Raw genomic sequence first — 64,048 nt, forward strand, 5'->3', positions numbered from 1 at the left:
GAGCTGTTTGAACATATGATTGTATAAACTCTTTTCAATACAATTATAATCCTAGTTATCTCAGAATTGTTTGCTCTTAATGCTTTTTGTATACTGATCACATATAAACTGAATTCAAATATCAATTGACTACTGACCCTAGCTATTGAATTGGATCTAATAATTTTGGTTAATCTAACGGGTCAGTCTAGGGATAGATGATTGTTAGGTTATGACATAAAAATTAACGTGCATAAAGCCTTCAACGGCTACGAACTCACCTAAGGGATTAGGGTGTTGTAGCTTTAGAAGTGTGTTCTGAGTCAAGGGATTGATCAAAACTATTTTGTTAATTTGTCGTGAGTCTAGGAGAATAATTGTAGAGACTAGGTGCAATTTACCAAACAGCGATAATTAATTGATTCGAAAGACCTAATCACTTTTTATCTCTATATTTTCCAAAACCATTTATTTTTATTTTACTTGTTGTTGAACTCAATCAAATATATGCTCTACATACCCGCTATTTGTTAAATCCTTTATTTTAACGCTTTTGCCGAGTAGAAATTGAAACAGTCCCTGTGGATACGAACTTATAAATTTTATTACTTCGATATATTTTTAGTACACTTGCTAAAAGTCTATCAAAATGCAAGACAGTGAGGGATGAGAGACAAACAAAGGAGGGAAATTGGATAATAGAATGACCCATCCCCAACACCAATTCCTCCAAGGACTGGCATTTGAAAATGGGATAACATGAAATGTTGCATATTCTTTAAGCGAACGAACACTAATTTTTTTTACTCTTTTATTTGAAACAACAGATATCCACTGATTGATAATGTAGGGGTCATACTCCTCTGAAAGAGAAAGAGAAAATGTCTTGATGCTTGCACTAATCAGATGAAGCAGCACCCTGCATACAAAGTTTATAAATCTAGTTTTGTTTATCTTATAGAGAGAAGCTCTGTAACAAAGCACTAGTGCAAACTGCAATGATAAAGTCAGGTAGGTTGCTTATGATATCTTGACCCGCACTGGATATTTGCCTCTTGGAAGGCTCATTCTCATGTCTATCAGACGCAGTAAGAAAACAAGAGTTCAAGCTTGACAAGCTGCAAAACAAATTTCCAATTGCCTGAAAACCATCATGAAAAAAACAAGCTTCCACCACTTTCTAGACCTCTAATAACAAGTTTGTTTATATGATCTACAAAGCGAGAAGAGAATGAGATGCCACTACAGCATATATGAGATTTAGTAACACTTGAAAAATGTAAGTAAATACAAAAAAATGTTACTGTTTAGATTTAGTAATATTTGATAAATGTTAGGTAAAGTCCGTGTTACTAAATGATTTTAGTAACACTTTAGAGTATTACATGTAACACTTAATAAATGTTACCTAGTTAATTTGTAGCCAATCTATAGCTAACAGTTTTAGCAAATTATGCTGCATAAATGTTACTGAATGGTGAAGACTAGTGTAGATCAATCGGTAAAACTTTTAGTTATTTGATTTCATAGATTTGAACAAGCTAAAATTGATTGATAACGAGAAGGACAAATACATTGTGTATATCATTGGAAATATAAAAGGAGTAGCTACCACCCTAATTTAAGCAAATCAAACAAGTTTAATTCAAATGATACACATCGAATGTCAACTTTAATTCAAATGATACACATTGAATGTCAACCATAAGCGCAAACTATGGCTAGCAACATGTATATATTGAACGAGTGATTTTAACATATCTACAAGAAGTATTTCTCTCTGTTTGGAACACACGCCTGAACAAAACCGTCATTGTAGGACCAAACACCACCCACCAGCAACCATAGATCAAAAATACCCCATAACACCAGAAACCAAACCTGTTAAGGAAAAATTAGATGGAATCAGAAGGCTGCAGGTCCTGCATCACCGTCAAACCTATATTACTGGTATCAAATCACTAAAATCATTAAATAGAAAATTGTATGTAACTTGTCACGTTTCCTTACTAGAACATGAAACATACAGTACATTCACTTGTGTATTTTCTCGCAAAAAACTGAACCAAGCGAACCAATCAAAACCATATTGTTTGGTTTGGTTTGGTTTGATTTTGTTTTTAAAAGTCAACAAAATCAAATCGAACATCATGTTTTTTTTCCTTTATAGTTTGAATAACTTTTAATCTCAAAATTAAACCATAATCAACTTTGAGCCATTCCAAGAAAAAATGCAAAATAAAAAATAAAAATATATTAATAAAAGATTAAGGTCAATTACTCAGTTTTTTTTTTTTTTGAAAGGTATGTATCACTCAGTTATATATTAAATAGATTTAAATAAGATTAAAGTGTTTATGAAACGACTAAAATACCCTCACCTTTAAAAATAAAATAAACCAAAATATATTTTTGGACTAAATAATCAAAATCCAAATTTTTAGGACTAAATCAAGCCAAATTTTAGGAGTAAATCTTTTATCTCCTAAAGTAAAATGGAATTGACTTGAAGAAAGAGACAAGTCTGCGCACCTCTTATTGCACATTCTTAAAGGATTTAGGCATCAGACTTAAACTGTGAGTTTAGTTTGCTGCTATTAACTGTTATTTGCCGGAGTTACATAATTATTAAGTCGTATATCTTGTTGAAATTCGGTTAGAGGTTTACATGTTGAGTGTAACTTCATTTCCTGCAGGCCTCTAGGAACTATAGCAACTGCCATAATTTTTTGTCATCGATTCTTTCTTCGACAATCTCATGCAAAGAATGAACAAAGGGTAGGATGTTGTGCTTTCTAATCGATATTATGTAGGTATTTTACCTTCAAGGTCTTTCATAAGTTGCATTTTGATTTTGTGTGGCATGTCTGTGCTTTTGTTGACATGCCTGGTTGGCAGACAGTTGGTCGATGGATTATATCTGTTAATATTGGTATTTTTAAGCTGCTTAATGTATCGTTGATTTTGGATTTTCTTTTATTGATTTGTGATATGAAAGCCCTGAAATTTTGTGGTTGTGCTGTAATTTTGTGTTTGGCAAATGGTTAAAGTAGTTCTTACGAAGCTTGGGAAATCCTCACCCTGTAAGCTACCTTTTGAGATTGAGTTAGGCCTAGCTCAAATTTTAAGATGGTAGAGCTTTTCTTAGATAAATTGTTGAGTTTATTTTTTCAACTTTTGAAGGTTGATGTTTCTGATTTTTTCTTTTTGTATGTTACATTTTAATTCCAACTTCAACATAAAGTTTTCAGTATAGTAAGTGTCATAATCTTCAACACTTTAATGCTTCATTATTCAAGAATTTGACGTCGAGAGATTGTAGTTAAGTTCCAACCAACTTAATATTTGGGGATTGATAGATATAAAGCCAGTATAAACTCAAAGATTGCTTAATTGGAATTAATAATCCAACTGCTGAACATCTTTCGCAGACCATTGCAACAGTATGCATGTTCCTTGCTGGCAAAGTCAAAGAGACTCCTCGTCATCTAAAGGATGTCATTTTCGTTTCTTACAAGATGATTCACAAGAAGGATCCTGTAGCTGTAGAGAGGATACAGCAGAAGGTGTTTTATTATTGATGTTGCTTTAAGCAGTTCATTCCTATACGCGTACATTCTGATTTCTTGATTTATCTGAAATCTTATGCTGCTTCGGATGATTTTTTCTTACTCTACCTTTCACAAATTATTGTCTGAAAGTGTGTTTTTCTCTTTTCTATTTGCGTCAAGAGTTGGCTTCCTCCAAAGTGTCGGTTCTAGCCAACATTACCTGATATGCGCTCAAACTGGTAGATGTAGTCTCAGTAGTGCAATCCTATGCAATGTTTTCTAGCTCTTTGTGCTTAGTCTCTATGTAAGATAGAACTGGTGGTATGAAGTTTTACCATAGCAAACATTTTTCTCTACACCCCATCCTATTGGATGGTTGCCCTGATTCCACCCACAGTGGTGGTGGATGTAGGAACTTGGCGCCAGGTGGTGCAATTTTTTTCGTCATCAATATTGTTAATTTATTATATTGCTAAATTTCTTATTCAAATACTCATTTGATTCATTGATATTAAAAACTGAATTTTTTAGCCACAAATTTATCAAATGTAAATCCTCAATGATGCAGGAAGTGTATGAGCAGCAGAAAGAATTAATTTTACTTGGATCATTGAGGATTTACATTTGATTTACATTTGATAAATTAATACTCTCCAAGTAAAATTAATAATTATGCCCTCAGCAAGGGGCTCATACGGAAGTTGAACATTCAGTATGATTACGCCCTTGTACAAGCTGCATGGTACTTTGTTGATGACGGGTATGATTACGTTGCTACTTGTTCTAATTTAATTTTGTTGAATTCATTTTAGTAGTTTTATTTGTATACACTTTGGAAAGTGGCTTTCAGGCTGAGTACATCGCTCTGCCTGCAATTTAAGCCAAACCATATTGCAGCAAGTGCCCTTTTTCTTGCTGCCAAGTTCCTGAAAGTGAATCTTCCGTCAGATGGTGAGAAGGACTGGTGGCAACAGTACGATCTTACCAAATGCCAATTGGAGGGTTGGTGCCATCCTCTCAATTTATTTGCATGCTAAGAAAATTGATCCAATTTGCCTAGTCTTCTGTCTTGTGATGGCTCAATGCATTATAATAATTTCTGCTACTGTCACATGTCTGGATTGTATCCCCATTTTCTGATTCTGTTAGACATCTTTATTAGAGAACAAAACCCACTTTTATTCCATGCGTAGTTTGCCGTTAAACAACGACTGTATTTTTGTATACTCTGCTGAGTCCTTATGGTTATTCTCTTGCAGAAGTTAGTTATCAAATGTTGGAACTCTACGAGCAGAAAAGAATTCCACCATCACAAGCAAGTGAAGCAGAAAGAGCTGCTACAAAGTCTCCTGCCACAAATGAGGAACAGGCCTCAAAACAAATTTCTTCTCATCCATCCCCTCAGTACTCATCTTCAAATAATAATGGGACCGACATTAGTGGGAGTACAGAATTGGGCAGTGACATTACTTGTGATGGCAAGAGAGAATTGGAAGATAGATCTAAATCTGGGACTGATCGTATAGTTGTCGGAGACCAAGATAGAATGGATGGTCGAAATCTCGAGATTAAGGAAGGCTCAGTTGGTCACTCACCTAAAGAAGCAGTCCAGATGACGACAAAGTCAAGTTAAAGGCTGCGTTTGCAAAAAGAAGAAAGGAACGAGGTGAAATCACAATAAAAAAAGATGTAATGGATGACCACGATTGTATTGACAGGGAGCTAGTAGATGGAGTTGAAATAGGTCTTGAGATTGAGAAAAATAAGCAAGAGATATGACAAAATTGGTCTATGCCCGATGACGTAGATCATGGTAAGGCCTATGAGGAAACTAGAGATGGTAGACAAATGAGCATGAAAGGGCAATTGCAGAAAGACATAAATGAATACATTGCAGAAGAAGGGGAAGTGATAGATGATGATGCTTCATCATTGTTGAACAATCACAAGAGAAAGATGGATAATTCTCCAGCTAGGCAACCAGAGATGAAGAAACGGCTCGGTTGCAGTTATCCGACCGGATATAGGGAGCCCTTCAGCGGGATTTTGTTTCATCCACTACCATAATATATGATCATTCAAATCACCCACTTAAGACATAACCTCCCAATAGCTGTTTAAGCCTTCCACTATGTGTGTTTTTGTTAGATTCTGTTGATTGCCCTTTGTACAGAGATTGTTATGAATTGACTAAATGACTAGCGGAACGCTAGCTAAGCTAAAAAGCGATAGACTGTAAATCTGTTGAAGTTTTTCTACGTAGGCTCAAATCCTGCCTCACTTGTTTGTTGTAGACTTAAGAGAAGTGAAAGGAGGCCATTCGTCAGTGCAGGAAGGCCCACCGAGCGAAGCTTTCTTTTTTGCCGTGCTGTGAAGTGAAATTGTATTGTATGTTAATTAGAGAGGTTGGCGAACTATTATGATCTATAGATTCCCCAGAGATATAAAATCCCAACGAGAATAAAAGCGACTGACCCGCCAGAATGCCTCCTAGTAGCGAAGAAACCCTACGTAAACAAACACAATAGATTGTGGAATACTAATTTTTAGGAAATTTATGTATTGTTCTTTGGCTTGAATTTCTAACATTTACCAGCATCATCATTCATCCGTACTTGGGAAGTCTGGATTCATCGCAGCAATTCATTTATCAAGAAATGCATATTTAAAGATGGAAAAGTTTAAAAAGTAAACAAAAGCAAAGGAGGAGAAAAATATGTGCATACAACTACAAGTAATTTTTTTAGATGGCAATTTTAATTTTAGATTGCAATGAAAATTTGAGATGTGTAAAAATATCGAAATAAATATCAAGTCCTTTTTTTTTTTTTTGACAAAAAGTATCAAGTTGTATAACATGATATGATTCTCTCAACAAAAAAAAAGGAATATCTAACCACTATCTATTCAATGTAAATAATGTCTTTTTATTTTCTGGAGTAGTTATTGTTTCTTATTAACTTTTCGTCGAAGATCAAGTAATATATTTTCATTAGTTTTTTTTTTTTTTATATGATCATATTAATGATTCTTGGACTGTTGTTTACTGCTATATTAGAATTTAGAATATCAAATACTACTAAATTGAGTAACGAACAAAAACTCAAATTAACGTAGATAAAAGTAACCCACGTGATCCGTTAGTTTTTCATTATTGAAATATCAAAATTAGTAGACATGGGAAATAACTAACAAAAATTCAAACGCGTAATTTACATTGACTCATACCAAAACCAATAAAAAGTAGCCATGTGTCCTCCACTATAACAATCATATTTATTATTTTATTTTGCAAAAATTTAGCATGTATTTTATTATTTGCATACTCACCCCATTTTAATTTAATGACATTTTGCAAACCATCAAATTAATTAAATTTCCCCTCCAATCCAATCATCACTGTCCAAACTTTTTTTTCTTTAAAACAGGTTTCATCTTTCATTCAACCATTCTCATTTATTCATCTTCTTCAACAATTTCCCCTCCAATCCCAGGAAAGGAACCAAAGTTTTAAAATGGCTTTGCAAAAGTCATTAAAAATTAAAAACATCACCACTGGGTATCGAACCGTGCTCACACTAACTTGAATCGTACTCACAAACCACTTGACCCATACGCATCTATGAAATAATTTGGAATGCAAATATATGTCATTAGTGAACAATTATATATATTTTGTTTGCAGTCTTATAAACCCAGCTTTAGTAAAAAAAAAAATTATGTGTGTATATATGAAATAGTAAATCTTTCCATCCTTAAAAAAAAGTGAATCTTTCTTAATAAAAAAGTATGAATTCACTTATTTGATTTTTTATATTTTAAATATTATTTTTTATATAAATTCATACTTTTATTTAGATTTCATGAACTACAACAATGTTTTATTATTTTTGCATTTTATATGTAAAAAAAATGTTAAATATTTGTTTTGTGCTCCTTGGGGATTTTATTTGTTTATATTTGTTGATACAAGTTTTTATGTATCAAGATGAGAAAGTTAATATGACAATTTTGAAAACTAATGACTATTTTTAAAATATTAACATTAATGTAGTGTTTCAATCAAATATATACTTTTTATTTTATTTGAAAAACATCGTTAAAAAATTGCACCACACTTCTTTCAAAAAAAAAATTGCGGAATAAAATAGTCATTAGTTTAAATGTTTATATTTGCGGAAGAAATTTTTTATGTACCGATATAAGAAAGTCGATATGATAAAATTTTCAAAACTCGTGATTATTTTCTCGTTGAGTTACGAGCATATTTGAAAACAAATAAACTTGAATTCAACGAAATCATATCTTCTACCAAGACATTCACTGCAGAAGCAAAATCCCTTTTAAAGGAAGTTAGGAACAAATGGAACTCTTCTTACTTCCGGAAAGGAAGTTATTCAGGAACGAATGGAACTCTATTTACTTTCAGAACAAATGCAAAAAATTTATCAATAGTCTCATATCTTTAGTATTTTTATACTTTGTCACTTTTAATATTTTTGTTTAAATATTTAAAATTACATTTTTTTATATCTATACTATATATAACTAGCGAAAAGACGGGCATTCACGTACTCGTCATTCATCTATTTTTACTGCGCTAACGCGTGTAAATTATGAACGGTATTTTATATAAAATTTTGATTAAAATTATAAGTACAAATATTTATGAAATTAAAATTGTAACAAACCAAAAAAAACCATGTTTATCTTTTTCCACGACAACAATAATTTAACAAATATAATATAAATCTTTATCATTTTTTTTTATTTTTTTTTTTGAGAGAAAATCTTTACTACTATCATTTTTAATAACACTAAAAATGTAACATTAATATAGGAAAATTTGTTTAAGGGTATAATTGGAATTATAAAAAGTTAAGCCCAAAATCTCTATTCCCTTCATATATTTTTTTTGGTGGTGGTCGGGGTTTGAACCCTGGACCTTGCATATATTATGCATTGTCCATACCAACTGAGCTAAGTTCACGAGGACATTCCCTTCATATATAGTATTGTTCATACTGTAGTGGAGTATTTCCTATTTTAATGGGATTTTATTTTTTGAATTCAAATTGAATATAATATATTTTTTTTAAATTGAATATAATATTATTAAAAGATAAAATAGTAAATAAAATAATTTAAATGAAGGGTGAAATAGGTAGTGAAAAAGCAAGCTCAAACTCGTGTATTTTAAGCCTATATATATATATATATATATATATATATATATATATATATATATATATAGAACATATACTATGAGAATGACATTCTTATATGAGAATAGTGAGAATGAATAAGAGCCATGAGATTAAAAAGCATTGGTTGAGATTAAAACATTCCTAAATGAGTCATTTGTCATTAACATCATGATATAATTGTGATTTTGATTGTATCAATAATATTCTTTTTTTAAAAAGGGTGTCATTATTATTTATTTATTTCGGTCATCATCTCTCTCCATGGTTCCTTCAAAAAAAAATATCTCTCCATGGTCTTCATCTCCTCCATTGAAAAATTCCTAATTTCCATTTCAAGATATCAATACTTCATTGGTTTCCTTTAGAATTCGGTTCTTATCACACCATAGAAATACACATCCATCCCTTTCTTGGATTTCAATTTTTTTTTCCTTCTAAATTGTTGTCTTTTGTAACCATTTTTCTATTCTATTTTGTCGTGATCCAGTTTGATCCATGAGGAAGAAGCTGGATACTCATTTCACTGTTCTAGGTTTTTTTTTATAAAAAAGATATGTTCTAAGAAACGTTTTTTTTTAAGCAAATGTTCTATGAAGTTTGATTAATGAGGATTCAAAATTATATTTTAGGAATGTTTTATTCTCAACCAATGCTTTTTAATCTCATGGCTCTTATTCATTCTCACCATTCTCATATAAGAATATCATTCTCATAGTATATGTTCTATATCTATATATATATATATATATATATATATATATATATATATATATATATAAGAAAATAGAGTATTTTGATTATACCCTTGATTTTTTTTTATAATAACTAGTGACATACCCATTTTTCCACAAATTTTATTGCACTAAAGTTTAAAATATATGGACGGTATTTTTTTATAAAATTTTGATTTTGATCAAAAGTATAAATATAAGTGTTTGTTCCTTTCAAAATATATCAAACCAAACCAACCATGTTTATATTTTTCAATGACACAAACAATATAACAAAAAAAGACTAGCTACTTTTGGGTTGACTTTTTCTCTTTCTCAAATTACCCTTAACTTTCAACACTCATAGCACATATAACAAATAGATAAGAGTAAATTCAAATATTAAAATAAAAGTGTAACAAATTCAATCTTTATTATCCACGATATATCAATTTTTTTCTAATAATTTATTCTTTAAAAAAGATAATTGATGGGAGTGAATTCAAAATTTTAAAAAAATGTAACAATCACAATATGAATATATGCCCAGTTTATTTATTTATTTATTTTTGTTATACTTTAAAAAGTGCAACAAACTAGATCGAGTATATATATAATATTTTGGGCTGACGTTTTCATTATCCCAATTATACTTTAAAACAATTTTTTGTATAATAATGATTGTTGTCGATGTCATTAAAAAGATAAGAATTTAGATTATATATATTTTTTATATTGTTGGTATCATTAAAATAGATAAACAAAGTTAGTTTTTTTTTTTTTGTGGTGTTACATTGTAACAAGCAAAAAGAAAAGGAAAACAATAAAAACTAACTAGCTAGACTGTCTCTTAGAAGGAGAGCCTCTAAGCCAGCTGGAGGACGAGTCCAGTGAGCTGAGCAAGCGAAATAGGAAGCCTCCTTAGCCATAAAGTCAGCTCTAATGTTCTGCTCCCTTAAAATATGAACTAAATTTACAGTCCAATGATGTAAGGTATTCGAGATTTCTAGCAACACAGATGCATACACATGCAAACTTGAATTTTTGAAGTTGTGAATAAGATTCACTGCTTCTAAACAATCACTCTCACAAATGATCCTTGTATATCCAAGATCATAACAAGCAGCAACCCCAAGTTGAATAGCACGAAGTTCCGCCTTGAGTGCATAACCGCCATTTTCAAAGTGAGTGAACCCTGCTATCTAGCTACCATCATGACCACAAATAACTCTACGAGCTCCTAGACGGGAACTGTCTTCAAGAAAGCTTCCATCCATGTTAATTTTGATGAGACCCTTAGGAGGTGGTTTCCAGCTCCTTGACTAAGCCTTGCTGTATCAAATCCATTCTCTCTTTTGGCTGCATGGCCCTCTTGTTCCTCAAGAGTTTATCCCTAAAAGAAAGGGCTCTAATCACAGGGATCTTGCCGTTTCCACCGTTGTCAAGCGGTTCTGGTGGTCTAACTGGTGTTTGTGTCGCTGAAAAAACAATAGTCTCCATTGCAGGCTTGTGAAGAATAAAGACGGTGCTGAAACCCTTGTCAAAGAGGAAGGCTAAGATCACACTATTTCAATGGAAATTGCAATCTCACTTTTAGAAAGAAAGCTACGACTGCAAATTACGTTTATTCTAATCGTAAACAAAGTTAGTTTAGCTTTTGCCCATCACGTGCCCGTCTTTTCGCTAATAGTACATAGATGTTATATTATTGATGTATTAAAAAAAGATAAGGATATAAATTATATTTGTTATATTATTTTTGTCATAGAAAAAGAGAAACATGATTTATTGTTGGGTATGTTCTAATTTAAAGGTCATTAATATATATATATATATATATATATATATATATATATATATATAGACACACACACACACACACACTTGTAATTTTAATCAAACCAAAATTTCATATAAAATGACGTTTATAATATACACGCATTAGCGCAATAAAAACAGAAAAAAGACGGGCACGTGAGTGTCCGTCTTTCCACTAGTATAAATAAGGTACACATATTTGGGTTGGTTTTTTCTCTTTCCAATTTTATCCTTCATTTAAAGTATTTTATTTACTACTAGCGAAAAGACGAGCACGTAAGTGCACTAACATTTGAAAATTATGAACGGTGTGTTTTTTTTTTTTTTTTTTTATGAAATTTTGATTTTGATTAAAAGTATAAATATAAATGTTTGTAACTTACAAAACCAAATTAACCGTCTTTATCTATTTTAATGATCAAAGAATGTGCTTTTGACCTTTATTCATATAAATACCTTTGTTACTTGTTTGGTTCAAGGTCATAGTCCTTTTTTGTGCTTTTTGTTTATGTCCCGTGTGCCATGAATGTTCTTTGTATGATCATTAATTTTTGGGTTTGTACTTATTAAACCATACGACCAACTTTCTGAACTATCTTCTGATCAACCTTCTGAACTCTGACCGGGTTCATAATCTTTAATGTTCTTTGATCACTTGATTCTTGGTTTGATTTACACGTTGTTCATGTCTTAGTTAATCACTCAAGAATACATATTAAATATGAAGAAACTATCAAAGTCCATTAATCCGTTAATCATCATGATTTGTTTATCTTTAAAACATTTTAGGGATTTTGCCTCAACATAGTTTTGAAAATTTTACGCATTGACATAAAATTATATTTCCGCAGATATAAGCACATAAATTCCGTGACTAGTGTGCTGCAATTATTTAACGATGTTTTGCAAATAAAATAAAAAAAGATATTTAATAGAAACACTATGTTAATTTAAATATTTTAAAAATAGTTATTAGTTTTCAAAATTGTCATATTAACTTTCTCATCTTGATATAGAAAAATTTGTATCAACATATTTAAGCAAATAAAATCCTCAAAGAGCGTAATGCAAATATTTAACACATTTCTTACATATAAAAGGCAAAAATATTTAATAGAAATATTACATTTATCTTGACAATTTTCGTTTAATACCATAAAACAGTTTATCTGATCCAAACGAAAGGTCGGACCTAAAATAATTCACAATTTGGTTGATCACAAATGAAACATTGCTGAAGTTCATCGAATCTCGATAAAAGTATGAATTTATATAAAATAATAATACTTATAATATAAAAAAGGGTTAAATAAGTTTTTCGTCCTTATAAATATAGCGAATTTTGATTTTAGTCCCTAAAAAATTAAACTGAATGTTTTCATCCTCACAAAAAAAATTATTTTGTTTTTGGTCCTTAATGGTCACTTTATGTTCATGTGAATGTTAAAATTATAACTCTTTTATGTTCAAATTGTATCAACTTTATATTTGCTTAGTATGTTCAACCTTTATTATATATTCATATTATGTTCAAAAAATGTCAAAATTATATCTATTAGGGACCAAAAATAAAACAAAATTTTTTGTGAGGATGAAAACATCTCATTTTATTTTTTAGGGACTAAAATCAAAATTTGGTATATTTATAGGGACGACAATTGACTAAATAGAAGAACTTTTGTACGAGTGTGAAAGACATGAGATTTTTGTCATAGGAGAATAAAATCCACTAAGGACTAAATTATATTTTAATCCCCTGTTTTTATTTTAGGTTTTAATTTGCTCATTTTTTGCTTTAAAATAGTCTTTTATTTTGCAAAGCAATATCGGTGTGTTTTATTCCATTTAAAATATGTTGTGGAAATGATTATATGAGATAATTTAAATATAACATATAAAACTAACGATATTAGTTGTCAATTAACCTAATAACATATAACATTTGAACATTTTAATTAGATTAATTGGGGAGACCGTAGCCTAATTTATATCATTAAAAATATGGGGGGACCATGGCCTCCAAACCACCCCCCCCCCCCCCCCCCCCCCCCCCCCCCCCCCCGGTCATAGCATCCTTCAAATGTTGACACCATCCTTACCTGACTACTATCTTTAAGTAGTTATTGCTTTATATTAATTTATCTTTGAAGATCAAGTAATATTATTTCATCAAATTTTTATTTTTTTTTATTTGAGGAAAATCCGGTAATATTTTGGTACTCCTTAGTTTTCATAATAGTAACCAATAATTTGTATCCTACTTTTTTTTATAAGCAATATTTATTTGATTTAAAATTAATGTTAATAATTTTATATATTTTTTTTACTCCTAATATATTATACAATGAATGAACCTTTTTTCTATGCCATAAAAAGAAAAAATCAAGTTATTTACAGTAAAAAAAAATGAAGTGTAACTAACTACTTGACTGATTGCTAAAAAAATAAAGTTGGTAATGACAGAATTGTCATATGATACCCTTCAAAATTATAAACCGTTGTAATATTCATTATACAAAATTAAAACAAAAAAATTGTGTAAAAAAAATTAAAACAAAAGAAAAGAAAAACACTTTGCCTTGCTTGAATAGAAACCGTGTTATTATTTATATATGCAAGTATTGCTCATTAAGTAGAGAAGAGAAAGAGAAACAGCATTAGAAAAAGAGAGAGGAGAAACATATATAGTCTACGGAATGGAGGTTCATCTTCTTCAAAGAAGTGTCCTCGGGCTCCCATTATGGAGAAAAAAGAAATGAGGTGGGATGAAGTTGATCCAGTTGAGGAAGAAGTTGCTAACTAAACCCTAAACCCTAAATAAATTGTTACACAAAACATTAAATAAGAATATATATAAGACATTCCACATAGATAATAGTAAGTTGCTTTGAGTATATATTTCCTATTGCGTTGGATAGCCTCACTGACCAAAGCATCCAGAAATATCGTAAATGCAAATCCAATGATGGAATGCATTCCGGCTTCGATGGTATCATCAACTTCACCTTCATAAGATTTCAAAGAAGTGTCCCCGGGCTCCCATTATGGAGAAAAAAGAAATGAGGTGGGCTCCCATTAGTACAATGGAGCTCAATAGTGGTAGGGAATTACTTTTCCCACCCTATGGGTTTCCTCGCACGCCCTATTTTTTCCAAAAATGCCCTTGAGTTTCCGGATTTTATAATCCGGAATGGTGTTTTCTTTTGTTAAAGGGTGAAAAAATGAGTAACGGATTTTTCCGGATTTTGGAATCCGGAAACTTCAAAAAATAGGGCACGTTGCATGATATTTCCGGATTACATAATCCGGAAACCCCCGAAACACCCTTTTTCAAGGTAAAACAGTCCGGATTATATAATCCGAACTGTATCAGCACAAATTATAAACATGTTTGTAATATGGATAGTCATTTTAGGGACAATATTAATCTTCCTAACTCTCATCCTTCTGTTTTTGGGTCATTCTTACCTGTTCTTAGTCAAAAATCGGGTTTTCGGGCTACTTGATCGGATTGCTCCGAAACTTATCCAGAAAATCAGAAAAAATTCATAGACCATGACTATCATAAAAGGGACTTCTTACGGGACTCCGCCCCTCAAAATCCAAAATTCCATCGTTTAGACCCATTTTTCATTTTTTTTTAATTTTTCATATTCTCAGAAAAATCCGAAAAATTTGCATTAGTTTTATTTGATTTTTAGAATTTTTTGGTGCTATTTTTATATTTTTATGATTTTATTTGACATGTTTTTACCATTTTTGACTTAGTTTTTTTGTTGTTTTTAAAAGCAAAACTCAAAACTGCAGAAATGTGAGAGTCTGATGGCTGATTATACATAAGAATTGTTCGGATTATAAAATCCGAAATAGTAAACATGAATCCGGATTTTAAAATCCGGAATGCATAAGGGCATTTTTGAAAATTTTATAGGGCGCAGGAGAAGGCCATAGGATGGGAAAAGTAATTCCCATAGTGGTAAGGCAGTGAAGGCTTTGGGACTAACCTTGAAGGGGGATGGGAAGACAAATGAAGGATAACATGAATGAAGGATAACATGGTGAAAAGGTACATGATTTCTAAAATATTTTATAAGCTTTAGGGATCATTCATGAAATGTTTCATATATGTCATTCTCTTCCAACTCTTCACCATTCATATTCTCAATTTCATTAACCTCCTCCCCCTCATAATTCACTTTCATGTTCAACTTCAACGTCTAAAAACCACCAAATGAATCTATAGCTAATGATAACATTTGTCTTTAAAGGAAGAACAACCAAACAAATTTTGTTACCATCATCTTCAACATATCTAAAAAGATTTAAAACAAAATGAAATAAGAATTTGGGTATTTTTTGTTCTTGATCATGGAAAATTTTACAATTCTTGATTACTCAAACCAACTTAAATTCATAATTCATAGTAGAAGGAATGAAAATTTGAATTTTTATTATTGTGTATTCATAATTCCATGGTTTACGTGTGGTTTTTATTTTTAATGTTTTTATTTTAATGTTTTAAATTTGATCCTATCCATCAGTCTGTGTGCGCGCACGCGCGTGCGTGTGTGTGTCAACATAATTACATAGTTTATGTGTGGTTTTTATTTTAATGTTTTGTGTGTCTATGCATAATTCCGTTAAAAGTTTCAAGTGGAATTAGGTGATTCTGGTACAACGATCTCCAGAACAATTTTAAATGTACCGATACTTTCGTGGTTGTTGGAACCTTGTCAATGCCTGTGATGACTCTTTTCAAAGTTACAGATCAAAATTTAAATCTCACTGCCTCATTCACGAATTATGGCAAATCATAAATTAACCAACTCAAAGGTATGAGAGATTAAAATAGGACATACAAACAAAGGAGAGATTGATTCAAATTGTCGTCATTCAAAATATAGATTGATTCATATTGTTTTTTTTTTAGAAGCGATGTATTCAAAGAAAGAGAGGGTTGTGTGAGGGCTGCGTTTGGACTTTGGACAGTGCTAAGATGGATTTGGATTTTTTTACCATGATTATTTGATTAAAAAAACATTCAAAAGCAATCTAAAACATTCTTCTATTTTTCTTTTGTTTAATTAAATTTAATGCAACTGTTGAGACTTAAGTGTATGAAGGTTGAACTAATTAGTTTGTGGAGAGATCCAAGTCTTGAGAGGTTTAAGTATGATCCCAAGCTAGGATTTCCAATTCGAATTTATCATTTCCATTCCTGAGCCAAATAAATACTCACTCACCTTTCCTATACACAAGCTGCTACTTTGAAATATATTTAATTTTGTAATAAACCTGTAATAGAAATTGGATAACTCTATTTTATATATAGCCTTGAACTACTCTAAACATACACAACTCCAAAGAAGAGTTCAAGTGCCATATCCTAACAATAATTTCAATGATCATATATTTCCTATACTAAGTTGTTTCTTCATCTCTGGTTGCCTATCTGGAGGATCATCCATCTTTCTCTTGTGACTGTTCAACAATGATGAAGCATCATCATCTATCACCTCCCCTTCTTCTGCAATGTATTCATTCATTGCAATCATCTTCACTGCTTCTTTGGGTGAGTCGCCAAGTGGACTTTCCCGAAGGTCCAGATTTCCACCAACCATTCTATCTTGGTCTCCGGAAACTACATTAGGCAACTTTTTTGAGTTCTGCGAATCCTTGGTTTTCAAGTCCATCTTGCGATCGGTAATGTCACTGCCGATTTCTTTACTCCCATCGGTGCTGTGGTTTTTAGTTCCCCTAAATTGTATTGCACTATTTTCTGCAGATGAGTGCTGGGGGACTGGATGGGATGAAATTTGTTTCCATGCCTGTTCATCTGAGGCAGGAGACTTTGTTCTCCCTCCGACAGCCACTTCTGCTTCACTTCCTTGTGATAGTGGAATGCCAATCTCCTCGTAGAATTCCAACAGTTGGTTGCAAATATCTGCAAGAGAATAACCATAAGAACTCAGAACAGTATACAATAGTATCAAGAGACACAAAATGCAGCCTGTTGTTTAACAGTAAACTACACATGGCATAAAAGTGGGTTTGTTGAATATGTCTAACTCAATCAGATACGTGGATAAAACAATTCAGACACGTAACAGTAGTAGAAATTAATATAATGCATTTAGCAATGGGAACACAGGAAACTATCCAAATTGGAACAAGTTTCTTAGCATGCAAATGAATTGAGGGGATGACAACACCAACCCTCCAATTGCCGTGGGGTGACATCAAACCCTCGCCACCAAGCCTTCTCACCACCTGACGGAAGCTTCACCTTCAGGAACTTGGCAGCAAGGAAAATGGCACTTGCAGCAATATGCTTTGGCTTAAATTGTAGGCAGAGCGATGTACTCAGCCTGAAAGCCACTTTCCAGAGAGCGAACAAATAAATTACAAAAATGAATTCAACATAATTAAATTAGAACAAGTGGATACATAATCATACCCATCATTAACAAAGTTCCATGCAACTTGTGCAAGGGCATTATTTGCAACATTGAACTTCTTTATGGCTGCAATAAGGGGCCCATATGGTTCTTGAACATCAAAGTCAAAACCTAAAGTGGCAAGTACAACCCTCTCTCCAAGTAAAATTAATTCTCTCTGCTGCTCATACACTTCCTGCATCATTTACAAACCATGTTGAACAGACATAAATATAACAAAGACTGTGAGCAACTATCTAATAGAATGGGTGGAATCAGGGCAACTATCCAATAAAAGACATTTGAAGACTTTTTGTAATTTAAAAGCCGGAAAAACTTTGTATAGGACTTCAATCTTGAGGCACCATCTACCATGTTTGAGACATTAATATTATGACCAAGATGAATTGACTAGACCTCAAAAGTTGGACAGCCTAGTATTGAAGCAAATAGATTAGAAAAAACTCAATTTCGGACAATAATTGGAGAAGAATAGAGCAAGAAAAAATTACTGGAGATAAAAGCAGAAATATAAGCTAACAGATAAATTAAGAAATCAGAACGACAGTGTATGTGAATGAATTAAACAAAGCACAAACAGTAATAAAATACCTTCTGTTTTATCTTCTGTGCAGCCGCAGGATCCATCTCATGAATCATCTCATTGGAAACAAAAATTATATCCCTTAAATGACAACGACTTTCTTTGACTTTGCTAGCAAGGAAAATGCACACTGTTGCAATGATCTGTAAAAATGTTCAACAATTGGACTATTAATTCAAATAAAGTAATCTTTGAGTTTATATCTATCATTAGGAGTTTATATCTATCATTTTCCTAATATAAAGCTGGAACAAAACTACAACCTCTCGACATTAAAATCTCAAATAATAAAGCACTAATGTGTTGAAGATTCTGACATTGCTGAACAAAAAACTTCAAGAAGAAAAATGCTTAATTTTCTATGATTTTTGTCCTCTACTCATTTTCGTATGTTGAAAATGTTCAATGATTTTTTCATAGTCAATTCTAAAAAAATTCTCTACGTATATATAATCAAACAATCAACCAACTATTCATCTCTCCATGCTCCCCATTCGTTCCACATTCTTCTTGGCGATCTTGATTAAAAATCACCAAAAAAAAAAAAAAAATCAGCCTCTTAATCTCTTTCTTTAATCGAGATAGTGTCATTTTCAAAATATGACATTTTTTTTGTCATCTTGGGTTTTTAGTGTTACAAGAGCAGTAAGAGTAGAATAATAAAAGACTAAATTAGAACCAATTTATGTTCTCTTTTATATAATAACTTTCTGCAAGCATCTTAAAAGATTTTGTCTTTTAGGGAAATAACTTTTCTGATGGGGGCAAAAATAATTATTAGAAAGGATAAACAACCATTTTGGTCCCTGAATGTGTTGGTGCTGCCATTATAGTTCATGAATGCATCTAAATTGCAAATACATCACCAAGTGTCTCTTTGGCAAGTCATTTTAGTCCACAAATGTGTCTTTTGTTAGTCACTTTGATCCTCAAATGTGTTTTTTGTTGGTCAGCTTCAGTCCATAAAACTACTCACAAAAGAGACATTTAGGGACTTATTTGCAATTGCCATACATTCAGCAACTATAATGATAGCGCCTCACACGCTCGGGGATCAAAAAGACTATTTACCCTTATTAGAAATGTTCAAGTATTAATGAATTACCTTGGGAGGGGGGGATTGTTCTATCCCTATTAGGTGTTCACATTACAAGTCAATAAAAAATACCGAATTGAGTTTTTATTTGTGAGAAAAGATATCTAAAGTCAAACATGCGAAGTGGTAAAATAAATGTGTCGCGTAGATATTTGGGAGCGCATGTTCAAACCCGCAAAACCCAATCATATGTACTAAACAAAACAAAAAAAAACATGTATCATGCAGCTATAAAGTACCAAAATTAACCGTTAAAGCCCGTCTACCAATTATCTGCCAAGCAAGCATGCCAAAAGCATTGAAAATTAAATTAAGAAAATAAGTTTACAGAAAACTAACCGGCCTCTAGATGGTACTATAGTATTTCTATGTGTATGTTATATGCGAGTTATCTATCTCATTAGGCAAGAGCACAGACGTGACACACAACACTAAATTAAAATGGAACTTACTAAACAATTTGAGAGGTAAAATGCTTACATAATATCAATTTGAAAGCGCAACAACCTACCCTATGGTCGTTCTTTGCAAGAGATTGTCGAAGAAAGAATCGCTGACAAAATAATACGGCTGTTGCAATAGTTATCTGAGGCCTGCAGCGGTATGCAATTACAATCAATATGAAAACCTCCAACCGAATTCCAACAACATGATATTGATATTTTTCTATCAAAGAAAACTCAACACACATAATAAATATGTAACTCAGACAAGTAATAGTTAATAGCAAGTAGCAACGAACTCACAATTTAAGTCTGATGCCTAAATCCTTTAAGAATGTGCAGTAAGACTTGCGCAGACTTGTCTCTTTCTTCAAGTCAATTCCATCTTTTCTTGACGGGGAATTTTCCTCGATTTCTTTTCTAGACATATAACAGGTACCCATAAGTAGCAGAAAGATTCCTGTAGCTTGATACATGAATAGAAACTTAGTATGAATGGTCAGTGCAACAGCAGCAAAGAACAAAAGTGTAAATCAGAAATAAATACCAAGGTGGAAAATATAGTTCAACCATGGAAGATTAAAAATAGCAGCATCAGCCATACAGCATTATAGCACGGGAATGTGAAAAATTAAAAGGTAGAAGTAGTCCAAGCATACGCCACATTAAAAGTAGGAAACCTGAAAGTTTTGTTGTTTTTCGAATGAAGAGAATAGAAGGATGCCGATAAAAAGGTGAAGTTTGGGTTCAAATTTAAAAGCCCCAAAGTGATGTTTGGGTCAAAATTGAAAAGACATTGAGTTAGGGTTCAGTGGCGGAGCTTGACTATAAAATTTGGGATGCAACAACCAAAGCCTTGTCCCACATAGTAGGGTCGGCTACATGGATCAAATTACGCAATCTGACTATTCTCTATCTGATCTACTCCTTACAGAATCCACAAGTCTTCTATCTACGTACTCAAACTACCTAAGCCTATTTTCCACCATCTTTTCTACTACAGGTACTACCCCAACTCTCTCTAACGTTGTCATTGCTTATCATATCCCACATAGCGAAAACAATAAATAATAATGGAAGTTTTCTTTCCTATTGAAAAAAGAATCAATTTTTCTACTCTTCATTTTTAAAGAGGAACAACAAATTGAAAATAACTCAATTCAATTCAGCATACACAACAACAATAAACCAATTCAATTCAAAGTAAGCAACAAATCAATTCAAATTTCAATTAAACAAGAGAATGAAGGAATTCAGTTCAAATTTCAAGTACCCAACCAGCAACAAATCAATTAACAGTAACTCAACATTGAATTCAAAGGAGAACTCACATGCACAACGCAGTGGAGATGAACACACAGTAGCGGCAGCCGGAGTAGAGAGCGCGGCAAGCGCCGTCGTGTAACAGGGTTTGTTAGGGTTTAAGAATAGGTGCTGTAAATTTTAATATAGGTGAGGGTATTTTAGTCATTTCACAAACGCTTTTAATCTTATTTATATTCTATTCCATTTTTAATCTTACATGAAATTAAACTCACACATGTCCCGGGTTCGAACACGGTCACGACGTCCAGCCTCGCAATTTTGGCATTTTTTTTTGTGGTGGCTGGGATTTGAACTCCAGACCTTGCATATTTTTTGCATTGTTCATACCAACTGAGTTAAACTCACGAGGACAACAATTTTGGCATTTTTTTTTTGTGGTGGCCGAGGTTGTCAGTTGAGCTAGGATTTCTAGACAATCATATTCTATTTCTTTAAATATAAGTGATATACACCTTAGTTTTTAATCTTATCTTATCTTAATCAATAAGAATAGTCTTTCATTAATAAGAATAGTCGTTTCACGCACTCTAGAAGTTGTTTTAACTAGGACTTTAAATTGATAAATGATTGATTGATACACCTTCAATTTGTGATTTGCTTTATTATCATGGGTAGTGTTAACTTGTGCCCTCAGGGCACATGTTAAGAATCTAAAAATGGAATTAAATAATCAATTTTGTCTTGAAAAGATAAGATTTCAAATTTCAAGAATATTGAATGCACAATTTTCAATAAAATATTTCTATCTTTGGCTTCTTAACTTGTGCCTTGAGGGCACAAGATAACATTTCCCTATTATTATTGATTAAATTTGTGTTTTGTTTAGAAAATTGATTTTGGATATAATTAATTTTGTTTAAAAGTGAGATTGTGTAAATTTGATTTATATTTAGATACATTATCATAAAAAAAATTATAAAGTCGTTGACAAAATATTTATATGTAAAATTAGGGTTTGTATCAGCCGTCTCAATGTTAAAAAGGCAACAATATAAATGTTTTATGACTTAAAAATTATTTCGTTACATAAAACATTTTATAACTAACTTATTATAATCATCTAATTTTAAAGATCGTTGGAAGTATTTAGTCTTTTATAAAAATAAAAACAAAACTCTTTAATTTTTAAAAATAATAAATACAATAGCGAAAAAAGCAAAATAATAAATACATAAATTAAAAGCAGGAAATTCATTGAAGCGTATTTAGATTTGAAATTCATCAATTTAATCCATAAACTATAAAATTATGCTGAATAGTCTTTAAAATATTGAACTTCATCAATTTAGTCCGTGGTATTCAGATATTTAGAACTAAATTGATCGATTTTCATAAACGTTAATAAATATTACCTAGTTCATTTTTATAAGAGAGATAAATTTTAAAAACACTCTTTTTCTAACCTTTTTTTAAACAATCCTTTTATTGGATGAAACATAGGTGAGTCTCGCCGGTTTATATGTATTCCATTTTCAAAATGCAATAATCACATGAGTTTCACTAATTAAAAAGTACATGTTAGTGTACCAAAAAAAAAAAAAAAAAAAAAAAAGTACATGTTAGAAAGAGTGTCTGGACATTGTGTCACTCATCTATAAAAGAATATGGGTCAATAAAAATTCAAGGTAGTACACAATTTTTATCTTGAGAATATATCTCTTATTGAATTAAATATATCAACTTTTGTTAACTAATATTTTATTGATAAAATTGACCTGATGTAGTACAAAATTTTTATTCAGAGAATTTTATCTTGAGAATATATCTCTTATTGAATTAAATATATCAACTTTTGTTAACTAATATTTTATTGATAAAATTGACCTGATGTAGTACATAATTTTTATTCAGAGAATATAAGTCAAGCATTTGCCAAAGTAATGAATACACAAGTAATTTCTATATAAAAATTACTTTAAGGACACTTGATAATAGTGTATTTTGTCCCTTTATATAATTTTCATAATCAGATAAGTATTGCAGACTAAAACCATTAGAAACAATGTCATCTTAATAATTGGTTAAAAAAATATCATCTAATTTATTTATAAAACAAAGCATATCAATTTAAATATGTAGCTAAGCTGAAAAATATTATAATTATACATTTGTTACAAGGATATCAACCATTAAGTTAATTGTTTGCCTTTAATATCTTTTGAGTCAAGTATAAGAAAAAAATATATAAATTTTCAAGTTCGGGGAGCATTTTGCACATAAGTGCAAAACTTCAGGGGATATTTGCAAAACGTGATGTTGACTAATAGAAGGATTTGACGGAGAGTGTAAATTGATTAACGTTGTGCAATTTCAGGAGGGTAATTGAAGTTTTGTTAACGTGAGGAGGGTAATTGACAAAATTTACAATTTCGAGAGGTAATTGCTTATTTACTCAATTTATTTTCATCCTTGATATGTCTTTAAATATACTAAAGTCATCAAAATCATTATGACAATCCATTTTCCTTTATTTCACATGAGCTTTAGATCAAATAAGTTTTTTTGAGCAAAAGCCTTCGGTCTTATATATAAAACAACAATGTACATCTTGGATTTTCATATACTCAATTCAACACTCTTTTCTATCTTTTTTCTCTATCTTTTTTCTCATCACATTAGTAACATATCGCATCTCTCTCATCTCTCTTTCTTTATTTCTTCTTTATTTCTCTCGCAAGATGTAAAATGGATATATATATATATATATATATATATATATATATATATATATATATATATATATATATATATATATATAAAAACCCACTTATCTTTTCGTTTTTTTTCTTTCTCTTAGTACCCCTCTTTCTCACTTTTACCCACTCTATTCCAAACCAACTCTACTCTCTCTCCCTCAATAGTTTGTGTTTTCTATCACCGTTGCTATCTCTGCCTAGAGAGTTCAGTGTTTTTTTTCCCTCAGCAAACAAGAAAACAAACTTGACTTTGAAATTTGTATCAAATATTTTCTATATACTGCTAAGCAGCAAGTTCAAGTCATTTTGGACTCTCCATCCATTGACTTTGTTCAATTTTAAATTCATCTGCTCTCCTAAACAAAAAGAAACTCAAAAGTCTATCTTTTTCTTGATTTCATAACCAAAACCAAAAGGAATTCCTAGTTCCTTTATCTCTCAAGCAACAAGGCAGCACCACAATTTACATCCAAAGTATATATAGAAGATATAAAGAAGAAATTTTGTCTTAGTACTTGATCTTTTTTTCCCCATGATTAGTGTAAAGAGCAAGAACCAAAAAATGTGTGTTTTTGTCATTTTTATGCTTCTTTGGATGATGCTGTTGCTGATGAGCACTGCTACATGTGAAGCATTAACAGATAAAGACAGGTTTGAGAGATCCAGAGCTGGTTCATATGCTAATTCTGAGTTGAAATCATCATCTAAATTCCATCTAGTAAACAATGCAAACAAAAATAGAGATCAAGTTTTTGGTGATGACAAGAGGAAAGTCTTCACTGGTCCTAATCCTCTACATAACAGATAAGTTAATTATTATCTGCAGAGACAACAAATCCCCATCCATGTTCTCTTCATTTCTCTTTCTCTATTTTCCGTTTTTTTTTTCCTTTCATTTTTTTTTTATATATATATATTACACTTTGGAAGCATATTTTTTTTATCAGTATAAGTATTTTCTGGTTAATAGATGTATATGAAATTTTAGATTTAATATTGATGATGATAACTATTTTTCTTTTTTGGTGAAATCTTATGCATGATGAGGTTTTAGTATATGTAGTAAATGAATCTTCGATCTTGAATATATTGGTCAGCTTTTGGTTTAGGTAATGGATGTGTTTGTGAGCATGCTTCATTTGTCTTCCGAGCTTTTGGTTTCTTCCAAGATTCACATAGACAGAGTCATGTTTTTCTATATCTCACAAAGGTTAATGGAAGAGATTATAGAAGAGTGCACATGTAAATCACAATAATAATGATGAACATTGTCTTGTAACCGATTTTCATGTATTTATATTGTCAAAATATTGATTCTTTAGTTTTCTGGGATGAAAATATTTTCTTCTCCTCTCAAAAAATATTAAACTTATTTTAATTTTAACACTATTTAGTTAGTAGTTTGTGTTTCTCTTGATTTTATTTTTCTTTTTCTGTGGGGGATCGATGCATGCTACTTTATTTCAACAATAATTACATTTTTTTAATCTAAATTTCTCATTAATTTAAGTTTGTTCTAATAGTGTTTGCCGTCTTAATTATGTGATGATATGAATATTAGTAGTTTTTTTTTATAAAATGTTCTGAATATTTTTTTGACTGATAATGTGAATATTGTTGAATAGCTAGTTTGGTACGTGTATGTATACCTCATCTATTTTCTATTGTTCAATAGTAATCCTTTTTATTTTTTCGTGGTGGTCGGGGTTTGAACCCCAAACCTTAAATATATTATGCATTGTCCTTACCAATTGAGCTAAGCTCACGAGAACGTTCAATAGTAATCCTCTGTATCAACTACTAGGGTTTGTAGTATGAATAAGTGAATATTTGGTGGTGGACCATACTAGTTTGTTTAACATAGATAGATAATGTACAAATGAGATGAATTGTGCACCATGGTTGTGCTAAGAACTTTTCAACCTACATCAACACTTTTAATCATGAAGCTAAGAATCAAATGTCCTCGCCGTCTAGTCTTGTATATTAATTTCTCTATGGTGATTATGATTCAGGCCCCATTATTATTCCAGCCAAATATCCAATATAGATTTAGGGTGGGAGTAAAAATAAAAAATGTTTGTATAATTGATTACATAGGTATAGATATCACTCAATTACTCCTTTTATGTCATCGATCATATATAAATAAGCATGCCCAATATCTAATTGAATGCACTATTATCGTTTAGACATAACCTAGCTAACATATTTCCCTGGTAATGTTTAAAGTTCAATTTAGTAACAAGAAAGCATGTTCTAGCAAGTTTAAGCTTCAACTTTTTTTTTCCTTCAATTAAACAAAAAAAAAGAAATAACAATGAAAACTATCTCGTTCTAGGTTTTACTAAAAATAGGAGTAACATGCAAGTGACAAGAAAGTTTAGTGGTGCTGCTCTTTACCTTTTACAAGTAAATATAACAGCAATAGCCAATAGGGTTGTTTTCATTTAGAGGATTCCTTTTTACCCTCTTTACCCTCATAAGGAGGATACAATTCAATAATCATTTTGGGTACAGAACATACCAATATTATTTTGAGAGCAGATAGTGTGAACAATTTCTGTGTGGCTGCAAATGCATCACGATTATGGAGAATTCTCCATAACCCAAAAGAACACACGACGTTTGATAACGAAGAAAGACCAATTTTACCTATGTCTTACATAGCGGCTGCAGTTCAAATTTGTATTATGTATGATTTTAAATTTAGGATTTACAAATACAACTTATATATAAATAAATACCACGTATGGTTCAGTTTACAAAAGTACCTACTAAAGGGCAGGTCTCTCTCAATCTACTTGATGTACCTGCCCACTTATCACATTTGCACTTTTTTTAAGAAATCAAATTTATATCATATATCGAAGACATGCGAAAAAGAGGATGGACGAGAAACCAAACACACCGAAAATGTAGCTCTAAAATGTTTGTGTATCTGTAGTACCACTGTGTTTCCAAGTCCTTCGCCAATCTCAAATACCCTTCTAAAACCAACGTTTAAAAAAATAGTGTGCAATTGCATATGCATTTATTTAACTCCATTTCGTTGTAATATATCAATTTGAGATGCAACAACGATTTAAAACCATTTTCATGTAAATTTATCAATAAGAACTCTTGTTCAAGAGTTATTTTTGTTTGGTCACAAGATCACTAAATATATATAATACTTAGACGCACACACATAAATTAAGATACACTTTTTCTCAAAAAGTTAAATCAATTTTTTTAAATTATTAAAATAAGTACATCATTGTGTGTGCGCCTAAACACTATAGGTTTGGCCTTGTGATTGTGAACATACAAAAATAGCTCTTTCAATTCATGCATAAACGAATACACACATGAAGAATGTTAATAACATATTAACATACATTTTAAAGACTTCATTAAACACTATTAGTGATTGGTTTATTTCATAAAATATCAACAGATTTTCGAAAAGTGATCAAATTTCCAATAAAACTGGTGGGATTTTTAAAAATTGAGTTAGTCATAAGTGTATGTCTTGGTATAATGTATTCTTACATGACATCTTCACGAAACCGAATTAGATACCACTTATGGAAATATTGAGAAAGTTTCACGAACAACATCTTTGTATAAAATAACATTTGGCATAGGACCTTGATCTTAAAATAGATACATTGGACAAGAGAGAGAATTGAAAAAGTTCATGTTTAAAAATATACACAAAATTGTTAATTGTTACCATCGAGTATTGGGGTAAACCTTAACCAAGTATAATGTTGGAGGAAATAAAACAACCCTAACAAGGCAACAATATTACAGGATCATCTCACAAGCATGCCAAGTCATTTTCTTGGCAACAGAATGTCACAGGAATGCATAAATATACACGAAAAAGCTGGCATTTGAAACCCGGTTCCTCACTCTTTGAGTATCTTTAATGAAATGAAGCATCATGATTAATGTCTCAATTGGAAAGGACAATAATTTATATTTTATCTATGATAACTAGTATGAATTTCACTCTTATTTTCTAAAGGGGTAGTTGAGTAAAAGGATTCATACTTCAATAACATCAATGACAAAGTAAAGCAAAGTAATTTGCAATAATAGTAGGACTTGAATAGAGAAAGAATAGCCAATTTACCCTATGCCTGCAATGATAGAGTGAAAAGGAGAAGAGGGTCCATGTCTATATCATAAATGTAGTAAAGAAGTCATTAAGTTCTACTTATGACATTTGCATGCTGGATTTATCGTAAGTTCTAATCTATGAAATGAAATATACTCGAGCGGACACAATGCTGACACGTTTAGACCAATAATAATTTGATAAAATAGAATAATTGAATGTAATTAAATACATGTTACAATGTCGTTTTAGAATTGTACATTAACAGATATCTAACACCAAACCCATATTCAATACGTGAGAGCTGCTACAAAGATTTTACCTAATATGCTTTCATAAAGAATATATATTTTCCTTTAAAAAAAGGCAAATGCCATCATGTGCTTCGCATGTTGGCACAACCCTAAAAAATATTACATTGCATTGCTGGATTTTTTTCCTGTGTAGTACTAGATTTTTCTTAATGAATTCCTTGTTTGCAAGAAACATGTACTTAGGAGACAAAGAACTCAATGCATTAAAGCTAGTTTCGTTGAAGTACTAGCTAGCATAGGTGGGAGTTATGTAAAAATGCATTAACTACCGAACTTATGCCATCAACAACTCTATCTATAATCTCTCAAAAAAAAAAAAAAAAAACAACTCTATCTATAATACTTTAGTTGTGACAAATCTATGGCTAGATAGATCCTTAGTTTGAGAGAAAATTGGGAAGAGGACAAGGACACGACATCGCTCTATCTTAAATGCAAATTACTGTGTCAATTTTAAGAGAATTGTTTAAAGGAGCGAGTAGAGTGAATCGTGTTAAGAGATTCTGTGTGCTTCACAAGCAAAAGGTGCTATATGACATCAACTATTTAATTAGCATTGGATATTCATAAACACTAGCTCTCACATGCATACAAGAAAACTTATAAATGACATAAACTTACCTAGAGATCATATTTCAACAGCAGTTATACCAGCAATATATGAAAATTGCTGTTGACACATATGTATTGGCTAAGACACACCAATAAATTACCCAAATACCCCTCGGCAGTTAACTGCCGAATTCTAAAGAAAACCGGCTGCAGTTAACTACCGAGGAAAACCTCGGCAGTTAACTGCCGAAATTCAATTTCGTTCACAAAACCCACAAGAAGTTCATGGCTTGTACCATTTTGACAGTATTATTCTATCTAATTCTCCACATCTTGTCTTTCATGGACACGCAGCACCAGCATGTGACTCATGATTCAAGAATTCTCCACATCTTCTTTCATGGACACGCATCATGTGACTCATGATTCAGGAATTGTAGTGCATATACTATCTAATCTAAAATTGACATACATGCAAGTTGACTCTATGATGTTTATGAACTCAGAGTCATGCCAAAATAAATTAATTACTCCACAATGGCTATATAATACCAAATCGACACAGAGAATTATATGTAGTTCATGGATCTAATAACTTTTGTTTATTTTGAGGCAATATAGCAACAATTGTACTTAAATATTAGAAAAATATAAAAATTTGTGGAAAGACATTATCCATATATGCTATTGGCATCACTTATATGCATCGTTCATGGATCTAATTGAACGAAATGGTTTCCAGTTTCCACGGCACTTGATTGCCGATGGGTGAAACTGAATTTCGGCAGTTAACTGCCGAGGTTTTCCTCGGTAGTTAACTGCAGCCGGTTTTCTTCAGAATTCGGCAGTTAACTGCCGAGGGGTATTTGGGTAATTTACTGGTGTGTCTCAGCCAATCCATATGTGTCAACAGCAATTTTCGCAATATATAGGAGGTGTTATGTAAATTTTTATTGCAAAACAGTACCTATGGTGTAGGTAAGTGTATTTTATATAGTACTACCTTTTTGAAAAAAATTGGAAATCTATTACCAATTCAGGCAAATATCTTCATATACAGAGTATATGGTGAGAGCTTCAGAGACCCAAAAATAGTGATTATAATTTATGAGAACGATTTAGTGGGAGTTGTTTTAGTTAAGAGACCCAACCAACTCATTAAGCACCTCCATTTGATTATGAAAAAAATGACAAATCTAACAAACTTCTCAATCCAAAATTTAAACCTAAATTGAGAAGGATGTGTTGGACCACATTACTAGTGATAAGACCTAAATAGCGTAGTTATAAGTGGGGTTGAGCTTCACCACACGAGCTAGTTTTTGGAGTAAAAGTTAAGCTGAACTTCTAATTCTAAGATATAAAGGTGGAATTTGAACAAACTCCTCCAATCTATATAAGAAACAAAATACGGGAAAGTCTTTAACCGCATATTTGAGCCTACAATTTATGTTTTATAATCTTATTTAACTAAAAAAGGATTTATTGTTTGGTAACCATTATTTTCTCACGAGCTTATAACTTATTTTTACTAACTTATAACATTTTTTATAAGCTTATAGCTTAAAAACGTGAGTCAGTTTCTTAAACTACTTTCATTATTATGAAAATGTGAGTAAAAAATGACAATGCTTTGAACTTGGAGGCACTACGCATTTTCACACCCAAATAAGTTTATATTTTTTCAGCCCAACAGTCCATTCTTAATACGATTTAACAACTGTTCCAAAAATTCAACTGTCGCGCAATCCCCTATAGACAGGTTCAAGTACACAAAAGGCAAACGGTCAATTCAATTCAAAACATATGCGGCAAATTGTCGCGCATCACCCCCTACGAGTCATTAACATTAACTCCCACCACAAGCTCTTATTAAAATTAATTAACTTTGAAGCCAGAAATCAATTCAAAAAGAAACAAAACAACTTGAATAGCCCTTACATTGGTCCAACACTTTTCCTCCTAAATAAGAGTATCAACGGCAATTTGAAGATGGGAAATAGAAATGGACTCACTCATGTCCACCTGATAACTTTTAAATAAGTTTCTGTTCACCAAAGCATGCGTCATAATATTCAGCCCTCCGGTAGCCAACAAAAACGAGAAAGAAGAAAGAGGGTCTTCTTGCCTCAACCCCCTCTCTAACGGAAATTTCTCGGTAGAACTACCATTCACCAAAACATAAGTTGTCGTTGTACCAATACATTCCTTCATCCACTTACGCCAGAAAAGAGAAAATTTCTTTTTACTTATAATTGTGTATAAGTAACCCTAGTCAACATGGTCACATGTTGATCACATTAACATTTTTTTAGAGACATTAACAACATCTTGCAGGCAAAAGTAACAATGCATGCAGTGGGTAAACAATATGGAGAATAATATTATTTGCACACAAATTTTGAAAACAATATTAACATCGTATGAGCTGTTCACTGTATACATTTAATAATATTTGATTTGATTCCTTAAATACATTTAATAATTGTACATGTGCTCTTCTTTTTTGACTGGTATACATGTGCACTTATTTAGAGAATATGCCTAAAGAAAAAGAAGAAAAAAAGACTTGTAATAAGTATGCGTCAAGAAAAAAAACTTGTATTTTTCTTCAGCTACATACGTACACAGCGTACGGAATTACTCTATTCTTTGTTCATATTTTTTAATTTTGTTTTACAATACTCTTTGTTCATTTTTCCGTTAGAAAGATGTCAACGAGATATATATTTTCTTCTCTAAAAAAAACGATACATATTTTCTTAAGACACTATATATAATTTTGTTATTCCAACTATAAAAATTACAAAGTTTCACTGTTTATATTATGAAATTTTGAGTTGAGAAAAAGTCGTGAACCTAATTCCATCATGCCTGCAAAAAATATTATGCAGTCAATGAATATACCACTATCTTATTGTTTTATCTATCTGCAGAGTAATTTGACCACAAGCATTTGGTTTGAATACAATTGACTAATCAAAGATGCATTATGATTCAGTCCTGGCGATATAATTTTTTTTTTTAGCTATAAGCCAGTCTCAAATAAAATATCTTAAATTATATGTATGTCTCAGTTTGGGGTCTGTATAATTTGAGTGTCAGAGTTCACTAGTCACTCGATGATTTTCTTCTGGATATGATCCCTAGTTGAACATATATAGCTTAATAGTTAAGATACTAATGTTGGATAGGTGATCAGAGAGTGAATTCAAATGTAGATAACATGATGAAGCATTAGAAAATTGCTCAACCTGCACTCGTGAAAATTCTTGTTCTAAATAGAGTGCTCTTAAATTTTGTTGTAATAAAAAATGTCAACCTGTTGGTTCCATCTTCCAAGCAAGTTCAACCATAATCACGTTCGATGACTTTATTGAGCAAATTGTCGGATATAGTGTCAGAGAAACCAAAGTTTATATATATTTTAACAAGTTATAACTAAAAAGTAAATAAATACACCTTGAGATGTATGTTGCTAAAACACACCTTAAAAAATAGTGTGTCTTCTAGCAAAAGGTTTATAATAGACCATAAATGTTCATGTACAAGGTTTTTTTTTTTTATGACAAAAGATAAAATATGAAGTCAAAAATTATTTTAATTTAAACATATCTTCATAAACTATCATGAAAATAAGCCAAAAACAACTTAATTACACACATCATAAATTGTTTACATAATTACCTAAACAGTCCTACAAATGTTAAAATATATCAATTCAAAGTGGCCCATATTGTGTAATAGATTAAAAATATGAACAAATTAATTCTGTCTGAATAAAGAATGAACAATATTATATTGAACTGTGTAAACTGAGGAGGTTTGCAGCCTAATTTGAGTTTTAGTTATCTAAGTAAATGTATTTACAATGAACCATTTTCTAAATTTAAAAATTTCAACAACCATGTGCAGGGGTTTGTGCGGTTAGTCGAGCATGTTAAAGTTGACATTTTCTAATTGATGTGAAAGGATTAACATTTTTTTTTTTACAAACATAAATTTTTTATTGGAAAATGGAGACTAATGCATGTATATTATTGCATGTTGTGCTTTTCTTTTTATCTTTTGTTATAATATAACTTTTCCTTTTGTGCTGACGTAAATATATGGTCATGATGTTTGTTAATTTGATCCACACAAAAATATACTCACGAAATTAGTTCAAATAACATATTTTGGTGAGCGTCATATTAATATATGTATGTGATTATTTTGAGGTAATCCTTTTTTTTTTGTTTTTTTGTTTTACAAAATGTATATGAGATATATAACCTAGGCTCTGAGCCAATTACATGTTTTTGAAGCCTTTCGTTTACCTAATGAATTGTACTTACGAACAAGTTTTTTTTTTCTTGTTTCCAATATAATATAACAAAAAAATAAATCATATTTTTCACATGATCAATTGTATTCAAAGACAATGTTTCAAAAGTTTCTTTCACAGTATAATTGTTTTAAAAGGAGTGCAACTTACGGTACAAATTTATTTGATTTCAATTATTACGTGACTGATGATAGCATCAATGACATTATCCATGGAGCTTTGGTCGTGTCGTGGATAATCCGTGTATAAATGGTGTTTACCCATGATAAAGCTATGGATCATGTCCTAAAAAAAGTCATAGGTGCATTATGATTTTCATAGTGTCTATTCACTTTGTGATCCAAATTCATGTATATGCCTACATGGGAGTGGAATAGTTGTCAAGAGCATCACTAACAAACAATATATGAACAAGCCCTCATACAAGACATAATAAGCCAAGCATATGAAAGTGGGTTGTGATAGAGCTAGTTTGGAACTTTGGATGAACTTTTCAACAAAATACTTTTCAAAAAGAAAATTTAAACGTTGAAAAGTGAATGTTAATATTTTTTTCTTTAAAGAGAAAACTCAATTTGGTTTTTGAAAATCAACTCAATTTAGTCTTCTATAAAAAATGATACCAAACTAGTTCGTGACATTTTTAAATTGGAGATCAATTAGTTGTTCAATTATAATAAGACAAAGACTAACTTATCATATGTATAAAAATGTTATGTACTATTTTAGGTACCATTTTTTAAAAATGACTAAAATGTACCATAAGAAAATTGTCGGGATCAAATCGAGTATAATTAATTATTGGGAAAATTATATTTTTAGTCCTTTAATTAACTTAATTTTAAGTTACAGTTTAGTCTTTTATCTTTTTTATTTATTTCAATTTTGTCCTTTTGAGCCATTTGCATATAGATTTTTAAGTTTAAAATTATGTTTTTACTTTTTTATGGTCTCTTAATCTTCAAATATATGGTTTTTCATCTATATTTGCATATGAATATTAGATTTGAAGTTTGAAAATCCATTGTAAATAGACCAAAAGAACAAAATTGAAATAAAAGAAAAAGATAAAGATAAAGATCATTAAAATATATAATTTTGCGTTAATTATTTCTCACATACTACTTACAGTATTCATTATCTATCTAGGGTGAGTTGTCAACTGTCATGCTTTGTTGTTTTTGTTGTGTACACGCTGGATTAGTTTGTTAGGCTTCCAAGTCACTGGAATTTGGAACCGAAATGGATTAGCTAGGTGGTTTAAGTGAGGAGGTAGTTTTCTTTCTTTTTTTTTTTTAAATCCAAATTAAACAACAAGCCATGATTAAAAAAAAAAAAAAAAGAACAATGATACTACCCAGATAAAACATTGAAGGGGTTGTTAGAACTTAAAAGTAGTACTATATATTTTTTATCGTGTCTTCTAGATGATACATATTAGACCACAAGAAAAAGAAGAGTATAATCAATAAAGATAGATATATACTTTGAAATGGGTCAATGGTCAAAATCACACAATTCTGCAGTAGTTTACAAAGAAGTTGGCCTGAGTAGCTCCCGAAAGCAACGTGCCTCGATCGGTCATCAGTCAAGTGTGTGTTTAAAAATCATGGAAAATACTAAACAGTGCACATAAAACATTTGTTAAAAAGTAAATATAGAAATGGTGTTGGAAAACGATGAATACAACTTTATAAAAGTTTCAAAAATGATGTTTTCATTGTACTATTTTTAACTCTGTTAACCATGTAACAATTATCAGGTGAACATTAATTGAACCATCTAAGCAGATTATTCATCTGTCACTTATTAGAGCCATTTTACAATTTTTTCGTCTTAAATTATTTGTTCTTTTATGATATTAGAGGATCGTTCTTTGGGAAGTGCAAAGAGCTCAACCGAACTGGGTCTTCTAAAGTGATGAGCCACAAGAAAAAAATTATTGCTCAATATCTCCACCCCCACTCAAAAAAGAAAAATAAACATGTTTCATGTTTCAATTTCTAAGTAAAAAAATCATGTTTCATGTTTCTATTTCTAAGTTAAAAAACACGTCTTTAGTAAAAAATAATTGCTAATTTTGATTTCAGTGGCTAATAATCATTACACGAGTGTTATTTTTAATTTAAATAGAAGATTAATCTTTTAAAAAAATTGTGCGTTTTTTTATTTATTATAGGACTATTTTTACTATGAGAGCCGAGCCTTCAGTTTCAAAAGGACGGTCCTGGATATTAGTATAATATTTATTAACCTTTTTTGCTAACATAGTAGTTATATTTTGCAATTCAATCATCTAACCAATTTATTAATTAAATTAATAAAGAAGTTTTAGCAAATGAGACATATTTTATCATTAAAATCAACACTACTAATAATTTACATGACTCTAATATTCCAAGAATAGTCAAAATTTTGATACAACCATGTAAGCCATTTTCTTCCCTATGCAATTCATAATTTTCATAAAGGAGTTTGTGTCGAAAATGCATCATTAAAGACAGGGTTCGTTCCTACAAATCCGGAGGTTCGGTTCTGTAAATGAAAAGAGGTCCGTAATAAAATAAAAACGTATTTTTTTTTAAAAGAACAATGTTCTATTTAAATTTTTTTAAAAGATAAATACAAGGTGCCGTATATATGCGATACACCCAAAGGTGAAAATCACTACCGTATACATGAGGAACCTCAAACCACCCTCCCAGAAAAACACTCACCTAACACCAAAAGCAAGAAGACTCAATTCTAATAGGCCTAAAACAAGACAACAGAAGAGGAAAAGGAAATCAAATCAGGGAAGAAGAAAACGAAAGTCTGATGGAGTGATGGTGATGGAATGCGTTGTATCAGAGAGAAATAGAATAAGGAATTTTTTTTAATGGGGTAGTACTACTGGGCTATAATTTTTTTTTGAGGCCCATAACTTGGGGAGACCCGGTTCCATTGAGCTCCTTGCACACCCCAAGGTCCGGTCATGGTTAAAGAACTCAATAAATAAATAATATCGTAAAAGTTGTGCATTCAATTTCTTGAAGTTTTTATTTTTTATTTATTTTTTACTTTTGTATTCTTTAATATGTACCTTAAGACACAAGTTAAGATGACCTTTTCATGTATTTTGTTCATGTAAATATTATTTTTGTGAATATTTCTGCCACCTAAATTTATCTTTAATATCTACAAATATAAAGATTTGTGCATTCAATTTCTTCAAAATAAAAATATATCTTCACAACTCTTGACATCTTCTGCATGACTCATTTAGTTATTGTTGTAAAAAAAAATACTAATTTTAAATTACTATTAAATTATTAATTTCAAAGATTATAGATCTAAATATTTTGAATTATTCATGCTAACAAGTTGAACTGATGTGTTCACAACCTTGAAACAAGTCGAATTAAAAAAAATGATATTGATATCAGGTCGAGTTTCAAGCTTAATAAATTTTTAATGAGTTAAGACCAGTCAAGTTCGATTCAACTCAAGAGTCAGGACCTTTCCTTTCCGGTCCAAACAAATAGGAGTATCAATTCTTGAGTATAATTTTGACCACATTGTTGTCAAATAAACAAATGCTCATGTTGAAAAAAATAAAATGATGAAAATATAAAAAAGAGTAATGTTTGCAACAATCTCTCTAATATTCAAGTCAAACCAACGCCCTTAGAAAGATAAAAATATTCTCTACAATTTTCATGTTTGCACCAAAAACCAGTTCAAAACAAAAACGAGTGAAAAGACACGAAAACGCAAAAACAGGGAGCACTGACCTGTGCAGCTCGCAACTGCGAGTAGTTTTGCTCGCCATTGCGAGTGCTCGCAATTGCGAGTGAACTTTACTCGCCATTGCGAGTTATGACAGTTCCTCTCGGGAAAAACCCCATTTTCACCCCAAAACCCGCAATTTTGACTTCCCAATGCCCAAATTTGATCCCAAAGTTTGTCTAAACATTTCTAAACATGAAAAGGCACTCAATTCCATATAAAATTTGCCCCAAAACATTCTCTTAACAAAAATCATCATTTGACCCATTTTTCATCAAATATTCAAAAACAACACAAAGTCATATCAAACTCTCCAATTATGATTACCCAATGTTTTAATCATCAATAACAACATCTATCAACAACAACAGCAACTAAACATCATGAATTCATCAACAATTCATCACAACAACATCTCATATCACCATTTTTGGACAAAAATGCAAAGTATACATATAACCACCACTTAGCTTCAATTTTGCTCCTAGATGTTGAATCCCCTCTTTGCCTTCTAACCCTTGTTGTTGTTCTTCTCTCTAGCCTCTATCTCTTCTCTTCCCAAATGAAATGAAATGAATAATGTTGTAAAACCTAATTTCACCAACAACTAGAGTTTATATACATACTCTACTCAATTGGGCTTATCTCTCAAACCTTAATGGGCCTAACCCATTTCTATTCTAACACCCAAAGTGTCACTACTCACTTAATGGTAATTTATAACACTAACGGTCACTTAATGGTAATTAAAATAATTACTACCCCCTCTCTAGTAACTTGGTAAAATAACACTCTTACTAAGCACTAAAAATAATCCTCATCCAAAATTACAAAATTACCACTGCTCTCAAAATGACCAAAATGCCCCTAAGTCCAAAATGACTAAAATACCCTTCTACACCGAATTCTACAATTCCCAACCAAAAATACACACAGAGGCAAATAATCACATAAGAGCACATATACCACACATAAATAAATAATAAAATAAAACTAGCGAAAATCGGGCTGTTACATCACACAAGGACGCCATGTCTGCATGGTCTCCGACAGACATGAATCAATTAAAAGCGCATTCAATGACCCACGAAATGGTTGGCAAGAAACTGGTTCAACTCATGTGTATTGCATCCGACACATCAAGCAAAATTTCATGAGGGCAATCAAGGATGCAGATCTTAAGGATATCGTCAATAATATGGGTACGAATATTATTTTACAGCTTTTTTAATTTGAGTAATTATTAACTATAGTATCTAACTTTTTTTTCCTTAACATACAAGATATGCCCTAAACATACCCTTGTTCGACTACTATCGTGGTATAATCCAGAAGGCAAATCAGCATGCATTAGATTGGGTGGACAATATACCAAAGGAAAAATGGACTCAAGCATATGACGAGGGTCGACGATGGGGCCAAATGACAAGCAACATAGTTGAGTCTTGGAACTCTGTGTTTAAGGGAACACGTAACCTCCCTGTTACACCTATAATCCAATCAACATACTATAGGTTGGCGCGTCTTTTTGCGGAAAGGGCTCAAGGAGCGTTTGCAAGGGTAGGTTCTGGAGACGTGTTCAGTGAATATTGCCAGAATGCACTTAAGGATGACATTATAAAGTCCAACACACATCATGTCGAACAGTTTGACCGAGAGATGTATACCTTCTCTGTTCGTGAGACCATCAACTACAGGGAGGGAAGGCCAATGGGAACTTTCAAGGTTGACCTACAAGCGGGGTGGTGTGATTGTGGAAAATATCAAGCCTTGCATTTGCCTTGTTCTCATGTCATAGCCGCGTGTTCTTCTTTTCACCATGACTACACAACCCTAATTCCAGACGTGTTCAAAAACGAGAATGTTTACGCCATCTACAACAAAGCATTCAAAGTAGTCCAAGACAAGAGTTATTGGCCCCCATACGAAGGTCCCGAGCTTTGTCATAATCCAGACATGCGAAGACTAAAGAAAGGTCGACCCAATAGTACTCGCATTAGGACTGAAATGGACGATGAGGTGGAAGAAAGAACACCGACACCGAGACTGTGTGGGTTGTGTCGGCATCCTGGTCATATTAGGAGAAATTGTCCGACCATTCAAAATCGGTAGTTTATATAGTTATGTATTATGTGTTCAACCAATCTTTTATAAGTATTTATGACCTTTGTTTTTTTTTTACCTTTAATCAAATTTCGTCATTTAAAAAAATTAAGCAGTTTTGTGATTTTAATGTTTATTTTTACTATGCAAAAGAAGTAGAAATGTATGGAAAAATGATTGTGAATTTGGATGAATTTTATATTGTTTTTATAATGCCAAAAATAGAAAAGACGAAAAATAAATGAAAATTCATTACTGCAATTCCAAACTGCGGTAATGAATAAAAAAATTTAATAAAAAATAGACAAAACCTGTTCACCTGTGTCCAGTCTGCGATGCGTGTCAGAAAGGAGGCTCATTACCGCAATTTGAAACTGCGGTAATGAGGAAAACGACAAAACAAAAAAAATACCAGAAAGGGGGTCATTTCTGTATATAAATGTCAAAGGGGGTCAGATTTGGAAATTTTTTTAGGAACAGGGTCGGAAAAAAAAATCACAATTAGTACCTTGACTTGGAGTAATGAAAACATAGTTAACACCAATAAGCACAAATACTTTGTTGTAATTAAAAGCACATTTATTTGGTGGGTGAATATTGATCAAGGCAATGGGACATCAATAACAAACTTCAACATCCATAGTCAAAGTCTCAAAATTCACCAAATATCCTTTTGTCTCTTTCCCTTTCCCTTCCAAATGCTAAAACTCATGAAACCTTTATCACTCACTCTCACCAACCCTTTCCATTTCCACTTTTCTTCATTCTAAAATGTCCCTTCTCTTCCATTTCCTTCCCTTCCTTTTCCTTCTCCTCACTTTCCCCTCCATTTCCTTCTCCGCCACAACATGCCCCCTCAACATAACCATCCTCCGCCACATCGGCGACGGTTCACCCCCTTCCATCTCCACCGGTACACAGTGCCAAACCATACTCCAAGCTCTCCATCTCGTCCAAGCCGACTACCTCCGCCGCACCGGCTTCTTCGTCCCACCTCTCAACGCCTCCGAAGCATGTTGGTCATCTTTCCAATCTTTCATCGATGAATTTCAGCCTAATTTCGATATCCGTTCCTCTTGCGGTTTTCAAACCTCGTGGATCTCACAAGGTTGCATGAACATCACAACCAAAGAACAATTTGAAAAACAAATTGCTAAACCTGCACTTCATTCTCTTCAATTGAGCTGTAACGTTTCTTTTGAGAGCAACGATGCTTGTGCTCTCTGCAACCCTACACGCTCTGTAGCGCTTACTTATTTGACCGGAGTTACCGTCAGTAAGGTCTCCGATTGTAGTTCTTACACCGCCATTTACGCCGCTTCACTTTCCGATGAGTCTGGTCTTACTAGCGCTGGAACTCTTAGCTGTTTGTTTGGTCTTGATTTTTCTTCTTCGTCGAAATCTAGTAACAAGAATCGAAAGTTAATTATTGCTCTTGTTACGGTTTTTGCTTTTTTAGGATTGTTGTTTTTTGTTGGATTTTGGATTTTTCTTAAACGGAGAAAGAGTATGAAAGAGAAGGGGAATCATAATAGGACTGAGATTGTTGTACGTTTAGGTTCGGGTTTGGATTCGATGAATCAGAGTACTACTTTGATTAGGTTTAATTTTGATGAAATTAAGAAAGCAACTAGGAATTTTTCTAGGGATAATATAATTGGGAGTGGTGGTTATGGAAATGTTTATAAAGGTTTGTTGAATGATGGAACTGAAGTTGCATTGAAAAGGTTTAAGAATTGTTCTGTTGCCGGTGATGCTAGTTTTACTCATGAAGTTGAAGTTATTGCTAGTGTTAGGCATGTTAATCTTGTTGCTTTAAGAGGTTATTGTACTGCTACTACTAATTTAGAAGGTCATCAGAGGATTATTGTTACCGATTTAATGGAGAATGGGAGTCTTTATGATCATTTATTTGGTTCTTCGAAGAAGAAGTTGAGTTGGCCGGTTCGTCAGAAGATTGCTCTTGGCACGGCTAGGGGTTTGGCTTATTTGCATTATGGGGCTCAGCCTTCGATTATTCATAGGGATATTAAAGCTAGTAATATACTTTTGGATGAGAAGTTTGAGGCTAAGGTAGCAGATTTTGGGTTGGCGAAGTTCAATCCGGAGGGGATGACTCATATGAGTACTAGGGTGGCGGGAACTATGGGGTATGTTGCTCCTGAGTATGCATTGTATGGACAGTTGACAGAGAGGAGTGATGTGTTTAGTTTTGGTGTTTTGCTTCTCGAGCTTTTGAGTGGAAGAAAGGCGCTTGAAACAAATGAGGATGGCCAACCCACTGCATTCAGTGACTTGGCTTGGTCGTTGGTTAGAAATAATAGGGCTTTGGATGTTATTGAAGATGGCATGCCAGAACCTGGTACACCAGAAATTCTTGAGAAGTATGTGTTGGTTGCTGTTTTATGTTCACATCCACAGTTATATGCGAGGCCAACGATGGATCAGGTCGTTAAAATGCTGGAGACAGATGATGAAGCAGTGCCATCAGTAGTGGAAAGGCCAATCCCTTTTATTGCTGGGAGACTTGATATCGAGAAATCTGCTAGCAATAACTCGGGTCAGCTCTGCAGTCCAACTGGTTATCAAGCATATACAATGCAATCCCAAAGTTGGCGTGCTTCTACTTGTAATGAAGAGGAAGAAAACTCAGAACGTGCTTCTAATTGTAAGGAAGAGGAAGGAAACTCGAAACGTGCTTCTAGTTGTAAGGAAGAGGAAGGTAGCTCAGAACGCAGGTCTGTAAGTAAAGATTGAGATTGATGAAATATTAAGATTGTATTCCACTAGTTTGTATCAGCTTGATTTGTTTATATATTTAGATTTTAGATTGTATGTTTTCTGAAGTGTTTTCTGTTGTAACTTGTAAAGCTTTAAAAGGATGTACAAAAATTGTTTTTCACTTTTTTTTGTAGAATTGATTTGATGGCAATAGAATATTATCAAGTTTTGCATATAGTTTGATTTCAGATCAGGTGACACTTTTAGAACTTATTCTTGCCAAATATGACCAATAACAAGGTTTTTGGCTTATTATGCCGTCTCATTTGTTGACCGGTATGTCGGCTTAATTTCATACTACATTAATTAGGATAGTCAAATGGTAAAGCTTAATTAGGCTGTCATAAATGTCTGTCAAATGTGTGTTGCAACTTGCAACCCTTTTGTCTGGAGGCCATGATGTTTATACTCCGTCTGGACTCTAATAGTATAAGCAACTTGCATGTTAATAAAGAGGGGTAGAATTGTTCACAAGTCCTAACTCAACTAGTAAACATGTCGAAATTGCTAGACTGGATATCGTGATCGGAGTTTAAATCCTGATTCTTTCACTTATGTGTGAGTTTTCAACGACTACTGGTGGGCTTTGATTCCATTTTGTTCATCAGAAGTGAATGTCAATTTCTTCAGGGCAAAAGTGCAAATAGGTTATTATAACACTTGAGTAAGCATAAAAATAGAAACTAAAAAAGACAATCGTTATGAGTTCACAACTAAATTAAAAAATAATTAGTATGTAGATAAGGAAATTTTATAATTATGGGTTAATCCAGGTGGTCTATGTTTGATGATGGGTTGGATTATTCTTATTCTTGATTACTTGTCCAACTGGTTTTTTTGTACAATAGAACTTGACCTCCCAACATCATTGGCTACAATAGACATTAAAGAGCTGGCAAGAATATTATTAGGCAAATATACTGATTCCGTAGTTTGATTATTAGGATTGTAATAGGTGGTGTTAACATAAAATAATGTCTTATTATTGGATAGATCTTGTAGGCAATAGATTGAATAATAAATTATATAAGAATTGTTGTACCAAAAAAAATATACTATTAGATTTTTTTAGCGGAAAAAAATACATTACTGTTGCATTTAACTATTCCTTTTTCTAACTTTCTTAATCTAAATAAGTCTTTGGACACTATGAGATCCTAATCCTCAAGCTGTGTCAACAAGAGCCATTCAATTTTGCTATATGAGGTTGAGGTAAATGGAAAATCTAAAATTCGAACCCCAGTTCCTATATATCGTATTGTATCCAACAACTAAACTACGTTCACGTACATAAATATAAAAATCAGATAAGCTGTAATAATGCTTGTATTAACATTATAGCGGCCGCCCTTTTGAGTTTTGACTTTTGAACATCACCAAACCCGTGGAGCAAAGTTGAAACTTGAATATTGTGAGGTAACTTCATAGAACATTGCCACAATAGACAACACTAGTGTAACTTGTTGCGTAATAGCTCTAAAGTCTCTCCTAATGTTAGTGATATTATATTACTCACACGAGACAATAAGACAAATAAGATGCAACAAAGCTTTTGTACAATGCTAGTTTTATTACTTCTCTTCTCTACCCTTAGATATAAGTAAGACGAATTATGCGTTTTAGTGAAAGTGTCCATTTCACAATCCATTCTCATACTGAAGTCAATATTTCTACTGTCATATTATAACGTTCGTTAATCATTACCACATTGTCACGACCAACAACAGTCCATCAGAATTAGTAGTTCTTCGCAAAAGTGCCTTGTTTTTTTTCTCGTCAATTTGTTCCTCCCAACTTAAAAGTTTAATTTTGAATAAGTAAGTACTCAATTTTGTCTTTTATAATTTTCTCACGGCTTAATTAGTCTCTTACCAAAAATAATACGCAAATTAGTCAATAACATTTTTATACGCAAATTAGTCCTTGATTCATTATAATAGAGACTAATTTGTCTACATTTTGAAAATGTAAAGGAATAGTTTGATATTACTTTTTATCAAAGACTAAATTGAGCCGCAAGAAAATTGCAGAAACCAAATTGGGTCTTTAGACTTTAATTTGTTCTTACACAAGTCATTTTTTGTCGAAGACTAAATTGAGCTGCAAGAAAATTGTCAGAGACCAAACTGGGTCTTTAGACTTCAAATTGTTCTTACACATGTCATTTTTTCCGCAAAGGCTTACTAATGAAAATGGAGGGACAATTTTATTGATAATATTTTTGTTTAATTATGTACAAAGGTTACAATGTGTATTTATACACATATGTCTAACGGTTATATTTAGAGTATAAGGAAAGGAAAATACATATTTTCATAAATCAAGAGGTTTTAAATGAACCAAAGGTTGAACAATTTGATTTGTTTTTACTCCATGGATGAATTGATGTCGAACATTTCCTGAGATTTTCTTTCAATGACTTGATATAATGTCATAAGTAATTCCTTACTATGTTTAACTTCAATTGCAACAATTAAGGCATTCCTTGAAGTGTTCATGTTTGGATTCTTGAGAAATGTTAGCGACACATTCTGTAACATTTTCTCTAACACCAACTTTCTTATATGTGAAATTAACGTGGGACTCGTTTGAGAAACTTCCCAAGGAGAAAATGAAAATTTGGAATAGAAGAGGAGAAAATTCGATGCAGAGGGTACACTGTATGATAGTGAGGATGAGAAGAATTTAATAATTAAAAATCATGGTCCCTCATAAACCACATATTTTACTTGTCAATGTACGTTAGTTCCTTGTCCTCTCAAAGTCCAGACATGAGATCTAGTTGGGCAACTTATCACGAATGCGACCAAAAATGCCAGCCATGTCTGGATTGGTAAGTGTCACGTTTATTCACAGTGGTTTGTTTGTTTGTATATTGTTTATCATAACAAAATATATTTAAGCTGGAAAAAAAAACAAAACTAGGGATTCAATTACAGATTATTTAAAAGATCATTGATCTAGTTACAAATTATTTAAATCAACTGGGGGTCCAATTAAAAATATTTTTACATATAAATTATTAAGTACAACTTTTTCTCATATCTAACCATAAGACTTCGTATTAAACAAAATTTAAGGTGAAAGAATGATCTCCTAGTTTCAAAACAGAAAATATACCTTAAGACTAGCAATAATGGCTTAATACATGCTTTGGTCCCTTAACTTATTTTTGAATTTCATTTTGATCCCTTAACTTTAAACTGTCTCAATTTGGTCCCTTAAGTATCTCTCCGTTTACCAAAGTGGTCCCTTCCGTTATGTTTAATAAAAAAAGTTAAATGTGGGACACGTGTAATTTTGTCATTTGTTGAGAACAATAATTACAATGGATTTACATACAGTAGTGGACCTACAATTCGAAACTTTTGGTACAAAGTAACCATTGGGTACAAAAATTGTCATTTTACTACTATATTAAATATTTGGAGTTTAAAACTTTTTAATTTAATTTTTTTTTTTAGAAATTTTTTTAATTTAGACATTATTTAAAAATATTTGTATAATTCATAGATTTGCAAAGTAATTAAACATAAATACATTGCATTCCTTCTTATTTTTTTTGAGTGATTGAATAACATTCCTTCTACATAAATAAAAGCAAATGCTTAGCATTTGAGTCATTTAGATATTTCCTATACAGACACAGTCACAATCATAGTCATCAATACTACCAAGGAACTAAAAGATTGTACACACACAGGTTAAGAGTGAAGATGGATATCAAAGAGGATGTGGAAGGTGGCAAGCAGAAAGGAATAAGAGAACCATTGATAGGGGAACAAAACAATCAACTTGTCCATGCAAGCAAAGATCATCATCATCCATGGATGGTTTACTTCACCACATTCATTGCAGTTTGTGGTTCTTATGAATTTGGTGCTTGTGTAAGTCTTTACTTCTCTGTAAATCAGCAATAAGAAGCACTGTTTTAGATGAAAATCAGTTAGAAGAAGTACTAAAAGATGCTTGATTGCTTGGTAGTTTAATTGACTAAAGAGTTTTATAGAGTATGTGTTTAATTTCTCTGTGGAATTGTTGTTATTTTGTTTTTTCAGGCTGGATATTCATCTCCAACTCAAGAAGCTATTAGGAAGGATCTTAGTCTGTCTTTGGCAGAGGTAAGACAGTAATGATTGAAAAATTGATTTAATTGCATGTACCTTAGGATTAGATTAATCAAAATATAGGAAATAGACTGAAAATGGTAATTATACAGTTGAACCTTGGCTGCTAGTATAATCAATTTGCAGCAAGAAATACAAACAATGTTTAGAGGCAAAAAACTCATGATTATCATGTACTCAAAGTTTGTATAACTTTTACTTAACAGATTTGATGTAATTTTCTTTGCCTTTTGCGGATTGACTAAATGCAGTACTCCTTGTTTGGCTCCATCTTGACATTTGGTGCGATGATTGGTGCAATAACAAGTGGACCTATTGCCGATTTCGTTGGAAGAAAGGGGGTAATTTCAGGAAAATGATGTTAGATATTTTGGAATTAACTTCCAAATTGTTAATTATCTTTATTATGTGGGGTATCCATAAAAAGTTTGTTTTGGAATATATATGCAGGCAATGAGAGTGTCAAGTGCTTTTTGTATTGCAGGGTGGCTTGTTATTTACTTTTCTGAGGTACTTTCATACTCCAAAACTTAAGTGATTTTTTTTTTCCGCCATAATGATACTCCAAATAATATCTGAACTTTTTTCTTCCCTTTTATAGGGTCCAGTGCCTTTGGATATTGGGAGACTAGCAACAGGATATGGAATGGGGGTTTTTTCATTTGTGGTTGGTTTTTAGTTCTATTTGTTCAATGAAATGATTCTCAAAATTTTATTTTTAAACTGTTGACTTTTAATTTGATGTGTTTCATATATAAGGTTCCTGTGTTCGTAGCAGAAATTGCGCCAAAAGAACTCCGAGGTGCCCTGACTACCTTAAATCAGGTATATTTTTCTTACACATTGTAACTTCATGATCACAATAATAACTAATATATAAGTATTTGCATTGAACTTAGCAATGACATATAAGTTTGTTTTCTTCTTCTTTTGTAGTTCATGATTGTTACTGCTGTATCAGTGTCATTCATAATTGGAACAGTACTTTCATGGAGGGCTTTAGCTATAATCGGTCAGTTTTCTTTGCAATTTAAAATATAATTCCACTAAGAAGAAGATCATATGAAGTACAAAACTTAGAACATTATAAATTAATTGAAACTTTTCAGTACTAAGTAAGTGTTTGCAATTGCAGGCCTTATTCCCACTGCTGTGTTGCTTCTGGGTCTGTTTTTCATTCCAGAGTCTCCTAGATGGCTGGTAAGTAATAAATTTTCATATAAATGTATTTAGATGAAAACATGCAGTGGTTATTTAGCATAACATCAAGATTACCAAGTACCAACCAAATAATGAATGCAGGCAAAGCGAGGACGCGCAAAAGATTTTGTGGCAGCATTACAAATACTTCGCGGTAAAGATGCTGATATATCTGAAGAGGCAGAAGAAATTCAGGTAACTGTGTGTTAGTGTTGGATATTATTATTAAGTGACCTTGCCTTCAGGCACAATAATAAAGACAGAATTCCAAATATAATGCAATTAAGCTGGCGTATCTGTCACTGCCACACAGGATTATATAACTAGTTTAGAACAGCTCGCAAAACCGAAGGTGCTGGATTTGTTTCAAAGAAGATATTTACGCTCACTCACGGTATGTAGCTATAATTCCACTCTGAATATCAGTTCATTTTCTTCAAGAATGTGTGTGGTGGACTACTAGGTTGAGAGGTGGAAAATAAAGTATTGGTTGAATATGATGTTTTATTTTTCACTTCTCATATTTGTTCTATTAAGCAAATCTGAAGTGATTTCCATTCAAAATTTTCATCTTCCTATTTTTCTTCATGAGTAGATTGGAGTAGGGCTTATGGTTTGCCAGCAATTAGGGGGAATCAATGGTGTTTGCTTTTATACTAGTAGTATTTTTGATCTAGCAGGTACTTAATTCTGTAATTGTAACTCTTCATTCCAAGTTTAACACCATCATACTTTCTTGCATATCACGTTTTGCATGTAAACTATAGCTCAAAATTAAAGCATGTTTTAAAACTTGAATAACTTTCATGAGACACTCAGATTTTTATTTTGTTTTGGTTTATTGGTGTATTTTTGTCATAGGATTTCCTTCTGCGACGGGGAGTATAATATACGCTATCCTTCAGGTTCTTATTTTTAAATTAACCAATAATTCTTGGAAAATCTGATTTGTGTTTCCCCCGAATCCAACTCAACCATGATTTTTATTTTCACAGATTGTGATCACAGGTGTTGGAGCAGCCCTCATAGATAGAGCAGGCCGGAAGCCCCTACTTTTGGTAAATTTAAAGCACAAACAGCTTATTTTTATTTTCATTTGCTTATCTCCACTTCATGTATGATACTCTTATTGTTATTTCTTGGTTTCGATTAGGTATCTGGATCAGGATTGGTTGCAGGATGTATATTTACAGCAGTTGCATTCTATCTCAAGGTACATCCCAACTAAGAACTTTACAGCTTCAAGTTTTTAATCCTAATATTTATGTAAAATTGATATCCTTGTGCGAGTAACAGGTTCATGAAGTGGCTGTGGGAGCAGTCCCAGCACTTGCCGTAATCGGCATATTGGTATGGCTACATCATCTTTCTTCGCTGATGCATTTTTTATATGTATCTCATAAATATGAATTCATGTAACATTGCTCTTTCTACTGCTGATATTAGGTCTACATAGGATCGTTTTCAATAGGAATGGGAGCAATTCCATGGGTTGTGATGTCCGAGGTACTCCCCCATCCTTTCCCCACTTTCAGTTTTTAATATCAATAAGATGAGAACAAGAGAAGAGATGCAAATTAGTTAAATAGTTACTTTTCCTAAAACAAGTTGCACTTAAGAAGTAGCAAAATGTTGATCCCCGACTGGAACTGTTTTTCTTTTTCTTTGACCTGGAGAGGATCTATTTATGCGTGTTACTTTGCTAAATCAACTTCGAATTCGCCGGTTACAAAATGTGTCCTCTTAGTAAAAAGACGGCATAAAGTTTGCTAAAAATTACCTTATGCTGCAGATATTTCCAGTCAATATTAAGGGGCAGGCAGGAAGCATAGCAACATTAGTGAACTGGTTTGGTGCATGGTTATGCTCCTATACTTTCAACTTTCTCATGAGTTGGAGCTCCTATGGTAAATACTAATACATTATTTTCCAGCTTTATTTCATTTAAAAGACTAATGATCACTGACCAGAATTATTATATGATAATCATTTTCCCATTTAGTTCAAGAAACCAATAGAACATGCAAGTTTACTCTCTTCAAAAAAAAAAAAACATGCAAGTTTACTTTTATTTATGATTTTCAGGTACCTTCGTTCTTTACGCTGCAATCAATGCACTGTCTATATTATTTATAGTTGTAGTAGTCCCAGAAACCAAAGGTAAAAGCCTTGAACAATTACAGGCAGCCATTAACGCATAGGAAGTTTGCGATTTGTGTAGTGTTTGGTGGAAATTGGAACAACAAAGGATGAAAGTTGATGATTGAATTGAAACACTAGCCTTGTTTTTTATAGTCTGTTGGCTTCAATATTTGATGATTGAATTCACTAGCCATGATTTTGATTATAATTTGTATTGGTTTTCTTAATGTCGTTGATTCATGAAATATACTCTAAAGCAGCCTTAATAGTATAATGCCTTAACTCTAATACATTCATCCTAATGTAAAGGACCAAAGTGGTTGACGGAGGAAGAGTTAAGGGACCAAAACGAAACCAAAAAATAAGTTAAGGGACCAAAACGAAACTTTTAATAGTTAAGGGACCAAAAGAAAACCAAAAAGTAAGTTAAGGGACCAAAACGAAACTTTTAATAGTTAAGGGACCAAAACGAAACCAAAAAATAAGTTAAGGGACCAAAAGAGTAATTGAGCTTATTAGTTAAAAAATATGGTCAAAGTAACCTATATGAATAATGCACATTGTAAAATTGCAACATATATTTTGAAAAGAAGGGAGTAACTTAGAGCGGAGGAAGTACAATTTTTAATTGATTCTTCCCTCAGAAAAAATAGTAATAATAGATTCTTGTCTACAAGTAACAACATAAGATTCATGACTGTTACATAGTAATCTGTACATAAGATAGTTGGAATTGGAGGCGCAATTTATTTGATTGAGAGTCGGAATTGATATTAAGATATGTTCAATTCCAATCAAATATACAAATATAGGCTAATTTCGTAATATTATATATGCTATATTTTCAAGAACTTATTGAAAAGTTTGATTAATATTTGGCTATTTTCAAAACCTTATTGAAAATTTAATGATATGAGGACCAAATTAATTTGTTTCTACAATTTTAAAGTTATTTTAAAGTTTTTGTTATAGACAAATGTTTTTCAAGAACTTATTGAAAAGTTTGATTGATATTTGGCTATTTTCAAAACCTTATTGAAAATTTAATGATATGAGGACCAAATTAATTTGTTTCTACAATTTTAAAGTTTTTGTTATAGACAAATGTTTTTCAAGAACTTATTGAAAAGTTTGATTAATATTTGGCTATTTTCAAAACCTTATTGAAAATTTAATGATATGAGGACCAAATTAATTTGTTTCTACAATTTTAAAGTTTTTGTTATAGACAAATGTTAGTTAGTTTTTTTTTTTTTTTGAAGTTTTTTTTTGAAGAAAGACAAATGTTAGTTTGTTATTATTTGTTACGGTAGATGGGGAAATGTTAGCAGTCAGAATCGAACCCTAGACTTTCTTCCTAATCTTTTTCAATGTCCCGACCCTTTAACCACATGACTACATCTTCGGGAACTAAGCATAACTTGAGGGTATTTACTCTTCCTTCATCTAAACAGTTAGACAAATTAACACTGCGCTAATTCCTAAATTAATGAGTCTGAATAGTCAGGAAACCACGTAAAGTCACATCAAGGATTCCATCGTATCCTGAAGGTGATTCGCTGGTATAACCCTTTTGCATCCAGTTGGCATAACCGGTGGAGGGGAATCAAACCTAAAGGTTAGTGTGTCCCACACACACTTTGCAATTTATGTGCACATTTCATCATGTTCATCTTCATCATCTTCTTGGTCAAGTTATTGCAGCAAACCCCTAACACAAGTTCTAACAATCTTTAGGTTTGATCTTATTGAGTAACAAGAATGTTGAAGTGAAAAGGAGAAAAACCAGAGAAAGAGTGAAAGAGAAAATGTAGAATTCTCATTGAAAATGAAAGTTAGTTACAAGGTTCTCTTTTATAGTTTGTTATTGCTACTACATTGTAAGACTAACATGTACTAGCTGCACTATATCACTGCCTAACTTTCCTATATTCCAAGAAGTTAGTTATTTCATCTAACTAACTCTTTACTAGTGTTTGGTTTCTGTAACTTTGAGGCGCAAGTAACTGAAGACCACTTTGTTCTTCCTGCTGCTGATCTCTTATTAATGCTGCTTCCATCTCTGTTGTGTTATTGTGTTTCAACAGATCTTGATTTATTTATGGTTAAATAATGACTGCAATTTTTTTGGGAGAGAGGGAAATAGGGTATTAGGGTTGTCATTAGGGTTAGAGATTTTGATAACCAGCCACCTTAGATTTACATTAGTTAAAATGTGTAATGATATAATTTCAACTTTTTTGATATAATGATATATATAATGATTATTTGATATAATTATAACCTCATTATCCTTTATATTAGACATGAAACCGGTGCAAACAATTTGTTTGTTGTAATCTAAAACATTTTAGATTATATAATCCGAACAAAATGTCTTTTGAAAAGAAAAAAAAAATAGAGCGGATATGATGGGATTTAATATCCAGTATAACTTGTAACAAACTAGCCGAAAACACAGGCTCAATATTATTGTGGGTATAAGAAGGCAAGGCAAGCTCGTCCCTTTGTTGTAGATTAGGGTTTTGGAATTCAATTCATGGTTATGTTAATGTTAATCAACACTTCGTCCGGAATGAATCTCTTAATCAACGCTTCCTCCGGAATGAATCTCGCCAACGGTGTGAGGCTTCTTTCATCCTCCAGAATGACCCCACCCAATGGCGTGAGGGTTCCTTCTTCCTCCAGAATGAATCTCTCCGGTGGTGAATTTCAGATACACGATGTAGGAGTGTTCCACAGGACATTGGATTATGGACTTTCCAGAGTTTTCGAAGGAGGAGGAGGTATATTCACCCTCTTTCATTTTCATTTTCTAAACAAAATCATATTAAGATTTATCTTGGTAATCTTTTCTCACCTTTTACAATTGCAGTTGGACACGGTGTTAATCTGAATTACCGGATGCTACCAATTCGATGCCTTAGAGAAAGTAGGGATCTGAAGTTCATGCTACTTTACTTTCTTTCTTTTAGTAATTAATAACCTTTCCTATATATTTTTTTTATAAGAGTTAGGATCCTTTTGCACCATTTACACCAATTCTAATCCGTTCATTTTTGTAAATACAATGGTTGTGATCAGTCACTTAAAATATCACATGATTGTCTCTAGCAACTCAAAACACTGCCGTTAAACAGAATAACTCAATACTCAGCTCCTCCTTTCCTCTCTCTGTCGGTGAAGGTGCAGAAATAGAACACAGTTACCGCATTCGTCCAAGAAAATTAGAGTCCAATTCTAAAATTTGATATTTTATAGAGAACCTGAGAAACATATTCTAGGAATAAATATACATGCGAGGAGAGTTTAATACATAGCTTCAATATAACCTTAAATTCATCATATAATAGGGGTGTTGCATGTTGAGGATGGTGGTTGGGGAAGAATTCATAGGTGGTGGCCGCTGGTGTTATCATGTGGCAAAATGTTTGATGACAAGAGGCAAACAATTCCGTTGACACTACACCTAGTGTGGAAAAATGATAGTAGATATATTTCATACTAATATATTCATATGCAGATTACAACCTCATTATATAGAGGAGATTATAGTTACAAACAATGGAAAGCTAGCCTAACAATTAGGAGAAATCAGCTTTACAGCAAGTGATCAACTACAGACCAGCTTTACACCAAGTGATCAACTATAGATCAGCTTTACAGCAAGCTACAGACAGCTACTAATTAAATGACAGCTAGATACACACTGATTAGACAATAAACAACATATCTTTTACTTTCTGTAATACTTTCTATACTCCCCCTCAAGCTGGATCAAGAGGATTGAGTGATCCAAGCTTGGACAGCAGGCGATGAAACTGTGTGCTTGGCAACATCTTAGTGAATACATCAGCAAGTTGATCATGACTACGTGTATAAGCAGTTTGAATAACATGATTCTGAACTTGGTGACGAATAAAGTGACAATCAACTTCAATGTGTTTCGTTCTTTCATGAAACACAGGATTTGCCGCGATGTGCATAGCTGCCTGATTGTCACAAAAAAGAGTCATAGGAAGACTACATGGAAAACCAAGATCAGCAAGAAGACCCTTGAGCCATATCATTTCACAAGCTGCAGATGCCATGGCACGATACTCTGCTTCAGCACTAGAACGAGCAACAACCTGTTGTTTTTTGCTACGCCAAGAAACAACATTACCACCGACAAACATACAATAACCAGTAGTAGATTTTCGATCAAGTGCATTTCCAGCCCAATCAGAATCATTATAACCAGTTATTAGTGTGTGACCATTCTTGGCTAGGACAATCCCACGTCCAATTGACCCTTTAAGATATCGCAAGATGCGCTTAACGATGCCCAGATGAAAATTTGTAGGAGAATGCATAAACTGGCTTACAAGACTTACTGCATAAGTTATGTCAGGCCTGGTAATGGTAAGATAAATAAGCTTACCCACCAGTCGTTGATAGTCATTAATATTCTGTAACGGTGTACTAGCAGTGTCAAGATTCATCTTGCTATCCAATGGAGTAAGGGCTGGCTTACAATTCGTCATCTCAACATCTTCAAGAATGTCTAGAATGTACTTTCTTTGGTTAAGAAATAAACCTTTACCAGAAGCTGCCATTTCAATACCAAGAAAGTAATTTAAATGACCGAGATCTTTGATAGGAAAACGAGACTGCAGTGTGCTCTAGAGTTGAGAAATGGCATGATTACTATTTCCAGCAATAATAAGATCATCGACATAAACAAGAACTACCACTGTTTCATTTGAGGCATGACGAACAAATAATGAAGAATCTGCTGCACTTCTCAAAAAACCAACTTCTTGAAGAGAGGCACTTAATTTTGCATGCCAAGCACGAGGAGATTGTTTCAAACCGTAAATAGATTTGTGAAGTTTGCAGACCAATGATGAATCTGAACTTTGTGGATGTCCTGGAGGTAATTTCATGTATACTTCTTCTTCAAGATCTCCATGTAAAAAAGCATTTTTTACATCCATCTGGCTCATTGACCATCCACAATTTACGGCAACCGAAAGCAAAGCACGAACAGTATTCATTTTAGCAACAGGTGCAAAAGTCTCCTTATAGTCTACACCAAGTGTTTGAGTAAATCCTTGGGCTACAAGTCGGGCTTTATACCTGTTAATTGTGCCATCTGAGTTGAATTTTGTTTTATACACCCAACGACTTCCAACAGGTTTCTTCCCATTGGGAAGCTTAACAATACTCCAAGTTTGATTTTCTACAAGAGCTTGAAGCTCTTCATGCATAGCCTTTTTCCAGGTTTGTTGAGTGTTTGCTTCATTGAAGTTTTTTGGCTCATGCTCACTAGAAATGGCAGAGAGAAAAGCTGCATGATTTGAGGAGAATCGATGATATGTGACATACTTGGATATTGGATGACATGCTGAATAAGTAACGAAGTCTTTGAGCTTTGTTGGAGGAGCATGATTTCGGACAGGATATCGACGGGGCTGTGAAACATCTTCACATACAGGCGGAATAGACTCAACTTGTAATGGCCCTCCTTGTGGTAAATCAACTGATGTAGCTTGAGAACGATCAGAGTTGGCTGCATTTTTGTCTAAACTTGTACCGGCAGATTCTGTTGGAGAAGTTTCATTGCTAGCATCAGTTGAAGTAGGGTATGAATTCAAGTTACCAGATAACTCATAACCTACAAAAGGTAAAGGAAAACATCCTCCAAATAATCTTGAGAGGTTGTATAGTAAGGAGTTGTTTCTACAAATTTAACATCTCTTGTAATAAACATTTTGTTTGAATCAGGGTGATAACATTTATATCCTTTCTTTGTTGATGAATACCCCAAAAAAACACACTTAACAGCTCGTGGATCAAATTTATCACGAAAAGTATTCTGCACATGCACAAAACAAATGCACCCAAACACCTTCAAAAAAGACAAATCAAAAGATTTTCCCTGCAAAACTTCAAGAGGAGATTTAAAAGATAATACCCTGCTTGGTAACCGGTTAATAATATAAACTGATGCCAACAACCCTTGTGACCAAAACATTTTTGGAACATGCATTTGTATCATTAAGGAACGAGTCTTTTCCAACAAGTCTCTATTCTTGCGTTCGGCTACTCCATTTTGTTGAGGAGTGCCAACACAACTTGTTTGATGCACTATACCGTGAGAATTTAAATATTGTGTCATGTTTTTAGACATGTATTCTGCGCCATTATCAGATCGAAGAGTTTGAATTTTGCTAGAAAATTGATTTAAAACAAGCATGTGAAAATCCGTAAAAACAGTCATAACTTCACTTTTAGATTTCAACATGTAAACCCAAGTGACACGAGAAAAATCATCAATAAAGGTAATAAAATATTTAAAACCATCAAAGGATTCAATGGTAGGACCCCAAATATCAGAGTGTACAAGCTCAAACATTTTATTACTTTTAGATAAAGATGAAACAAAAGGTAGTCTAGTAGACTTAGAAAAATGACATGTGTCACAAGGAATGGACTTATTTTCCAAATGAGGAACTAATCTAGTAAGGACATTATTTGATGGATGTGCTAGACGTTGATGCCAGAGAATATGGTCTGTCAAGGAGGAAGAAAGAGTAGCAACTTGGGAACTTTTGGTGTTTAGAAAATTTCCTGAGATGTAATATAGTCCTTGTAAGAAGAATCCTTCACCAATCGTCTTCTTGGTAACAAGGTCCTGAAAAAGCACGACACGAGGAAGAAAAATTGCACGACAGTTAAGTGCTTGAGTGAGTTTGCTAACAGAGAGCAATTGAACAGGAAAAGAAGGAACATACAAGGCTACTGCATTCTCATTATTAGGAAATAACTTTAGTTTTCCCTTACCAATAACAGGAACACAATATCCATTGGCAACAGACACACGAGAAGGACTAGAAATTTTTCAAAATCTACTAGATTGGTTAATTTATTTGTCATGTGATCAGAGGCGCCAGAATCCACAATCCAAAAATCATGCACATTACTAAATCTCAAAGCAGTAGAGAGTGCAATTGACATACCTTCGGTTTTTCCATGAAGGGGGTTCATCGACCTATCCGCAAAACCAGCAAAGTTTCCCAGAAGCGTTGTAGAATTAGCAGAACTTGAAGCTCCTTTTTCTTCCTTCAGTTTAAGAAATGCAGCAAACTCATTGATGAGTGAAATTGGATTAGAATTATTCACCATGTCTCCTTGCAAAGTCTCAGCAATATGTGCTTTGTGCTTTGAGGGTCCCTTGTCCTTAGTAAATTTGGGTTTTAGTTCTGGATGAAGAACCCAACATCGCTCAATTAAATGACCTAGATGATGACAATGTTGACACTTTAAATCTGGTCTCTTGCCTCTGTAGGAAAAATCTGTTTTGGATTGGCGATTGACGATATGGGCATGAGCGTCAGATTTTGCAGAATAGGCATGAGCTTCTGATAATGAATGCTTATTTTCTGCATTCATTACTTTCTTCCTTACCTCTTCTCTTTGGATAGTTGAACAATCAGATGATAAGGATGGGAGTTCTGATGACATGAGAATATGACTACGAAGATCTTCATATTCAGCACCAAGGCTTGCTAATAACTGGAAAACTTTGTCCTCTTCAACTCGTTTACGAAGTATGGCAGCATCGACAGTGTGTGGACGGTACACTTCAAGTTCATTCCACATCCTTTTCAAACTGCCAAATAATTGAACAAATGGCTTACCAGATTGTTGCAGATTCACAATGTCTCGTTGGAGTTCAAAAATGCGAGCGGAATTATTTTGTTGACCATACATATCACGAACTGAAGTCCATAGCTGCACAGCAGAATCTGAATAACTGAAAATCTCAGCAAGAGGTGGATTCATGGAATTCAGAATCCATGATCGCACCAGTTGGTCTTTAGATAGCCAAGATTCATAATCTGGAGATTTCTTATCTGGAGAAGAGGATGTTTCATCGATAAAACTGAGTTTAGATCTTCCACCTAGCGCAAGAGTTATGGCTCTTGACCAAGGAAGGTAATTGAACTCGTTTAGCATGACAGAGCTCAATCGTTGATTAGGATTGGATTCAAATTCCACCCCTATAGAAGAAGACACATTAGAATTGTTTGACCCCATATTGGATGACAAAGAACCTTCGGGGGATGAGAAACCAGGAGAAGCAATTTGACTTTCTACCATAGTTTGACAAAAGGAAAAAGAAAAGAGAAAGAAAAAAAAATCACACAAATGGATCGAATGCTACTGATACCATGTGGAAAAATGATAGTAGATATATTTCATACTAATATATTCATATGCAGATTACAACCTCATTATATAGAGGAGATTATAGTTACAAACAATGGAAAGCTAGCCTAACAATTAGGAGAAATCAGCTTTACAGCAAGTGATCAACTACAGACCAGCTTTACACCAAGTGATCAACTATAGATCAGCTTTACAGCAAGCTACAGACAGCTACTAATTAAATGACAGCTAGATACACACTGATTAGACAATAAACAACATATCTTTTACTTTCTGTAATACTTTCTATACCTAGTGTCAACGGATCCCAACTCTTTTTATAATTGTCCTTCCTTTGCATATCTATGACTTTTATTTTTCCGTTTCAGCGTTGCCAACAGGCGATTATGAAACAATTCCAAATTCTTCTGATGTGAAGGAAACAACCAATGGGGTAGGTTTTACTCAACTTGTGTCAATTTGCATGCATTGTTTATGGCAAACACTCTTTTTTCGTCTGTTCTTTTTGCTATAATTGATCTATCGTTTTGGTTTTTGGATACTTGGGTCATTTCCTTAATTGCCTGTCTGCTTACAATTAATTGTTTGGAATGGAATGGAATGGATTGGATTGCATGTTCAAGGGTCATTCATTTTTGTGTTCCGTTTCTGCACTTATTTCAAGGTTTATGATGCGGACTTCTATGAACACTTCGAAGCTTGGTGCAAGAAATATGGCAAAACATACTCCTCAGAGGAACATAAACGCTACAGGTTCAAACTGTTCAAGGACAACTATCCCATTAAGCCTCCTCACAAAAATGACCTTTCTCTGCATTTTCTCAATGAGAATGCTGCTGATGATCACCCAAATGGCTCCTCTCTTCCCCTAGATATCAAAGATGCCATTCATAAATATGGTTTTGGCCTCAGCAAGTACATGTGCGACATCCCGGCTCAACCCGGCACCATTTATCTGCACAACAATGGAAACCCTTTAACAGTGTAAGACTAATCACTTCCATCCTTTCTATTCTTGATTTCTTTTTCATCTCGGTTTGCTTTCATATCTTTTGTTACGGTGGCTGTATGTTAGATTTATGCGGTAATCTCGTTAATATGCTCTATGTTTAAATGCACTTTTGACCTCCTAACTTTGAGAAAGTTGTAGTTTTGAATAAGAGAAAAATGCATAAATTTATGACTACCGACGTGGATTATTTTTTTTGTACGGTCCATTAGATTCTAATACGTCAAACGCTGCATTTTTAAAACGCTTTGAAATGGACGGTGACCAATTGAATTCTTGGAGGATTAAAGTAACTGAATCGATGATCAAAGGAGATTGTGTACTGGGAATTAATACTTTCTCATCTGTACATGTTTTCTTTTATTGCCTCGTGTTATGCTTGGTTATATCACATGTTTGATGAAAAATCATTGTAGAATTTCCCAAGAAGAATTTCTAAGAGGTTTTTGATCCACAATTCTTCTTACATTAAAGTCATTGATCAAGAGTTCGGTGTACATTTTCAATGCAATTTGAAGAGTTCTAGTAGAGATTTGCATGAGAAGTTTCTTTCTGAAGGTTGAAATGATTTTGTTAGAGCCAAAAAAGTTAAGGAGGGTGATATTCTGAGGTTCACTATGGCAAATAATGGAGGAATGATGTTGGCGCAAAAGGAAGCTTCGAAGGATTAGGTGATGGGGTTACCGTGTTGTCAACAAAACATGTATAAGTTCTAATTTGCTGTTTTTAACTATCCAAACAACGTTAACTCGGCTTTGTTTGGGAGTTTGGAGGGGAAGGGAGGGGAAGGTTTTGGGGGGTTGGAAATATATAGAAAAATGGACAAAAAATTCACATTTTTTGAAAGAACAGTTTTTTTAGAGAATGATAAACTAATACTTATGATTAATATACTTTTAATTTTAAGAATATAATAACAACATAGATTGGATTTGAAAAATTCACATAAACCATCCATAACCCCCAAAAACCCTCCCCCAATACAATTTTTGAGTTCCCCCAAATGAGGGGGATTTTTTTATTATGAGTAAAAAATTAACCTCCAAAGCCCTCTCCTCCCAATGTCTTCTATTTCTTCCACTTGCTCCTTCCTTTTTTCCAAAACCCTCCCATCCCCTCCCCTCCAAACTCCCAAACAAAGCCTTAGTGTATCGATCCAAACATTATTCGAGATTCCAAGTTTTTAAAAATGTTAGTAACAAACAAACCAAAACTTTCAAGAGTGTGTACCAAAAACTATCATGAATGAATAGTTTGTTTAAAAAAAGTGATTCTCTTAGAAAAAAAAGTTGTAATAAACAAACTCTAAGTGTGAAAAGAAGGTAGAGGTAATTTGTAATAAAAAATCAATTTTATTTAGATGTACTCAAACAAGCTAAAAGCTATTTTCATATTTTTTTTTATTACGATAAACAAACACAAAATGAATTATACAATCTTATGAAGCCTCTAAATTGTTGAATGTCAATTTTTTTTAAAAAAAATATGTAACAAACTAGTCCTAAACTAGTTGAATTCATTTTGTGTGTTGTTTGTTTAGTTTATATTGAAAGATCAACTTCAAACAAAGATTTAAGCGGCAATGTAGTATTAACATTTGTTTGAGATTTTCCATTGTCTTGATTGGACCTAGTCATGTAGAATTAACATATTTTTGCTGATCAAATCAGGTGATAAATTCTGATGGAGAACGGCTGAATTTTGCAATTTTACCTGTTTTCTGTATATTATTTTTTTGAATTAGGCAAAATGAAATATATTACCAGCGAAAAAACATTCTCCCTAGCACAAGACATACCAGAGTAGAACACCAAAGTTTAACAAACAAATACAAGTCATAAAAAACAACAAAAGGAAAACTATTAACTAATGCCCAAACAAGCAAAAGGGCAAAACCACCAACTATGGTAACCAAAAGCAATATTAACGTATTTTACCTTCAATCACCAATAAGAAAGCAACCTAATGTTGTGAAGAAGTTGATGAGTTGAATTTTCCTTATTGTTAAAGATCCTGCTATTCATTTGTTTTCAAATTACCCAAGCACACACAAGAGAGCCAAATTAATTGCATTAAAGATTGTCGCGCTTTTGAAACACCTGTCGAGTGAACAAAGTGAATAAAATGATGCGAGATTCCAAAAGGATCAATCAAAGAAATACACCCCCAATGCCAAAGTGGTAAAATTTGAAAATTTGTAGGTGGTGAGCATGAGTTAAGTTTTGCTAAATTTGTTATGAAAAAAATGTCAAATAATCAAATCGAGTTCAAGTTATAAATTTTTCAATTGAGAAAAAGAAGAAATAAAACACCATGATGCATGAGTATGCACATGAATGTTTTATAAATCGAGTTCAAGTTGTATCGGCCATCATATTAAAATTTGAATTTAGCCAAACTCAGCTTTACATAATCAAATCGTATTCTCATAAGATGAATATTGCACTCACTTGTAAACTCATATTTGTCATATTTTATCTAACGTAAGTCTCATAACACATAAAATGACTTTCATATGTTTTTCAAGATAATTGTATTTGTCGAAGTAATAATAGTTTTTCATAATAATAAGGCCAAAACCCTTAAAAATAATAATAAGGCCAACCACCTCCCCACGTTCTTTTGATTAATATTTTTAACAAATTGGTCATGTAAGTCGTAATTTTTTACATTATTACTCGTTTTTCATTTAACTTCGTTAAAAGGTGCTTACATTACCGTTAAACATTGAATTAGCGCAAAAATTATTATGAAACTAAACATGATTACTAACATACACTTTCTCTTTTTGTTTTCAAATTCAATTGTTGTTTACAAATAAATGTTTCATGAACAACATTATAAATCAAGTAGTTGATCAATTTCGTTTCAAATTAAGAGTGAATGAATAATACATATATGAATCCTAATTTTAAGATCAGTGAATTTAGATCTACCAACTTAACATAAAGCAATTTTTAAACGAGTTTGTTGAAAAATGGTTAAGGATGAACATATTTTATGAATTAAGGATCAACTTGTTGCAAAAAAAACTTAGATGACTAACTTAATAAAACACTTTTTTTTATGAGATAACTTATTAAAACATTATGAGATATTTCACCTAATAATAAATACTTGATTCATAAAAAAAATTCGATAAAGAATAAAAACTTTGGTGAAGGTCAAACTAGACTTGATACATAAAGAAATTCGATAAAGAATAGAAAATTTAGTGAAGGTCAAACAAGAAGAAACATATCCTAGACTAGAAAGTCACTAAAAAAAACAGAAACACAAACTAGAAGTGAACACATCCTAGACTAGTGTCATCTATCTAGTGAACATAGTCCATTCACTATCAAGCAACACAAGTAAATAAACAGAAAGGTAAACAAAACAAAAAGAAACATAAAAGAATAATATATCCAGATTGCACCCAAATTTAATTCATTCAAATGCCCATTTGTTTTCTTCACGAACTACTGCTTCTTCGTCTGGAGTGAAATCATTCTCGATGTTAAATTTTTCACGAATTTCCTCCGATGTCTTCCCTTTGATCATGTCCACCACAGACTAGCAGGTCAGCTGAAGGAAAGACCGTGTTGCTTTACCACCACCTGTTGAGTAAACAAAATGAAGAAAATGATCGGACAAAACATTGGAATCCACATCCATGAAATCGAGCCAATGACGCACAAGAGGCCATAAAGATGAAAAAGTAGAGCATGATAAAAATAAATGATGCGCCGTTTCTACCAGACCACGGTCTGATACACACATAGAGAGACTTCTGAAGAGATGACCCCTCTAGTTACCAAGTTGGATTTAGTAGGCAATCTGTCATGAAGCAGCCTCCAAGCGAAAATTGAGACCTTTATCGGAACCTGGTTATATGCCAAATCATTGCCGCTGCAGAATCCGCAAGAGGAATATCCTTTGCTGTTAACAATTGATATGCACCTCGAATTGAGTAACCTCCTGAAGGGTCTAGCAGCCACACCCACCGATCTGAAACATTAGCATGTAAAGAAACATCAAGTAAAGTCCTACACTCCTCTAACTCATCTTCCTCCCAAGCCCACAATCTCCGCCTCCACTTCCACACCTCCCCCGCTCCACACCAAGAGAAAACAAATTCGCCACCGTAATGAATTTGTTCTCATATAAATCAAACAACCGTCGAAAACGCACACACAGAGGAACTAATCCTAACCATCTATCAAACCAAAACAACGTGTTAGTCCCATCCCCCACCTTTTTAGACACACACTCCTGAAACCATCCTCCTCTAACACCACCACCCCCATCCCATATCCGCGCCACCTCCCTCCAACAAGAAGAACAACTCCGGCCCCCATCCTCCAACCTCCCGTCTACTTCGCCATAATGGGGGACTAAAATTTTATACCAAAAACCACCCATGTCCACTAGCATCCACCAACACCACTTCCCTAATAAAGTATAATTAAATTCCCTCAACTGTCTAACCCCCAACCCTCCAAACTCCTTCTGAAGGCACACATTACTCCAACCTATATATGATATTTTCCTATGATCCTCACCCCCTCCCCAAAAAAATTAATTTAATAAAGATTCAATGGAAGAGATTATACCTAATGGAACTTTGAAGAAGGAAAGTGCATCTATAAAGCAAGTTCAACCCCTATTAGTCATCCTATATTACTTTATGCTATAAATTAAGTTCGTGTTCTATTACTCATTATATTAATTTGGATTGAGTCAAACTCATCGGACAAAATCAGATTAGAAGATGAGGAGGATTGCACTCACTTTTAAACTCATGTTCTTGTTATATCTTATTTAAAGTAAAACTTTTAACGTATCAAAATAACATTTATATTTACATGTTTTTCAAAGAAACTGTATAAGTCAAAGATATAACAGTATTATAATAAGGGAAAATTATAAAGACCTCCCTTAAAGTTTGCTAAAATGTCACTCATATCCCCTCTAATTTTTAACATAACACAAACCTCCCCTACTTTATATTTTGGGTGACAAACACCACCCCTCCAATCTAACACTGTTAGTCCTCCGTTAAAATGTCACATACCTCGTTTCCAACATCATAGCACATGAATTTGAGTAAAGCCATTGTTCTACATTTCTGAGCTTTATTCTTTAACATAATATGAGATAAAGGAATAAACTATGATTGGTCATAAGAAGTAATTCGGATCAAAATTTTAACTTTCAAAAAAGTGATAATTAGCTTCTTTAAAAAAAAAAAGGGTGATAATTATCTAAGAATAGTCTAATTTATTTATCTAATTGTAATGTGAGGAAACTAATGTTTTGCATAGTTATATAAAACCTTTTTGTGAAGAAGTGACACGGTCATAGTAGAAGAAGTGGCTTAACCATAAACTACCGAAACAATTACGCCGAAACCATAAGATTGTGAGGAAAGATGAAATAGTGTCTGAATAAAATAACAGCAAAGGGTGAATCGATAGAGATAACAAGACAATGAGAAAGGAAGAATTACGAGAATCGGTGGACACAAGAAACATAACAGGTTTCGTGCAGT

The 64,048-nt window shown here is 32.7% G+C and overlaps 4 protein-coding genes and 2 pseudogenes across 7 annotated transcripts; 5 read left to right on the top strand and 1 right to left on the bottom strand.

Annotated features, from left to right (window-relative positions):
- Nucleotides 1–3,902: 3,902 nt before the first annotated feature.
- Nucleotides 3,903–5,800, top strand: LOC146909996 (cyclin-T1-5-like; annotated as a pseudogene). Its single transcript, XR_015020243.1, has 3 exons — nt 3,903–3,956; nt 4,346–4,532; nt 4,790–5,800. The product of XR_015020243.1 is annotated as a cyclin-T1-5-like (transcript).
- A 10,728-nt stretch (nt 5,801–16,528) lies between these two features.
- Nucleotides 16,529–21,312, bottom strand: LOC146909997 (cyclin-T1-4-like). 2 transcript variants are annotated; one of them, XM_085726384.1, is made up of 7 exons: nt 21,177–21,312; nt 20,149–20,305; nt 19,914–19,995; nt 18,315–18,449; nt 17,723–17,898; nt 17,482–17,633; nt 16,529–17,209 (listed from the first exon to the last, which is right to left on the bottom strand). In XM_085726384.1, exons 2-7 carry the CDS (start codon nt 20,286–20,288, stop codon nt 16,671–16,673), a joined length of 1,224 nt encoding a protein of 407 aa, XP_085582510.1. In that variant the 5' UTR covers nt 20,289–20,305; nt 21,177–21,312; the 3' UTR covers nt 16,529–16,670. The 2 variants fall into 2 exon arrangements, with proteins under 2 accessions (XP_085582510.1, XP_085582512.1); XM_085726386.1 differs by having other exon boundaries at nt 20,149–20,311; nt 21,177–21,298.
- Nucleotides 21,313–35,846: 14,534 nt separating this feature from the next.
- Nucleotides 35,847–39,196, top strand: LOC146909998 (uncharacterized). The gene is made up of 3 exons (XM_085729398.1): nt 35,847–35,996; nt 37,934–38,138; nt 38,219–39,196. The coding sequence occupies exons 1-3, from the start codon at nt 35,847–35,849 to the stop codon at nt 39,046–39,048; spliced, it is 1,185 nt and encodes a 394-aa protein (XP_085585524.1). The 3' UTR covers nt 39,049–39,196.
- A 596-nt stretch (nt 39,197–39,792) lies between these two features.
- Nucleotides 39,793–41,995, top strand: LOC146909999 (putative LRR receptor-like serine/threonine-protein kinase RKF3 pseudogene; annotated as a pseudogene). The gene has a single exon (XR_015019929.1). The product of XR_015019929.1 is annotated as a putative LRR receptor-like serine/threonine-protein kinase RKF3 pseudogene (transcript).
- A 3,447-nt stretch (nt 41,996–45,442) lies between these two features.
- LOC146910000 (Major facilitator superfamily protein) lies at nt 45,443–49,534 on the top strand. Its single transcript, XM_085727912.1, has 18 exons — nt 45,443–45,707; nt 45,879–45,941; nt 46,199–46,288; nt 46,398–46,457; nt 46,549–46,614; nt 46,707–46,772; nt 46,884–46,959; nt 47,083–47,147; nt 47,250–47,342; nt 47,461–47,541; nt 47,743–47,827; nt 48,009–48,052; nt 48,143–48,205; nt 48,301–48,360; nt 48,444–48,497; nt 48,594–48,653; nt 48,940–49,054; nt 49,233–49,534. The coding sequence occupies exons 1-18, from the start codon at nt 45,537–45,539 to the stop codon at nt 49,346–49,348; spliced, it is 1,428 nt and encodes a 475-aa protein (XP_085584038.1). The 5' UTR covers nt 45,443–45,536; the 3' UTR covers nt 49,349–49,534.
- Nucleotides 49,535–51,718: 2,184 nt separating this feature from the next.
- On the top strand, nt 51,719–58,829 carry LOC146910001 (uncharacterized). Its single transcript, XM_085727913.1, has 5 exons — nt 51,719–52,075; nt 52,165–52,221; nt 57,875–57,939; nt 58,171–58,490; nt 58,728–58,829. The coding sequence occupies exons 1-5, from the start codon at nt 51,829–51,831 to the stop codon at nt 58,732–58,734; spliced, it is 696 nt and encodes a 231-aa protein (XP_085584039.1). The 5' UTR covers nt 51,719–51,828; the 3' UTR covers nt 58,735–58,829.
- The last annotated feature ends 5,219 nt before the right edge of the window (nt 58,830–64,048 follow it).

This window comes from Medicago sativa, chromosome 7, assembly GCF_051527215.1.
Source record: "Medicago sativa cultivar Bolivia chromosome 7, Bolivia_mono, whole genome shotgun sequence".
NCBI lineage: Eukaryota > Viridiplantae > Streptophyta > Magnoliopsida > Fabales > Fabaceae > Medicago > Medicago sativa.

Bases quoted from the DNA above. Each gene is read 5' to 3' on its own strand.
- LOC146909998 (XM_085729398.1), top strand. From the start codon at position 35,847: ATGAGGAACCTCAAACCACCCTCCCAGAAAAACACTCACCTAACACCA. The intron at 35,997-37,933 runs GTGATGGAATGC...AAATAAAACTAG, and splicing joins GAAAGTCTGATGGAGTGATG to CGAAAATCGGGCTGTTACAT. The intron at 38,139-38,218 runs GTACGAATATTA...CTTAACATACAA, and splicing joins GGATATCGTCAATAATATGG to GATATGCCCTAAACATACCC.
- LOC146910000 (XM_085727912.1), top strand. From the start codon at position 45,537: ATGGATATCAAAGAGGATGTGGAAGGTGGCAAGCAGAAAGGAATAAGA. The intron at 47,828-48,008 runs GTACTTAATTCT...TTTTTGTCATAG, and splicing joins TAGTATTTTTGATCTAGCAG to GATTTCCTTCTGCGACGGGG. The intron at 48,053-48,142 runs GTTCTTATTTTT...TTATTTTCACAG, and splicing joins TAATATACGCTATCCTTCAG to ATTGTGATCACAGGTGTTGG.
- LOC146909997 (XM_085726384.1), bottom strand. From the start codon at position 20,288: ATGGGTACCTGTTATATGTCTAGAAAAGAAATCGAGGAAAATTCCCCG. The intron at 17,899-18,314 runs GTATTTTATTAC...TAAATGATGCAG, and splicing joins CACAGAAGATAAAACAGAAG to GAAGTGTATGAGCAGCAGAG. The intron at 17,210-17,481 runs GTTGGTGTTGTC...ATTCTCTTGCAG, and splicing joins CACCCCACGGCAATTGGAGG to ATATTTGCAACCAACTGTTG.
- LOC146910001 (XM_085727913.1), top strand. From the start codon at position 51,829: ATGGTTATGTTAATGTTAATCAACACTTCGTCCGGAATGAATCTCTTA. The intron at 52,222-57,874 runs GTAGGGATCTGA...TTTCCGTTTCAG, and splicing joins AATTCGATGCCTTAGAGAAA to CGTTGCCAACAGGCGATTAT. The intron at 57,940-58,170 runs GTAGGTTTTACT...ACTTATTTCAAG, and splicing joins TGAAGGAAACAACCAATGGG to GTTTATGATGCGGACTTCTA.